Raw genomic sequence first — 71,316 nt, 5'->3', positions numbered from 1 at the left:
TTTCTTCTTTTTTTCTTCTTTTTTTTCTCTTTCTTTCTCTTTCTTTTCTCTTTTTTTCCTTTTTTTCTTTCTTTTCTTGTTTTTTTTTCTTTTTTCTTCTTTTTTTCCCCTTTTTCTTCTTTTTTGCTTCTTTTTTTCTTCCTTTTTTTCTCTTTCTTTTCTCTTTTTTTCCTTTTTTTCTTTCTTTTCTTGTTTCTTTTTGCTTTTTTCTTCTTTTTTTCCTTTTTTCCCCTTTTTCTTCTTTTTTGCTTCTTTTTTTCTTCCTTTTTTTCTCTTTCTTTCTCTTTTTTTCCTTTTTTTCTTTCTTTTCTTGTTTTTTTGTTGCTTTTTTCTTCTTTTTTTCCTTTTTTTCCCCTTTTTCTTCTTTTCTTCTTCTTTTTTTCTTCCTTTTTTTCTCTTTCTTTTCTCTTTTTTTCCTTTTTTTCTTTCTTTTCTTGTTTTTTTTTGCTTTTTTCTTATTTTTTCCCTTTTTTCTTCTTTTTTTCTTCCTTTTTTTCTCTTTCTTTGTCATTTTCTCTTTTTTTCCTTTTTTTTCTTTCTTTTCTTGTTTTTTTTTTCTTTTTTCTTCTTTCTTTCCTTTTTTCCACTTTTTTTTCTTCCTTTTTCCTTTCCTTTTTAATCTCAACATTTCCACTTTTTTCTCAACATTTGAACTTTTTTTCTCGACATTTCGACTTTTTTTCTCGACATTTTGACTTTTTTTCTCGACATTTCACTTTTTTTCTCGACATTTCACTTTTTTTCTCTACATTTTGACTTTTTTTCTCAACATTTTGACTTTTTTTCTCAACATTTCACTTTTTTTCTCCACATTTTGACTTTTTTTCTCGACATTTTGACTTTTTTTCTCCACATTTTGACTTTTTTTCTCGACATTTTGACTTTTTTTCTCGACATTTTGACTTTTTTTCTCCACATTTTGACTTTTTTTCTCAACATTTCACTTTTTTTCTCGACATTTCACTTTTTTTCTCAACATTTCACTTTTTTTCTCAACATTTTGACTTTTTTTCTCCACATTTTGACTTTTTTTCTCGACATTTTGACTTTTTTTCTCGACATTTTGACTTTTTTTCTCGACATTTTGACTTTTTTTCTCGACATTTTGACTTTTTTTCTCGACATTTTGACTTTTTTTCTCGACATTTTGACTTTTTTTCTTCGACATTTCACTTTTTTTCTCGACATTTTGACTTTTTTTCTCGACATTTCACTTTTTTTCTCAACATTTCACTTTTTTTCTCAACATTTTGACTTTTTTTCTCGACATTTTGACTTTTTTTCTCCACATTTTGACTTTTTTTCTCGACATTTTGACTTTTTTTCTCGACATTTTGACTTTTTTTCTCGACATTTTGACTTTTTTTCTCGACATTTTGACTTTTTTTCTCGACATTTTGACTTTTTTTCTCCACATTTCACTTTTTTTCTCGACATTTCACTTTTTTTCTCGACATTTTGACTTTTTTTCTCAACATTTTGACTTTTTTTCTCAACATTTTGACTTTTTTTCTCAACATTTTGACTTTTTTTCTCAACATTTTGACTTTTTTTCTCAACATTTCACTTTTTTTCTCCACATTTTGACTTTTTTTCTCAACATTTTGACTTTTTTTCTCAACATTTTGACTTTTTTTCTCGACATTTTGACTTTTTTTCTCGACATTTTGACTTTTTTAATCAACATTTTGACTTTTTTTCTCGACATTTTGACTTTTTTTCTCGACATTTTGACTTTTTTTCTCAACATTTCACTTTTTTTCTCGACATTTTTTCTCCACATTTTGACTTTTTTTCTCGACATTTTGACTTTTTTTCTCGACATTTCGACTTTTTTTCTCGACATTTCGACTTTTTTTCTCGACATTTCGACTTTTTTTCTCGACATTTTGACTTTTTTTCTCGACATTTTGACTTTTTTTCTTTCTCGACATTTTGACTTTTTTTCTCGACATTTTGACTTTTTTTCTCGACATTTCGACTTTTTTTCTCGACATTTCGACTTTTTTTCCTTTTTTTCTTTCTTTTCTTGTTTTTCTGTTGCTTTTTTCTTCTTTTTTCCTTTTTTCCCCTTTTTCTTCTTTTTTGCTTCTTTTTTTCTTCCTTTTTTTCTCTTTCTTTCTCTTTCTTTTCTCTTTTTTTCCTTTTTTTCTTTCTTTTCTTGTTTTTTTTTTCTTTTTTCTTCTTTTTTTCCTTTTTTTCCCCTTTTTCTTCTTTTTTGCTTCTTTTTTTCTTCCTTTTTTTCTCTTTCTTTTCTCTTTTTTTCCTTTTTTTCTTTCTTTTCTTGTTTTTTTTTGCTTTTTTCTTCTTTTTTTCCTTTTTTTCCCCCTTTTTCTTCTTTTTTGCTTCTTTTTTTCTTCTTTTTTTTCTCTTTTCTCTTTTTTTCCTTTTTTTCTTTCTTTTCTTGTTTTCTTTTGCTTTTTTCTTCTTTTTTTCCTTTTTTTCCCCTTTTTCTTTTTTTTTTGCTTCTTTTTTTCTTCCTTTTTTTCTCTTTCTTTCTCTTTCTTTTCTCTTTTTTTCCTTTTTTTCTTTCTTTTCTTGTTTTCTTTTGCTTTTTTCTTCTTTTTTTCCCCTTTTTCTTTTTTTTTGCTTCTTTTTTTCTTCCTTTTTTTCTCTTTCTTTTCTCTTTTTTTCCTTTTTTTCTTTCTTATTTTTTTGTTGCTTTTTTCTTTTTTTCCTTTTTTCCCCTTTTTCTTCTTTTTTGCTTCTTTTTTTCTTCCTTTTTTCTCTTTCTTTCTCTTTCTTTTCTCTTTTTTTCCTTTTTTTCTTTCTTTTCTTGTTTTTTTTTGCTTTTTTCTTCTTTTTTTCCTTTTTCTCTTTTTTTCCTTTTTTTCTTTCTTTTCTTGTTTTTTTTTTTCTTTTTTCTTCTTTCTTTCCTTTTTTCCACTTTTTTTTCTTCCTTTTTCCTTTCCTTTTTAATCTCAACATTTCCACTTTTTTCTCGACATTTCGACTTTTTTTCTCGACATTTTGACTTTTTTTCTCGACATTTTGACTTTTTTTCTCGACATTTTGACTTTTTTTCTCGACATTTCGACTTTTTTTCTCGACATTTTGACTTTTTTTCTCCACATTTTGACTTTTTTTCTCGACATTTTGACTTTTTTTCTCAACATTTTGACTTTTTTTCTCAACATTTCACTTTTTTTCTCCACATTTTGACTTTTTTTCTCGACATTTTGACTTTTTTTCTCCACATTTTGACTTTTTTTCTCGACATTTTGACTTTTTTTCTCGACATTTTGACTTTTTTTCTCCACATTTTGACTTTTTTTCTCAACATTTCACTTTTTTTCTCGACATTTCACTTTTTTTCTCAACATTTCACTTTTTTTCTCAACATTTTGACTTTTTTTCTCCACATTTTGACTTTTTTTCTCCACATTTTGACTTTTTTTCTCGACATTTTGACTTTTTTTCTCGACATTTTGACTTTTTTTCTCGACATTTTGACTTTTTTTCTCGACATTTTGACTTTTTTTCTCGACATTTTGACTTTTTTTCTCGACATTTTGACTTTTTTTCTTCGACATTTCACTTTTTTTCTCCACATTTTGACTTTTTTTCTCCACATTTTGACTTTTTTTCTCCACATTTTGACTTTTTTTCTCGACATTTTGACTTTTTTTCTCCACATTTTGACTTTTTTCTCCACATTTTGACTTTTTTTCTCGACATTTTTACTTTTTTTCTCAACATTTTGACTTTTTTTCTCGACATTTTGACTTTTTTTCTCCACATTTTGACTTTTTTCTCCACATTTTGACTTTTTTTCTCGACATTTTGACTTTTTTTCTCAACATTTTGACTTTTTTTCTCCACATTTTGACTTTTTTCTCCACATTTTGACTTTTTTTCTCCACATTTTGACTTTTTTTCTCAACATTTTGACTTTTTTTCTCCACATTTTGACTTTTTTCTCCACATTTTGACTTTTTTTCTCCACATTTTGACTTTTTTTCTCGACATTTTGACTTTTTTTCTCGACATTTTGACTTTTTTTCTCCACATTTTGACTTTTTTCTCCACATTTTGACTTTTTTTCTCGACATTTTTACTTTTTTTCTCAACATTTTGACTTTTTTTCTCGACATTTTGACTTTTTTTCTCCACATTTTGACTTTTTTCTCCACATTTTGACTTTTTTTCTCGACATTTTGACTTTTTTTCTCAACATTTTGACTTTTTTTCTCCACATTTTGACTTTTTTCTCCACATTTTGACTTTTTTTCTCCACATTTTGACTTTTTTCTCAACATTTTGACTTTTTTTCTCCACATTTTGACTTTTTTTCTCCACATTTTGACTTTTTTTCTCATGAGGTCTAGATCTAGACCCTAGTGGTCTCATGAGGTCTAGATCTAGATCCTAGTGGTCTCATGAGGTCTAGACCCTAGTGGTCTCATGAGGTCTAGATCCTAGTGGTCTCATGAGGTCTAGATCCTAGTGGTCTCATGAGGTCTAGATCCTAGTGGTTTTCTCAACATTTTGACTTTTTTTCTCGACATTTTGACTTTTTTTCTCGACATTTTGACTTTTTTTCTCGACATTTTGACTTTTTTTCTCCACATTTTGACTTTTTTTCTCCACATTTTGAGTTTTTTTCTCGACATTTTGACTTTTTTTCTCCACATTTTGACTTTTTTTCTCGACATTTTGACTTTTTTTCTCGACATTTCGACTTTTTTTCTCGACATTTTGACTTTTTTTCTCCACATTTTGACTTTTTTTCTCCACATTTTGACTTTTTTTCTCCACATTTTGACTTTTTTTCTCGACATTTTGACTTTTTTTCTCCACATTTTGACTTTTTTTCTCCACATTTTGACTTTTTTTCTCCACATTTCGACTTTTTTTCTCGACATTTCGACTTTTTTTCTCCACATTTTGACTTTTTTTCTCCACATTTCACTTTTTTTTTCTCCACATTTCGACTTTTTTTCTCAACATTTTGACTTTTTTTCTCCACATTTTGACTTTTTTTCTCGACATTTTGACTTTTTTTCTCCACATTTTGACTTTTTTTCTCCACATTTTGACTTTTTTTCTCGACATTTTGACTTTTTTTCTCGACATTTTGACTTTTTTTCTCGACATTTTGACTTTTTTTCTCCACATTTTGACTTTTTTTCTCCACATTTTGACTTTTTTTCTCGACATTTTGACTTTTTTTCTCGACATTTCGACTTTTTTTCTCGAGATTTCGACTTTTTTTCTCGACATTTTGACTTTTTTTCTCGACATTTTGACTTTTTTTCTCGACATTTTGACTTTTTTTCTCGACATTTTGACTTTTTTTCTCGACATTTCGACTTTTTTTCTCCACATTTCGACTTTTTTTCTCGACATTTTGACTTTTTTTCTCAACATTTTGACTTTTTTTCTCCACATTTTGACTTTTTTTCTCGACATTTCGACTTTTTTTCTCGACATTTCGACCTTTTTTCTCCACATTTTGACTTTTTTTCTCGACATTTTGACTTTTTTTCTCGACATTTTGACTTTTTTTCTCCACATTTTGACTTTTTTTTCTCAACATTTTGACTTTTTTTCTCGACATTTTGACTTTTTTTCTCGACATTTTGACTTTTTTTCTCAACATTTCACTTTTTTTCTCAACATTTTTACTTTTTTTCTCCACATTTTGACTTTTTTTCTCATGAGGTCTAGATCTAGATCCTAGTGGTCTCATGATGTAATGGGGTCTCGGAGTCGCTGATTCCTTGATTTTGTCTTTGAGGAATCATCTGTAGAACAGTGAGAGAAGGTTGTTGGTGTGAAAGTGAAGCAGATCTAAACCAGAACCAGTTTCATGTGGTCCTGCAGGTCCTGGTTCTTGCAGGTCCTGGTTCCTGCAGGTCCTGGTTCCTGCAGGTCCTGGTTCCTGCAGGTCCTGGTTCTTGCAGGTCCTGGTTCCTGCAGGTCCTGGTTCTTGCAGGTCCTGGTTCCTGCAGGTCCTGGTTCCTGCAGGGTCTAGTTCCTGCAGGTCCTGGTTCCTGCAGGTCCTGGTTCCTGCAGGGTCTGGTTCCTGCAGGTCCTGGTTCCTGCAGGTCCTGGTTCCTGCAGGTCCTGGTTCTTGCAGGTCCTGGTTCCTGCAGGTCCTGGTTCCTGCAGGTCTTGGTTCCTGCAGGTCCTGGTTCCTGCAGGTCCTGGTTCCTGCAGGTCCTGGTTCCTGCAGGTCCTGGTTCCTGCAGGTCCTGGTTCCTGCAGGTCCTGGTTCCTGCAGGTCCTGGTTCCTGCAGATCCTGGTTCCTGCAGGTCCTGCAGGTCCTGGTTCCTGCAGGTCCTGGTTCCTGCAGGGTCTGGTTCCTGCAGGTCCTGGTTCCTGCAGGGTCTGGTTCCTGCAGGTCCTGGTTCCAGCAGGTCCTGCAGGTCCTGGTTCCTGCAGGGTCTGGTTCCTGCAGGTCCTGGTTCCTGCAGGGTCTGGTTCCTGCAGGGTCTGGTTCCTGCAGACCCTGCAGGTCCTGGTTCCTGCAGGGTCTGGTTCCTGCAGGTCCTGGTTCCTGCAGGGTCTGGTTCCTGCAGGTCCTGGTTCCTGCAGGGTCTGGTTCCTGCAGGTCCTGGTTCCTGCAGGTCCAGCAGGGGGGGATGTTGGACAACGTTTTCACCGTCCCCGGATCTGAAAAGCTGCTGTTTCCTGGAGGAGGAGAGTCTGACCCCAGAAAAGACCTCAGATCCTGCAGACGTCCCTGGACGACCTTCACCAGGAGACAAGGTCACTCAGACAGGAGGACCTTTATTCGCCTAGAGGATCAGTCGTCAGCAGAACCAGCAAAACCCCCCAAGGTCTGGACCCGGCCCTGGTCCTGCTGCTGCAGAGGAATGTAGGAAAACCCTGGAGTTCTGGTTCTGGATCCTCCTGGAGGTTGGAGACGTCGGAGTCAAGAAGACGTGTAATCTCAGAGATCAACGGAGCCGTAACAGGTTTTTAGAGGGTCGTCTTTGAAGAGCTGGAAACACACAGCGGCCGTTCTCCCAGCATGCACTGCTTCAGAATACTGACCCCTGGTGACAAAAATCAGCCGCTGCAAACACGACCAAGTTCCTGACGAAACCACCAGGGTCCGGATCCAAACACTCCATGTCACCAAAATGTTCATGACACCAAACACTAAAGGCTGAGTTATGGTTCTGCATCACACCAACGCAGAGCACACGCCGCAGCCGTGACGCCGTCGTGAACCTTCGGACTTCTCCGTCTCTCCATTTGGTCGCGGTGCAGTACCCCCCACGGCCACTAGTTAGCGATCTTTTTCTGAATGGTTTATCCGACTTTTTCCGGTCACAGTGAATGAAAGAAATAAGGACAACTATTGTGCAAAAAACAAAAACAAAAAAAATCACACACATGAAGAAAAGAGGCTGAAAGTTCACGACATTTTGACTTTTTTTCTCGACATTTTGACTTTTTTTCTCAACATTTTGACTTTTTTTCTCGACATTTTGACTTTTTTTCTCGACATTTTGACTTTTTTTCTCGACATTTCGACTTTTTTTCTCAACATTTTGACTTTTTTTCTCCACATTTTGACTTTTTTTCTCCACATTTTGACTTTTTTTCTCCACATTTTGACTTTTTTTCTCGACATTTCGACTTTTTTTCTCAACATTTTGACTTTTTTTCTCGACATTTTGACTTTTTTTCTCGACATTTTGACTTTTTTTCTCGACATTTTGACTTTTTTTCTCGACATTTTGACTTTTTTTCTCGACATTTCGACTTTTTTTCTCGACATTTTGACTTTTTTTCTCGACATTTTGACTTTTTTTCTCGACATTTTGACTTTTTTTCTCAACATTTCACTTTTTTTCTCGACATTTTGACTTTTTTTCTCCACATTTCGACTTTTTTTCTCCACATTTTGACTTTTTTTCTCAACATTTCGACTTTTTTTCTCCACATTTTGACTTTTTTTCTCGACATTTTGACTTTTTTTCTCGACATTTTGACTTTTTTTCTCCACATTTTGACTTTTTTTCTCCACATTTTGACTTTTTTTCTCAACATTTTGACTTTTTTTCTCCACATTTCGACTTTTTTTCTCCACATTTTGACTTTTTTTCTCGACATTTTGACTTTTTTTCTCCACATTTTGACTTTTTTTCTCAACATTTTGACTTTTTTTCTCAACATTTTGACTTTTTTTCTCGACATTTTGACTTTTTTTCTCCACATTTTGACTTTTTTTCTCAACATTTTGACTTTTTTTCTCGACATTTTGACTTTTTTTCTCGACATTTCGACTTTTTTTCTCAACATTTCGACTTTTTTTCAAAAAAGTTTTGAAAAAAACTTTTTCTCGACATTTTGACTTTTTTTCTCGACATTTCGACTTTTTTTCTCGACATTTCGACTTTTTTTCTCCACATTTTGACTTTTTTTCTCGACATTTTGACTTTTTTTCTCCACATTTTGACTTTTTTTCTCCACATTTTGACTTTTTTTCTCGACATTTCGACTTTTTTTCTCGACATTTCGACTTTTTTTCTCGACATTTTGACTTTTTTTCTCCACATTTTGACTTTTTTTCTCAACATTTTGACTTTTTTTCTCAACATTTTGACTTTTTTTCTCGACATTTTGACTTTTTTTCTCGACATTTTGACTTTTTTTCTCGACATTTTGACTTTTTTTCTCGACATTTTGACTTTTTTTCTCGACATTTTGACTTTTTTTCTCGACATTTTGACTTTTTTTCTCGACATTTTGACTTTTTTTCTCGACATTTTGACTTTTTTTCTCGACATTTTGACTTTTTTTCTCGACATTTTGACTTTTTTTCTCATGAGGTCTAGATCCTAGTGGTCTCATGAGGTCTAGATCCTAGTGGTCTCATGATGTAATGGGGTCTCAGAGTCGCTGATTCCTTGATTTTGTCTTTGAGGAATCATCTGTAGAACAGTGAGAGAAGGTTGTTGTTGGTGTAAAAGTGAAGCAGATCTAAACCAGAACCAGTTTCATGTGGTCCTGAAGGGTCTGGTTCCTGCAGGTCCTGGTTCCTGCAGGTCCTGGTTCCTGCAGGTCCTGGTTCCTGCAGGGTCTGGTTCCTGCAGGTCCTGGTTCCTGCAGGTCCTGGTTCCTGCAGGTCCTGGTTCCTGCAGGTCCTGGTTCCTGCAGGTCCTGGTTCCTGCAGGTCCTGCAGGTCTTGGTTCCTGCAGGTCCTGGTTCCTGCAGGTCCTGCAGGTCCTGCAGGTCCTGGTTCCTGCAGGTCCTGCAGGTCCTGCAGGGTCTGGTTCCTGCAGGTCCTGGTTCCTGCAGGTCCTGGTTCCTGCAGGTCCTGGTTCCTGCAGGTCCTGGTTCCTGCAGGTCCTGGTTCCTGCAGGGTCTGGTTCCTGCAGGTCCTGGTTCCTGCAGGTCTTGGTTCCTGCAGGGTCTGGTTCCTGCAGGTCCTGGTTCCTGCAGGTCCTGGTTCCTGCAGGTCCTGGTTCCTGCAGGTCCTGGTTCCTGCAGGTCCTGGTTCCTGCAGGTCCTGCAGGTCCTGGTTCCTGCAGGTCCTGGTTCCTGCAGGGTCTGGTTCCTGCAGGGTCTGGTTCCTGCAGGTCCTGGTTCCTGAAGGGTCTGGTTCCTGCAGGTCCTGGTTCCTGAAGGGTCTGGTTCCTGCAGGTCCTGGTTCCTGAAGGGTCTGGTTCCTCCAGCAGGGGGGGCTGTTGGACAGCGTTTCACCGTCCCAGGATCTGAAAAGCTCCTGTTTCCTGGAGGAGGAGGAGAATCTGACCCCAGGACAGGCCTCAGATCCTGCAGACGTTCCTGGACGACCTTCACCAGGAGACAAGGTCACTCAGACAGGAGGTCCTTTATTCTCCTGGAGGATCAGTCATCAGCAGAATCAGCAGAATCAGCAGAATCACCAGAACTCCCCCCCGCTGACCCGGACGCCTCTACGGTTCCTCTGGACCCGGGCCGGAACCAGACCATGTTCACAATATTTCATGTCACCAAAACCTTCATGTCACCAAAACCTTCACCAAAACCTTCATGTCACCAAAACCTTCACCAAAACCTTCATGACACCAAAACCTTCACCAAAACCTTCATGTCACCAAAACCTTCACCAAAACCTTCATGTCACCAAAACCTTCACCAAAACCTTCATGTCACCAAAACCTTCACCAAAACCTTCACCAAAACCTTCATGTCACCGAAACGTGCGTTCGTGCGTTTTTTCGTGCGTTCATGCGTTCTTTCGTGCGTTTTTTCGTGCGTTCATGCGTTCTTTCGTGCGTTTTTTCGTGCGTTCATGCGTTCTTTCGTGCGTTTTTTCGTGCGTTCTTTCGTGCGTTTTTTCGTGCGTTCATGCGTTCTTTCGTGCGTTTTTTCGTGCGTTCATGCGTTCTTTCGTGCGTTTTTTCGTGCGTTCATGCGTTCTTTCGTGCGTTTTTTCGTGCGTTCATGCGTTCTTTCGTGCGTTTTTTCGTGCGTTCTTTCGTGCGTTTTTTCGTGCGTTCATGCGTTCTTTCGTGCGTTTTTTCGTGCGTTCATGCGTTCTTTCGTGCGTTTTTTCGTGCGTTTTTTCGTGCGTTCTTTCGTGCGTTTTTTCGTGCGTTTTTTCGTGCGTTCTTTCGTGCGTTTTTTCATGCGTTTTTTCGTGCGTTCTTTCGTGCATTTTTTCGTGTGTTTTCTCGTGCGTTCTTTCGTGCATTTTTTCGTGCGTTTTCTCGTGCGTTCGTGCGTTTTTTCATGCGTTTTTCCGTGCGTTCTTTCGTGCCTTTTTTTCGTGCGTTTTTTCGTGCGTTTTTTCGTGCGTTCTTTCGTGCATTTTTTCGTGCGTTTTCTCGTGCGTTCGTGCGTTTTTTCATGCGTTTTTCCGTGCGTTCTTTCGTGCCTTTTTTTCGTGCGTTTTTTCGTGCGTTTTTTTGTGCGTTCGTGTGTTTTTCGTGCGTTTTTCCGTGCGTTCTTTCGTGCGTTTTTTCGTGCGTTTTTTTGTTTTTCCGTGCGTTCGTGCGTTTTTCCGTGCGTTTTTTTGTGCGTTCGTGTGTTTTTTCGTGCGTTCATGCGTTCTTTCGTACGTTTTTTCGTGCGTTCATGCGTTCTTTCGTGCGTTTTTTCGTGCGTTTTTTCGTGCGTTTTTTCGTGCGTTTTTTCGTGCGTTCTTTCGTGCATTTTTTCGTGCGTTTTCTCGTGCGTTCTTTCGTGCATTTTTTCGTGCGTTTTCTCGTGCGTTCGTGCGTTTTTTCATGCGTTTTTCCGTGCGTTCTTTCGTGCATTTTTTCGTGCGTTTTCTCGTGCGTTCGTGCGTTTTTTCATGCGTTTTTCCGTGCGTTCTTTCGTGCCTTTTTTTCGTGCGTTTTTTCGTGCGTTTTTTCGTGCGTTCTTTCGTGCATTTTTTCGTGCGTTTTCTCGTGCGTTCGTGCGTTTTTTCATGCGTTTTTCCGTGCGTTCTTTCGTGCCTTTTTTTCGTGCGTTTTTTCGTGCGTTTTTTTGTGCGTTCGTGTGTTTTTCGTGCGTTTTTCCGTGCGTTCTTTCGTGCGTTTTTTCGTGCGTTTTTTTGTTTTTCCGTGCGTTCGTGCGTTTTTCCGTGCGTTTTTTTGTGCGTTCGTGTGTTTTTTCGTGCGTTCATGCGTTCTTTCGTGCGTTTTTTCGTGCGTTCATGCGTTCTTTCGTGCGTTTTTTCGTGCGTTTTTTCGTGCGTTTTTTCGTGCGTTTTTTCGTGCGTTTTTTCGTGCGTTTTTTCGTGCGTTCTTTCGTGCATTTTTTCGTGCGTTTTCTCGTGCGTTCTTTCGTGCATTTTTTCGTGCGTTTTCTCGTGCGTTCGTGCGTTTTTTCATGCGTTTTTCCGTGCGTTCTTTCGTGCATTTTTTCGTGCGTTTTCTCGTGCGTTCGTGCGTTTTTTCATGCGTTTTTCCGTGCGTTCTTTCGTGCCTTTTTTTGGTGCGTTTTTTCGTGCGTTTTTTCGTGCGTTCTTTCGTGCATTTTTTCGTGCGTTTTCTCGTGCGTTCGTGCGTTTTTTCATGCGTTTTTCCGTGCGTTCTTTCGTGCCTTTTTTTCGTGCGTTTTTTCGTGCGTTTTTTTGTGCGTTCGTGTGTTTTTCGTGCGTTTTTCCGTGCGTTCTTTCGTGCGTTTTTTCGTGCGTTTTTTTGTTTTTCCGTGCGTTCGTGCGTTTTTCCGTGCGTTTTTTTGTGCGTTCGTGTGTTTTTTCGTGTGTTTTTTTGTGCGTTCGTGCGTTCTTTCGTGCGTTTTTCCGTGCGTTCTTTCGTGCCTTTTTTTCGTGCGTTTTTTCGTGCGTTTTTTTGTTTTTCCGTGCGTTAGTGCGTTTTTTTGTGCGTTTGTGCGTTTTTGCGTGCGTTCGTGTGTTTTTCGTGCGTTTTTCCGTGCGTTTTTTCCTCAAAATTTCAATTTCACCAAACCAAACCTTAATGACACCAAAACCTTCATGTCACCAAAACCTTCATGACACCAAAACCTTCATGTCACCAAAACCTTCATGACACCAAAACGTGCGTTCGTGCGTTTTTTCGTGCGTTTTTTTCGTGCGTTTTTTCGTGCGTTTTTTCGTTTTTCCGTGCGTTCGTGCGTTTTTTCGTGCGTTTTTTTGTGCGTTCGTGTGTTTTTCGTGCGTTTTTCCGTGTGTTCGTGCGTCTTTTTGTGCGTTTTTTCGTGCGTTTTTTCGTTTTTCCGTGCGTTTTTCTGTGCGTTTTTCCGTGCGTTTTTTCGTGCGTTTTTTCGTGCGTTTTTTCGTGCGTTCATGCGTTCTTTCGTGCGTTTTTTCGCGCGTTCTTTCGTGCGTTTTTTCGTGCGTTTTTTCGTGCGTTCTTTCGTGCGTTTTTTCGTGCGTTTTTTCGTGCGTTTTTTCGTGCGTTCTTTCGTGCATTTTTTCGTGTGTTTTCTCGTGCGTTCTTTCGTGCATTTTTTCGTGCGTTTTCTCGTGCGTTCGTGCGTTTTTTCATGCGTTTTTCCGTGCGTTCTTTCGTGCCTTTTTTTCGTGCGTTTTTTCGTGCGTTTTTTCGTGCGTTCTTTCGTGCATTTTTTCGTGCGTTTTCTCGTGCGTTCGTGCGTTTTTTCATGCGTTTTTCCGTGCGTTCTTTCGTGCCTTTTTTTCATGCGTTTTTTCGTGCGTTTTTTTGTGCGTTCGTGTGTTTTTCGTGCGTTTTTCCGTGCGTTCTTTCGTGCGTTTTTTCGTGCGTTTTTTTGTTTTTCCGTGCGTTCGTGCGTTTTTCCGTGCGTTTTTTTGTGCGTTCGTGTGTTTTTCGTGTGTTTTTTTGTGCGTTCGTGCGTTCTTTCGTGCGTTTTTCCGTGCGTTCTTTCGTGCCTTTTTTTCGTGCGTTTTTTCGTGCGTTTTTTTGTTTTTCCGTGCGTTAGTGCATTTTTTGTGCGTTTGTGCGTTTTTGCGTGCGTTCGTGTGTTTTTCGTGCGTTTTTCCGTGCGTTTTTTCCTCAAAATTTCAATTTCACCAAACCAAACCTTAATGACACCAAAACCTTCATGTCACCAAAACCTTCATGACACCAAAACGTGCGTTCGTGCGTTTTTTCGTGCGTTTTTTCGTTTTTCCGTGCGTTCGTGCGTTTTTTCGTTTTTCCGTGCGTTCGTGCGTTTTTTCGTGCGTTTTTTTGTGCGTTCGTGTGTTTTTCGTGCGTTTTTCCGTGTGTTCGTGCGTCTTTTTGTGCGTTTTTTCGTGCGTTTTTTCGTTTTTCCGTGCGTTTTTCCGTGCGTTTTTTCGTGCGTTTTTTCGTTTTTCCGTGCGTTCGTGTGTTTTTCTGTGTGTTCGTGCGTTTTTCCGTGCGTTTTTTCTTCAAAATTTCAATTTCACCAAACCAAACCTTAATGACACAAAAACCTTCATGTCACCAAAACCTTCATGACACCAAAACCTTCATGTCACCAAAACCTTCATGTCACCAAAACCTTCATGTCACCAAAACCTTCACCAAAACCTTCATGTCACCAAAACCTTCATGACACCAAAACCTTCATGACACCAAAACCTTCATGTCACCAAAACCTTCATGACACCAAAACCTTCATGTCACCAAAACCTTCATGACACCAAAACCTTCACCAAAACCTTCACCAAAACCTTCACCAAAACCTTCATGTCACCAAAACCTTCATGACACCAAAACCTTCACCAAAACCTTCATGACACCAAAACCTTCATGTCACCAAAACCTTCATGACACCAAAACCTTCATGTCACCAAAACCTTCACCAAAACCTTCATGACACCAAAACCTTCACCAAAACCTTCATGTCACCAAAACGTGCGTTCGTGCGTTTTTTCGTTTTTCCGTGCGTTTTTTCGTGCGTTTTTTTGTGCGTTTTTCCGTGCGTTTTTTTGTGCGTTCGTGTGTTTTTCATGCGTTTTTCCGTGTGTTTGTGCGTTTTTTCGTGCGTTTTTTTGTGCGTTCGTATGTTTTTCTTGCGTTTTTCCGTGTGTTCGTGCGTTTTTTCGTGCGTTTTTTCGTGCGTTTTTTTGTTTTTCGTGCGTTTTTTCGTGCGTTTTTTTCGTGCGTTTTTTCGTGCGTTTGTGTGTTTTTCATGCGTTTTTCCGTGCGTTTTTTCCTCAAAATTTCAATTTCACCAAACCAAACCTTAATGACACCAAAACCTTCATGTCACCAAAACCTTCATGTCACCAAAACCTTCATGACACCAAAACCTTCATGTCACCAAAACCTTCATGTCACCAAAACCTTCATGACACCAAAACCTTCATGACACCAAAACCTTCATGACACCAAAACCTTCATGACACCAAAACCTTCATGTCACCAAAACCTTCATGACACCAAAACCTTCATGACACCAAAACCTTCATGTCACCAAAACCTTCATGTCACCAAAACCTTCATGTCACCAAAACCTTCATGACACCAAAACCTTCCTGCGTTCGTGCGTTTTTTTGTGCGTTTTTTCGTGCGTTCGTGCGTTTTTTCGTCCGTTTTTCCGTGCGTTTTTTCCTCAAAATTTCGACTTTTTCCTCAAAATTTCAACTTCATGTCACCAAAACCTTCATGTCACCAAAACCTTCATGTCACCAAAACCTTCATGTCACCAAAACTTCACCAAAACCTTCACCAAAACCTTCATGTCACCAAAACGTGCGTTCGTGCGTTTTTTCGTTTTTCCGTGTGTTCGTGCGTTTTTTCGTGCGTTTTTTCGTGCGTTTTTTTGTTTTTCGTGCGTTTTTTCGTGCGTTTTTTCGTGCGTTTTTTCGTGCGTTTGTGTGTTTTTCATGCGTTTTTCCGTGCGTTTTTTCCTCAAAATTTCAATTTCACCAAACCAAACCTTAATGACACCAAAACCTTCATGTCACCAAAACCTTCATGTCACCAAAACCTTCATGACACCAAAACCTTCATGTCACCAAAACCTTCATGTCACCAAAACCTTCATGACACCAAAACCTTCATGACACCAAAACCTTCATGACACCAAAACCTTCATGACACCAAAACCTTCATGTCACCAAAACCTTCATGACACCAAAACCTTCATGACACCAAAACCTTCATGTCACCAAAACCTTCATGTCACCAAAACCTTCATGTCACCAAAACCTTCATGACACCAAAACCTTCCTGCGTTCGTGCGTTTTTTTGTGCGTTTTTTCGTGCGTTCGTGCGTTTTTTCGTCCGTTTTTCCGTGCGTTTTTTCCTCAAAATTTCGACTTTTTCCTCAAAATTTCAACTTCATGTCACCAAAACCTTCATGTCACCAAAACCTTCATGTCACCAAAACCTTCATGTCACCAAAACTTCACCAAAACCTTCACCAAAACCTTCATGTCACCAAAACGTGCGTTCGTGCGTTTTTTCGTTTTTCCGTGCGTTCGTGCGTTTTTTCGTGCGTTTTTTTGTGCGTTTTTTCGTGCGTTTTTTTTTGCGTTTTTCCGTGCGTGTGTTTGTGCGTTTTTCCGTGCGTTTTTTTTGTGCGTTCGTGCGTTTTTCCGTGTGTTTGTGCGTTTTTTCGTGCGTTTTTTTGTGCGTTCGTATGTTTTTCGTGCGTTTTTCCGTGTGTTCGTGCGTTTTTTCGTGCGTTTTTTCGTGTGTTTTCCGTGCGTTTTTTCCTCAAAATTTCAATTTCACCAAACCAAACCTTAATGACACCAAAACCTTCATGTCACCAAAACCTTCATGTCACCAAAACCTTCATGACACCAAAACCTTCACCAAAACCTTCATGTCACCAAACCCTTCATGTCACCAAAACTTCACCAAAACCTTCATGTCACCAAAACTTCACCAAAACCTTCACCAAAACCTTCATGACACCAAAACCTTCACCAAAACCTTCATGTCACCAAAACCTTCACCAAAACCTTCATGTCACCAAAACCTTCACCAAAACCTTCATGTCACCAAAACCTTCATGTCACCAAAACCTTCATGTCACCAAAACCTTCACCAAAACCTTCATGTCACCAAAACCTTCACCAAAACCTTCATGACACCAAAACCTTCACCAAAACCTTCACCAAAACCTTCATGTCACCAAAACCTTCACCAAAACCTTCATGTCACCAAAACCTTCACCAAAACCTTCATGTCACCAAAACCTTCATGTCACCAAAACCTTCACCAAAACCTTCATGTCACCAAAACCTTCACCAAAACCTTCATGTCACCAAAACCTTCACCAAAACCTTCATGTCACCAAAACCTTCACCAAAACCTTCATGTCACCAAAACCTTCACCAAAACCTTCATGACACCAAAACCTTCACCAAAACCTTCACCAAAACCTTCATGTCACCAAAACCTTCACCAAAACCTTCATGTCACCAAAACCTTCATGTCACTAAAACCTTCATGACACCAAAACGAGCGTTCGTGCGTTTTTTCGTGCGTTTTTTTGTGCGTTTGTGCGTTTTTTCGTGCGTTTTTTCGTGCGTTTTTTCGTGCGTTTTTTCGTTTTTCCGTGCATTTTTTCGCTTTTCCGTGTGTTCGTGCGTTTTTTCGTGCGTTTTTTCGTGCGTTTTTTCGTGCGTTTTTTCGTGCGTTTTTTTGTTTTTCCGTGTGTTCGTGCGTTTTTTCGTGCGTTTTTTCGTTTTTCCGTGCGTTCGTGCGTTTTTTCGTGCGTTTTTTTGTGCGTTCGTGTGTTTTTCCGTGTGTTCGTGTGTTTTTCGTGCGTTCTTTCGTGCGTTTTTTCGTGCGTTTTTTCGTGCGTTTTTTCGTGCGTTTTCTCGTGCGTTTTCTCGTGCGTTTTCTCGTGCGTTCGTGCGTTTTTTCATGCGTTTTTTCGTGCGTTTTTCCGTGCGTTTTTTCATGCGTTTTTTCGTGCGTTTTTCCGTGCGTTTTCTCGTGCGTTTTTTCGTGCGTTTTTTCTTGCGTTTTTTCGTGCGTTTTTTCGTGCGTTCGTGCGTTTTTTCGTGCGTTTTTTCGTGCGTTTTTTCGTGCGTTTTTCCGTGCGTTCTTTCGTGCGTTTTTTCGTGCGTTTTTCTCGTGCGTTTTCTCGTGCGTTCGTGCGTTTTTTCGTTTTTTCGTGCGTTTTTTCGTGCGTTTTTTCGTGCGTTTTTTCGTGCGTTTTTTCGTGCGTTTTTTCGTGCGTTCTTTCGTGCATTTTTTATGCGTTTTTTCGTGCGTTTTTTTGTGCGTTCGTGTGTTTTTCGTGCGTTTTTCCGTGTGTTTGTGCGTTTTTTCGTGCGTTTTTTTGTTTTTCCGTGCGTTTGTGCGTTTTTTTGTGCGTTTGTGCGTTTTTGCGTGCGTTCGTGTGTTTTTCGTGCGTTTTTCCGTGCGTTTTTTCCTCAAAATTTCAATTTCACCAAACCAAACCTTAATGACACCAAAACCTTCAAGCCAGGTTTATTTATACAGCTCAATTCAAGACAAGGTAATTCAAAGTGCTTTACATCAACATTAAAATCAGCAAGACACAATTAAACATAATAAATAACAAATAAAATGAACATAAAAGAGGTAAAATAATAAAAGCAGCAGTTGTTAGTCAGTAAGGGCAGTAGATCCAGCAGGTTCATCTCATTCTTACAATGGTAATAATTACGTTTCTATACGGTCCAAACGTACAAAGACCGGGTCAAATACAGGATTACAAAAGTAATCTGTAACAATTTGTACGGTGAATTAAACCAATTTGACAATTCTACGTCACAATGCCTGAATTCAGGGCTTATCCATAACTTTGCGCGGTTTTCAGAAAGTATTTAATTTAAGAGTACGCTTAAATAACTTCATGACACCAAACATTTCATGCAGGTGAAGAGGCTGCAGGTGAAGAGGCTGCAGGTGAAGAGGCTGCAGGTGAAGAGGCTGCAGGTGAAGAGGCTGCAGGTGAAGAGGCTGCAGGTGATCCACACGGAGGTTCGTCCTCCAGTTCTCCCAGAAACTGCTGCTCAGGAGCTGCAGGTTTAGGGAGATGGACATGTTGACGCTAACCGCTAATCGTCCTCCAGAATCGTCCCCTCCGTCCTCCCTCGTCCTCCCTCGTCCTTGCTCTCAGACCCGGGTCAGACTGAAATCTCCTCCTGATGAAAGAATCTTTCAGCAGCTGCAGATTCTCTCAGAGGAAACTTTATCCTCCAGAGGACGCAGGCTCGCAACCCGTCCCTTAAATACAGAATTGTTACGTAATTGGAAATTAAAAGTTCCGTATTGAACCAATACAGACATTTATTATGCTCTTATTTATTGACGTCATAATATAATCTACAGGTGAAGGTCGGAACATTTGAATATATTACAAAAAATTCAACTAAAGGTGAAACAAATATATTATTTCCACTACATTCAAAGTGAGATATTTCAAGCCTTTATTTGTTATAATTTTGGTGATTATGGCTCACAGTTTATGAAAACCCCAAATAAAAATCCCAAATTAGAAAATTAGAATATTTTATGAAATCAATAAACAATTAAATCATCCAAATGATAACAGATAAAGGTTTAAAATATCTTGCTTTGCGTGTAATGAGACTATGTAATATATTAGTTTCACCTTTTAAGTTGAATTATTGAAATAAATTAACTTTTACACAATATTCTAATGTTCCGACCTTCACCTGTAGCTTTATTTATATTTACTATATTAGCATAGGAGGCTAGTTCAGCTGCTACATGGTTGTCTGTCTGTACAGTCATGCTAGTTCAATGCTATTAAAGCACTTTAAACTTTAAATCAAAGCATTTTGTTTTTTCATATAAAATAAATACATTTCTATGCAGTTTAGAAGTTTTGGGGATGTCCCTGTTTTTCTTATTCCTTTTTCTGAAAGGTGTTAGCCTAGCCGCGGCGGCGGCAGTTGTCGTGTTGTTGTTCATGTCTGGCTACGAGGAGCTGCTAACGCTTAAACACGGCGGCCGTTGATGTTGGCGGCGCGTCAGCTGGACGTGTGGCGAGCTAAACAGCTAATCAGCTAATCAGCTAACCAGCTAACCAGCTAACCAGCTAATCATCCGGGCCCAGAGTCAACAGAACTAAGTGCAGCTCGTTAGCCCCGCTAGCGCCGCCGCCGCGTGTTTGTGCAGCTAATTGGGAGGAATTATTCAATTTGTGCCTCTTGGAGCCGAAGTTCACAATCACACAATCAGAACCAACACCAAACTAAGATGCTACAGTGGCAGCGGTGGATGTTTGGAATAAATTAGATATAGATTTGAAATTATGTAGAACTTTAACTTTATTTAAAAAAACATTGAAAAGAAGGATGATTTCCTTATATTAAATTAATGAGTGGCTTGATGTTGATTTGGGTATTTATTTATTTAATTGGTGATTTGCTTTGATTTTTTAAGGATGAAGGTAACATGTAGACTGCACCTTTATTTTAAAAATCTTTTATTTTTTGAGGAATGTTTGTTATCCCTACAGAGGCAATTTGTTTTACGGGCAGTCTTTCTCTTACTTTTTGCTTTTATTTTATTAATTTAATTAATCTTTTTGAGGGTAGGCAAATAATAAGCTTTGCTTCAGCCTACCCCTTTTTCGGTCTAGATGTTATTTGTTTATTTGTATACTGGAAACTTTTTTTTGTTATGTTATCTTTGAACAATTGAACGTTTTCTTGTTGTCAGTTTTACTCTTGGTTTTTTATTTATTTTTTTTATGTCATGACCGAAAATAAACTAAACTAAACTAAAAGTTTGGACGGATGACGAGCCCAGGATGGATGGGGGTTCTGGTTCTGGTTCTGGTTCTGGATCTGGTTCTGGTCCTGGTTCTGGTTCTGGTTCTGGATCTGGTTCTGGTCCTGGTTCTGGTTCTGGTTCTGGATCTGGTCCTGGTTCTGGTTCTGGATCTGGTCCTGGTTCTGGTTCTGGTTCTGGTTCTGGATCTGGGGCTAGGGTTAACACCCTCAGAAACAGAAATAAGGGACGTCCCGATTTCAGCAGCGCAGGCGCCAAAAAAAGGGACGTCCCCAAAACTTCTAAACTACATAGAAATGTGTTTATTTTATATGAAAAAACTAAATGCTTTGATTTAAAGTTTAAAGTGCTTTAATAGCATTGAACTAGCATGACTGTACAGACAGACAACCATACTAGCAACTGAAATATCCTCCTATGCTACGTATGTAACATCAGCCCAGATGTAGAATATAGATACAGGTGAAGAATATGGTGTAAAAGTTAATTTATTTCAATAATTCAACTAGAATATGGTGTAAAAGTTAATTTATTTCAATAATTCAACTAGAATATGGTGTAAAAGTTAATTTATTTCAATAATTCAACTAGAATATGGTGTAAAAGTTAATTTATTTCAATAATTCAACTAGAATATGGTGTAAAAGTTAATTTATTTCAATAATTCAACTAGAATATGGTGTAAAAGTTAATTTATTTCAATAATTCAACTAGAATATGGTGTAAAAGTTAATTTATTTCAATAATTCAACTAGAATATGGTGTAAAAGTTAATTTATTTCAATAATTCAACTAGAATATGGTGTAAAAGTTAATTTATTTCAATAATTCAACTAGAATATGGTGTAAAAGTTAATTTATTTCAATAATTCAACTAGAATAAGGTGTAAAAGTTAATTTATTTCAATAATTCAACTAGAATATGGTGTAAAAGTTAATTTATTTCAATAATTCAACTAGAATATGGTGTAAAAGTTAATTTATTTCAATAATTCAACTAGAATATGGTGTAAAAGTTAATTTATTTCAATAATTCAACTAGAATATGGTGTAAAAGTTAATTTATTTCAATAATTCAACTAGAATATGGTGTAAAAGTTAATTTATTTCAATAATTCAACTAGAATATGGTGTAAAAGTTAATTTATTTCAATAATTCAACTAGAATATGGTGTAAAAGTTAATTTATTTCAATAATTCAACTAGAATATGGTGTAAAAGTTAATTTATTTCAATAATTCAACTAGAATATGGTGTAAAAGTTAATTTATTTCAATAATTCAACTAGAATATGGTGTAAAAGTTAATTTATTTCAATAATTCAACTAGAATATGGTGTAAAAGTTAATTTATTTCAATAATTCAACTAGAATATGGTGTAAAAGTTAATTTATTTCAATAATTCAACTAGAATATGGTGTAAAAGTTAATTTATTTCAATAATTCAACTAGAATAAGGTGTAAAAGTTAATTTATTTCAATAATTCAACTAGAATATGGTGTAAAAGTTAATTTATTTCAATAATTCAACTAGAATATGGTGTAAAAGTTCATTTATTTCAATAATTCAACTAGAATATGGTGTAAAAGTTAATTTATTTCAATAATTCAACTAGAATATGGTGTAAAAGTTCATTTATTTCAATAATTCAACTAGAATATGGTGTAAAAGTTAATTTATTTCAATAATTCAACTAGAATAGGGTGTAAAAGTTCATTTATTTCAATAATTCAACTAGAATATGGTGTAAAAGTTAATTTATTTCAATAATTCAACTAGAATATGGTGGAAAAGTTAATTTATTTCAATAATTCAACTAGAATAGGGTGTAAAAGTTAATTTATTTCAATAATTCAACTAGAATATGTTGTAAAAGTTCATTTATTTCAATAATTCAACTAGAATATGGTGTTAAAGTTAATTTATTTCAATAATTCAACTAGAATATGGTGTAAAAGTTAATTTATTTCAATAATTCAACTAGAATATGTTGTAAAAGTTCATTTATTTCAATAATTCAACTAGAATAGGGTGTAAAAGTTCATTTATTTCAATAATTCAACTTAAAATGATAAACTATTGCATTACATAGTCTTATTACATGCAAAGCAAGATGTTTTAAACCTTTATTTGTTATAATCTTGATGATTGAATTGTTCATTGATTTTTATTTGGTGTTTTCATAAACTGTGAGCCTTTATCACCAAAATTATAACAAATAAAGGCTTGAAATATCTCACTTTGAATGTAGTGGGAAATAATATATTTGTTTCACCTGTAGTTAAATTTACTACGAATGACGTTTTGCGATATATTCTAATGTTCCGACCTTCACCTGTTTATTATGACATCAATAAATAAGAGCATAATCTACAGGACTGTCTCAGAAAATTAGAATATTGTGATAAAGTTCTTTATTTTCTGTAATTCAATTAAAAAAACAAAAATGTCATACATTCTGGATTCATTACAAATCAACTGAAATATTGCAAGCCTTTTATTATTTTAATATTGCTGTTTATGGTTTACAGTTTAAGATTAAGATTCCCAGAATATTCAAATTTTTTGAGATAGGATATTTGAGTTTTCTTAAGCTGTAAGCCATGTAAATGTAAAGACAGGAGGAAACCTAAAAAAATCTGTCAAGTTATTAATGAGAAACAGGGCTGGGATTAAATAAGTTTTCTTCTTCCCACTGCCTTTCCAGTGTTAATTAGTTCATTTGTATTTTGAACCTGCACATCTACTGTTAATTTACTGTTAATTTACTGTTAAATTTGTTTAATTTTCTGTTGCACGCAAGTCACTAATGTTATGTTGCATTGCTCGAAATAAATATGAACTGAACTGGAAGATAAACAACGACAAACAAACACTGAGAAAAGTCTTCAGTCCTGCAGCGACGTAAACAGTTTTTCCCCCTAGTGGTCGGAAGAGGAACTGCAGTTTTTCTTAATTCCAGGGTGAAGTTGGAATGTTGTCGTTGATCGTTACAGATTTTCACGTTTTTATTTTATTTATCTGTGTAAAACTAGCTTTTTAAACTTTTAAACTGCAACATTTTTCTTTCCTTCACAAGTTTATTTTCTTCACTTGATACAGTCGTAGTAATTTGTGATTTGTTGGTCATTCCTCTTCCTCTTCCTCCCCAAACAAACATCTTCATCTTCGTCTCTAAATTTATCCGTCAGTTCCGGCTCGTCCCTCGGTTTTATCTGATGTTCTTATTCTCCAACAACAACAACGCCCCCCAGGTTTTTATTTGGGTGTTTTATTCTAAATTTAGCCGTTATTCCGTGTTTCCTCCCGACTTCCTTGTTTTGGCTCCGATCAGGGCGGAGCTTGGGCCGAGGCTCCGCCCACTTCCTGTGGAGCTCAGGCCGAGGCTCCGCCCACTTCCTGTCGGGGCTGGGGCTGAAGCTCCGCCCACTTCCTGTCGGGGCTGGGGCTGAAGCCCCGCCCACTTCCTGTCCAGACCTGACAGAAGGAGAAAAACCCACATGACCCGGACGACCCGGATCAAGACCAGTCCGGCTGGTCAGAACCGGGCCGGTCTTATCCATAAATCACCATTAAAGACATAAATAACAATTAAAGCTGCAATCACGCGTGCAAGTTTCACCAATAAAGATCAAGGACTCAAAACTGAGTCCGATGACACCACCACGACTCTTTATGTCAAACTATTCAAAAGTTATAACAGAAAGTAGGAACTATCAGATATGGACCAACCAGATGAAGGGTGGGCGCTCTTTTTGGCGTCTAGCGTTGCCACGGTAACGCTTTTGACTGAGAAAAGTAATGCGCATCGTCGCAGGACGGAGACGCACATTTTGATGTATAACACACCTGGGTGCACGTTACGGTTCGGGCCGTATTAACGGACGAAGAAATGGCATAAATTGCGCCAAAATGACGACGATTAATTCAAAATGTTCAAAATGGCCGACTTCCTGTTGGGTTTCGGCCATGGCTCCAAGAGACTTTTCTTTAAGTTGAGACATGATACAGGTGTGTACCGATTTTCGTGCATGTACGTCAAACCGTATTGTGGGGCTTGAGGAACAAAGTTTTCTAGGGGGCGCTGTTGAGCCGTTAGGCCACGCCCATTAATGCAAACCATTAAATATCACATTTATCACCAGGACTGGATTGGTGCAAAATTTGGTTCCTCTACCGCCCCCCGGTGGACGTCTCTGTTCCAGGACGGGTACTTAGTATTACCCACATTAAATACATGATGGAGGGAAACAGAAGAAACAGTTAGACGCTGCTGGTCTGAGCTGTTCTGGACCTAATATTCAAACCAGCTGATCAGAGGATTTTATTTAAGTTTAAGTTTTAAGTTTTTTTTCTATTTATTTATTTTTTATTTTTTTTAATTGTATTAACATACAGTACAAACAATAACAAAATACAACAATGGATACAATTATATGTATCTAGGTGTGTGTGTGTTTTAATTGGAAAAATACATGAATAAATAAATAGATAATTATCATATAGAGTGATATAATAATAATGGCAAATGTATCTACGTGAGATTATAGTGTTAATAAATGAATGAGTCAAACAGTGTTAGTGCATCTGCGGGCTAGTTTTTCAAACCATCGCTGCTCCAGTTCAATGCCACCAGCATAAAGTGTACGACGCCAGCTGCTACGGTTTTCAGCCATCCCTTCCCAGCTAGATGTATCGACATTCAACGCTTTCATATCGCGTTTCGCGACATCCTTGAAGCGAAGAAGTGGACGTCCTCTCCTTCGCACACCCTCACAAAGCTCGCCGTAGAGGATGCACTTGGGCAGCCGGTAGTCTGGCATTCTGTGCAGGTGACCAAGCCAACGGAGCCTTCTGATCTTCAGAGTTTGGAAGAGAGATTTGCTGCCAGCCCGTTTCAAAACGTCTTCGTTCGTGACCCTGTCCTGCCACTTAATTCCCTGTATGTGCCTTAGGCAACGCATATGGAAGGAGTTCAGCCTTTGTTCTTGACGGGCATATGTTGTCCATGTTTCCGCACCATATAACATACTACTAAGAACGCAGGATTCATAAATGCGGCACTTAGTTCGTTCCGTGAGATAGTTGTTCTCCCAAGCTCTAAAAAAAATAAATAAATAGATAATTATCATATAGAGTGATATAATATAGCACAATATAATATAAAGTAATATATGTAATACTATAATAGCATATAATAATATCCTAATATAACATCATCATTTTTATAATATTATAACATATAACAAAATTATATCACCATGCTATAATATATAATAATACTATAATATAACATCCTCATAACATAATATACACTTAATATACACTAATAATATAATATTATATATATATATATATATATATATATATATATATATATATATATATATATATATATATATATATATATATATATATATATATATATATATATATTATAATATAATATAATATATATAATAATATTAATATACACTAATAATAATAATAATTAAAAAAAATAATAATAATATACACTTAATATACACATAATATACACTATAAAACAATATATCATGATAATGCCAAGAATAATTATTAGAGTTAGAATTGGTAATTAATATATTACAATGAGGCACACGGATGTTTTTACCCCCAAAGCTCTTGATCCTGACAGATAGTTGCAGCGTGGAGACGATCCGCCGGCTGATCCATGTACGTGCAGCCCGGTGAGTTCTGGGTGGGGGTTCCAGTTCTGGGTGTGACCCATCAGACGCCTCACCAACGATGATAAACGATTATAAATAAACCTCTAATCGCCTCATCAGCGGCTCAGGACCCGATGTTGATATGAAGTCCTGACAGAGGAACCTGATGAAACTCCTGCAGGACTGAGTGCAGCGCTGACATACACACGTGCAAACGGACACACTGAAACAGAGCCGTCTGGGAGATTTGCGAGGCCCTGTGCGAAACGGGCAGGGGGGGGCCCGAAATTTTGGGGTTTTTCGGGTGTCTATAAGCGCAATTTAACTCTCCAATTATCAAAATACTGCATACCTTCCCCTGCCTCATCATCATCTCTTGCCTCGACGCGGGGCCCCACGGCTGCTTGAGACCCGGTCGGATCGGTGATTTTTGTAACAAATTTATCAAACAAGCCTTTCAGAGAGGCATTAAACTCTTCCATTTTCTTTAGTTTTTTTCTTTTTTCATCCCCTGATGGAAATTTCCTGATTCTGTCTCGTTCTCTCGACATTGTGTGACAGTTTGTTCCAACTCCCCCTGTCTGGATCAGAGCAGCTTGTGTCTGCGCTTGGTCTGACGCAGTTGTATTGAACAACAGACACGCATCATTGCACATATATTTATTGATATGCACAGACTAGTACACATTTAGGTCTGTAATGGAACGTGACTGTTGATATTTATAAGGGAAAAAACGAAGAAAAAAAACGAAAAAAAAAAAATTTATAAAAAAAAAAACAAAAAAAAAACGGCCCATAGCGCGAGGCCCCTTGGGGCGCGAGGCCCCGTGCGGTCGCACGGTTCGCACACCCCTTGCGGCGTCCCTGCACTGAAACATTGATGCGTCTCAGCGGGACGTTGGGGAACTCTGATGTTTCAACAAGAAAACAGGAATCAGAAACTCCAACGAATCTGCTGCAGGCTGCCGATCAAAGTTGTATTGTTGTGTGAAATAAGACATGGAAACAGGCGTTGTGGCGTAGAATTGTCAAATTGGTTTAATTCACCGTACGAATTGTTACAGATTACTTTTGTAATCCTGTATTTGACCCGGTCTTTGTACGTTTTGACTGTATAGAAACGTAATTCTTGTCATTGTAAGAATGAGATGAACCTGCTGGATCTACTGCCCTTACTGGCTAACAACTGCTGCTTTTATTATTTATCCTGCGCGTTTATTATTCATTTTCCGGACAGATTTTGGATCGTTACTCCTACAGATTTCGGAGGACCCAGGCGAATCATATATTTATTTATTTTATTTAAAGGTTTAGATTACAGGGACAATGCACATTAATAACACATTTAAACCAATGTAAAATGTGCCGGAATTAGCCAAAAAGGCTATTTTGCATCCGCTGTCCCTGGACTGGTGTAAAAATAGTCAACCTAAAAGAAAGAATTATTAGATACAATCAATAAAACATTTCCGAATAAAAAGGCTATCTCAGAATAGAGATTAAGAGGTAAAAACTAAGCTAAAATACATAAACACACAGGTTAACATAAGCTCAACAACAGACAGTTGCTACACACGAAAACAGAACCACATGAAGCAGCAACAGTAACATCAGCATTAATAACACAAGACACAGTAACACACTAACAGGCCAAAAACTAACTAGACTAAAGCACTAAACACAGAATAAAAAGCCATGCACAAAAAGCAACATTATGACTAGACAAACTAACTACTAACAAACTAATATCAAAACATTTGTCTCAATCGGGAATAGTGTGCTATGACTTTTGGTGTTGAAATTCCCATTTTTCCCAAAGTTATTCCCAAAAAAACGGCCAAAAAACCCCATTCAAAGCGGATGGGAAAAAGTAAAAAAAAAAGCCAAAATTCACCCTTTTTCTGAGTCACCTAACTTTCTCACACCTGCACGTAGAAATGTCATTCAAACTTCAAAACGGAGGAAAACTTCTCTTCTCTCTCCAAACCTGAAACTGCTTTTTCCTAAGATGTAAACTTTTCAAAATATGAGCGCTCAAGCGAGGACTGGAAATCACTTTTTTGTCAAATCTAGAGTGCGGGTGTCGGTTTCTAGAGTGCAAGAAACAGTAAAAAAATAACCAGAATTTTTATTTGTAACTCGAGCTCACGGCCAAACAGTAAAAGCTGGACAAATAATTTTTGGTCAGAATGTAGACATAGGTGTTGGGATTCATAAAATGTAACTTTGACAGGCGGGGTACGCACAACATTTAAACGGGGGGGGGCTAGAGCGGCACAAATACCTGTCTCAGTCCCCATTGGCTGTAATGTAATCAAAAGTTTTCTTCAAAAGAATCTCACTCTGTCTTCGCACTGAGCTTACTCACTCATTTTAAGGAATAAAATTAAGATTGTCAGAATCTGCCGGCTTCTGTGTCTCTCACGATGTTTTAGTTTTTCTGCTAGGAGCTATGGTTTGATCACAAATCAGAGTTATTTGAGACCTTATCAGAAGGCAAAATCTGGGTTTTTCTCTCAGCCAAACCGGAAGGTTCTGAAGTCGAGGTTCTTGTTGCCGTGGCAACCAGAGCTCAGCTGCTGAGTCATTCACCCAGAACTGGTCACATGACTCAGTCAATACAGACTTCATATACTTTAACCTGGAAAATGGAGAAATCTGACCCCTGACCTTTTGACCTTAGACGATCCCCAGTCCTGCTGGGTATATATATGTATATATATATATATCCGCAGAGATTTCTGCTTGAGAAAGGTCCTGTGGACCGAAACGTTGTTTGTTTGCTTTATTAAAGTCTTTTGCAAGTAACTTGACAGTGTGCGGGAGACCCCTTTTTTCCTTTGTTTACATGTAGAAGACAACAATTAAAGAGAAGATAAGTAAACATGTGCAAAAAGCAATAGGAAAAAGTGTAAAGTTATTTAATCCTACCCCCATTCACTAATCATTTATTAACACGTATTTATAATAACTAACTATACTATAACTATACTATAATTATACTATCATTATACTATAACTATACTCACACACTTACCTATATATACATAAAAATAGTTGAGTATTTCTATATATTTGTACACACATGCCCATATAAATATTTATATAAATATACTTATTTACACCATACTATCGCTATATTAACTCCATCTGCTCTATATCTAAATATATATCTACTTACACGCATATTCACACACATACACACATATATACATGTGTGTGTTTATATATACATATATATATATATATATATATATATATATATATATATATATATATATATATATATATATGTGTGTGTATGTAAAGTTTTTGTAGGTATGAACATCTCCACAAAGCAGTGTGTGTATAATAAATAAATAAATAAATAAATAAATAAATAAATATATATTGTAACGACCCAGAAGAAAATTAGAGGAATGCAGTTTGTGCACAAATAAATAAAAGAACCGTCTAAAACAGCAGCTTTGATGCTTAAAAACAGTTTATTGGAATGCAGCGTTTTATTCCGGCACAGAGAGTTTTACTGGTCACCAGTTTACAGAGTTCCATCATCGTTCACATTCAGAGCTTTACTGGTCACCAGTTTACAGAGTTCCATCATCGTTCACATTCAGAGTTTTACTGGTCACCAGTTTACAGAGTTCCATCATCGTTCACATTCAGAGTTTTACTGGTCACCAGTTTACAGAGTTTCATCATCGTTCACATTCAGACACTTAAAGTATTCGGAGGAAACTGGTTGTTATTTCCTGATCTGTTTCATTTCTGTGTTCATGAGCCTTCTATTCTCTGCCTGGAACCTTTAAAGGAGCTTGGGGCTGCTTTTAAGAAATGAGACTCTCTATCGCCACGACGGCCTTTGGGGGTACTGCAGCCAACAGTGAAGCCGGCACAGGACAACGGGGAGAACGTGCATGCAGCGTCATGTGACGTCACATCCGCAGCCCAGCGCGGGAAAATCGGGACCGACTTGCATTACATTTTGCAAATAAAAAAAACAGCCTCAAGCTCCTTTAATAAAGATCAGAATAACGTTTCTTTAAAAATGGAAACTTTTAGAAGCTGAAGCAGGTTTTTGTCAGGAAGCATTCAGGGACATTGGCCACGGTTACGTGATGTTTTTTAATTCGGAATTAATTATTCCGAATGAACTACCGTATTGTCCCGAATATAAGACGACCCCGATTATAAGACGACTATTTGAAATCACGATCTTGAAGTTTGCATCATAACTTCTCCTCTGCTGCCGGTTCACCTGCTGAACTTCCACCCACTTTTCTCCAGATTGTCGCTACGTTTCTCCACTTTCTGTTATCTCTTCTCTTATTTTCTTCCCTTTTCTTTCTTAACGCTATTTTTTATTTTTCTTCTTTGTGACAGGTTGGCTTTGGCCTGGGGAGTTAAGTTCAGCATTCGCTTTAAAGATATCCTAGCGGTGTAAATGGGTATAACGTCTAGACTCCGAATGTAAGACGACGCCCACTTTTACAGTCTTATTTCAATGCAGAAAACACCGTCTTATATTCAGGCCAATACAGTAATTCCAAATTCAACTATTTTCCTTGGAGTTTACATGGAAATAGTAATTGTGAATTGAGGTTTCCATGGAAACACGTTTGATGGTCTTTCTCCAATTCCTCTCCAGGTCTGGGGGTTGGGAAAAACTAACTTAGCCGCTACAACTTTGAAAAGCTCACCATTTTGATGTTTCCTGTTTCCATCTGTTATTTTAATTATTTCCAGGTCCTCCAAACTATTTATTAAATAAATGTTCTCTGCTCTTGACCACCGTTTACTGCGTGCTGCCATCTTGAAACTTTGTTTGGAAAACCAGCCCAGCGGAATATAAGCGTCCCACTGCTCTGGCTCCTCCCACTGCTCTGACTCCTCCCACTACTCTGGCTCCTCCCACTGCTCTAGGCCCTCCCAGCGCTCTTGCTCCTCCCACTGCCACTCTTCTTTTTCCCAGCATCTCCGTGGTCCAGGCTCTGGCTCCGGCCCACGTAGTTCTGGTCCAGACAAACCTCTGCAGGTCCGTTCACCGAGGAGCAGACGTGGCATCCGAACGTTTGCTGCTGCTGGTAGCAGCGGTAAACGTTCTTCAGACCCCCCATGGAGTCTCCAAGAGATTTAAGAGCCTGTACCAAAACTTCTCTGGTGAACGGTTCACCATTGTTGGGCTTCTCATAGACGTTGCTAAACACAAAGACAGCCTCACCCCAGTCTTTAGCGTGTTTTTCTAGAGAATCAACAATGTTATTTAGTCCACCCTTGGTAGTACATTTCTTGCAGGGGGAGTAGAACGAATAGATGAACAGGAAGTCTCCGTCTTTCTTCTCATCTTTCAGTGAATCTTCTATTTTTGTCATAACACGAACTTCTGCATGAACTGCACGTGCTAAAGATACAACAATATCATCCACTCCGTAGATAGTTTTTTTCTTGATATGTTTTAAAGCCTTCTCTACAAAGTCGTTGCTCAAGAGCTCCATAAGGCTTGCCTGGTCCTCTTTCTGTGGAACGTTGGCAGCTACACACGTCTGTCTTTTGATTTGCAACCTGTGGACACAAAAGACACAAAAAGCTGTTGATGTCTCTGCGGAGTTCAGGTGTTTCAAGTGTTTCAGGTGGATAAAGAGGTTTGACACATCTACAGACATGATCCACCGCTGGTCTGGTCTGCGCTGGTTCACTAGGGACGCAAGCGTCCGAACTAGGGACGTTTGCGTCCGAATTAGGGAAGCTTGCGTCCGAAATAGGGAAGCTTGCGTCCGAACTAGGGAAGCTTACGTCCGAACTAGGGACGTTTGCGTCCGAACTAGGGAAGCTTGCGTCCGAAATAGGGAAGCTTGCGTCCGAAATAGGGAAGCTTGCGCGAACTAGGGAAGTTTGCGTTTTTACTAGGGACGCTTGAGTCCGAACTAAGGAAGTTTACGTCCGAACTACGGAAGCTTGCGTCCGAACTAGGGATGCTTGCGTCCAAACTAGGGAAGCTTGCGTCCGAACTAAGGAAGTTTACGTCCGAACTATGGAAGCTTGCGTCCGAACTAGGGATGCTTGCGTCCGAACTAGGGAAGCTTGCGTCCGAACTAGGGAAGCTTGCTACCGAACTAGGGACGCTTGTGTCCGAACTAGGGAAGTTTGTGTCCGAACTAGGGAAGCTTGCTACCGAACTAGGGACGCTTGCGTCCGAACTAGGGAAGTTTGCGTCCGAACTAGGGAAGCTTGCGTCCGAACTAGGGACGCTTGCGTCCGAACTAGGGACGCTTGCGTCCGAACTAGGGACGCTTGCGTCCGAACTAGGGAAGCTTGCGTCCGAACTAGGGAAGCTTGCGTCCGAACTAGGGACACTTGCGTCTGAACTAGGGAAGCTTGTGTTCGAACTAGGGACGCTTGCGTCCGAACTAGGGACGCTTGCGTCCGAACTAGGGAAGCTTGCGTCCGAACTAGGGAAGCTTGCGTCCGAACTAGGGACACTTGCGTCTGAACTAGGGACGCTTGTGTCCGAACTAGGGACGCTTGCGTCCGAACTAGGGAAGCTTGCGTCCGAACTAGGGACACTTGCGTCTGAACTAGGGAAGCTTGTGTCCGAACTAGGGACGTTTGCGTCTGAACTAGGGAAGCTTGCGTCTGAACTAGGGAAGCTTGTGTTCGAACTCGGGACACTTGCGTCCGAACTAGGGAAGTTTGCGTTCGAACTAGGGACGTTTGCGTCTGAACTAGGGAAGCTTGTGTCCGAACTAGGGACGCTTGCGTCCGAACTAGGGAAGTTTGCGTCCGAACTAGGGACGCTTGCGTCTGAACTAGGGAAGCTTGTGTCCGAACTAGGGACGCTTGCGTCCGAACTAGGGAAGTTTGCGTCCGAACTAGGGACACTTGCGTCTGAACTAGGGAAGCTTGTGTCCGAACTAGGGACACTTGCGTCTGAACTAGGGACGCTTGTGTCCGAACTAGGGGCGCTTGCATCCGAACTAGGGAAGCTTGCGTCCGAACTACGGAAGTGTGTGTGTGTGTGTGTGTGTGTGTGTGTGTGTGTGTGTGTGTGTGTGTGTGTGTGTGTGTGTGTGTGTGTGTGTGTGTGTGTGTGTGTGTGTGTGTGTTGGTCTCACTTGTCAATCACGGTTTTGGAAACCTTGGTCAACCAGCTGACGTCGACGGCGCCGGTTGCAGCTGCTAGCAGGACGACCATTAGCATCTGGAGACGCATCTGCAGGTTCAAGGACATCAGATCTCTGAAGGTCACGTTCAGATCTCTGAAGGTCACGTTCAGATCTCTGAAGGTCAAGTTCAGATTCAGCATCAGGAACATTTCTCACCTTCACCGCTGCTTCCTGGAATCTTCAGAGGACGATGAGGAATCTGGACACAGAAATACATATATATATTATAATATAATATAATATATATATATATATATATATATATATATATATATATATATATATATATATATATATATATATATATATAGATTAGATTAGATTATCCTTTATTTCTCCCCTACAACGTTTTTGTAGGTATGAACATCTCCACAAAGCAGTTTTGTGTATAATAAATAAATAAAGAAAGAAAGAAAGAAAGAAAGAAAATTAGAGGAGTGGAGTTTGTGCACAAACAACTAAAAGACGTTTCTAAAACAGCAGCTTTGATGCTTGAAATAAGTTTATTAGAATGCAGCGTTTTTATTCAGGGACGTTTGACAAGAAATAAGTCACAATAACTTATAAAAGAAGTAAGGAATAGAGTTTTTGTGTTGAAAGAATAAACATGTGAAAGTTAAATGAGTTCAGATCAACCACGACTTCAGCAGCAGCTGTTACCATGGTAACAGCAGCAGCAGCAGCTGCAGCTCAAACCGCTTCTGTTTAACCTGCTGTTTGTTCAGGTTTGCACTTGTCATATAATTCTAAATCCTTACGTTCATCTAAACCGTTGCCGTTAATGTTTAACGTCTCCATAGCAACCGCACCGCTGCTGCAGCAGCAGCAGCTGTTACCATGGTAACAGCTGCTGCTGCTGCTGCTGCTGCTGTTACCATGGTAACAGTAACAGCTGCTGCTGCTGCTGCTGCTGCTGCTGCTGCTGCTGCTGCTGCTGCTGCTGTTACCATGGTAACAGCTGCTGCTGCTGCTGTTACCATGGTAACAGCTGCTGCTGCTGCATCACTTTCACTCACAGCTGATTTGTCTATGCCAGGGCTCGCAACCCAACATGTTTTAGATCCATATTGGACACAAAAAACACAAAAAACACAAAAAACAAATATGTCTGGAGCCGCAAAAAATGAAAAGTCTTGTATTAGAATGAAGGCAAGCGGGGGAAGATTTTATTTTTCATTATGCACTTCGGGAAAAAAAAATCGAAATGTCGAGAAAAAAGTTGAAATTTCGAGAAAAACGTCAAAATATCAAGATTAATGTTGAAGTACAAACTTTTTTTTTTTTTTGAACAAATGTTTTATTGTTTTTCAACAAAGACACAGAACATACAATTTGCCATCATGTCAGTTACAGAAATAGATAAAATAAAATAAAAAAACAACAAAATACAGTATTGCCATCCATCAATTCTTCCAGCTGTTGTGCTCGCCCATATGCCCATGTGAACTCTGGACTTATAAATGTATATGAACATTTTGTGAATGTGTATATTCAACTTTGAAACTGCTCAGCTGAAAATCGGCTGTAATGTGCCTCCAAAAATGGCCGCCTAGCCATGGACTACAACCCCCAGCATGCCTTGCGTGGGGGGGGAGGCGCCTACAAGCGGCGTGCATCCAATCGCAACGAGGCACCGATGACGTCACCGCAGCACGCGTAGGATCAAAACGCTGCGCTGCTCTTTTTCCTTTTTTCGTCACAAAAAAAAGGATGGGTGGGACAGCACGTACCTTTGGCTCCGGGCCAAGGTCCCCATCTCCCTTTCTCCCCCCGGCTGGGGGGAGGTGTAAGGCCCCCATCGGATCGGGCCGCTCCGTTGGACCTGCAGCCCGTTGAAGCCGCGGTCCGCGGAGCCGCTCCCATTAAATCTTGGTCTCAACTTTTTATCCGGAGCTCCGACTCCCACTTCACGTGTCCCTGGTCCCTGGGAGCTGGAAAGGGGGGGAGAGCCGCTTCTAAGCTCGGCCCCGGCCCAGGGTGAGACCCGTTCCTCTTTCCTAACTTCTCTCTCTCTGCTCTCGAGTTCACCTGAAAGGACCTGTGGCCAGCCTGCCCCGCGCAGGACCGAGACGCATCCCACCGCCCCGTCCGGGGCCACGCGCTCATCAGTCCCAGAAGTGGACCGGCCCCGCGCGCACCCGAGACGACGTGACAGCCTCCGGACCGGGGGGGGAGCGCCGGCTGCTTCACGCTCCGCCACCGTCCTCGTTTTGATTCCAGAGTCAGGAGGAGGAGCGGTAGAGGCGGGAGATCTCTTGGATCGGACTCCGACCAAAAGACCCGGCAGGAACCCCTGATCGGCACCCGGAGACCCGAGGAGGCATGAGGTTTTGAGACCTGGGTGTATGAGTTTAACTGGGAGTGTTACAGAGCTAAATCTGTGTTCAGAGCTGAGATTACACCAGCATCATTATCAGGACTGTTGTCATTAATTTGTAGTCACCACTTTCTGCTAGTCATTCATGTTTTAAAGCGCTGTTTCGCCAGTTGATCACGGTTTAAACACCGTGATCACCACCCGTTCTAATTGCACGTGGCGTGGTTACAGTCCCGCCATCTTTAAAATACGGCAGCCATCTTCTTTTTTTTTTTAAACATTTGTTTATTGGATTTTCACAGAAGTATACAAAGCAGAGGTAGTTTTGTAGTTACATGCAAACTTCCAGTACAACCCAGTAAATAGAAACCTTATAAAAGAAAAGACTGTGTCTTTCTTTTTCACCCCAAAAATAAAAAACAATACAAAAAAAAACAACATCAGAGACCAAAACAAAAACATAACATATAGGACATACTGCAAGCCAAATTAAAAAATAATAGTAATAACAAATAAAAAAACAAACATCAAACAAACATAAAACATCAGTCCAGAAGTATAAGATTTACCGTGACCCGCGCCGCAGCGCCCCACCCCTAGCACAAGTTTATAAAGCCACTATTCCACTGGACCTCACCTGTCCGCCACTAGAGTAGGATCCAGACTTCGTACAAAGGTGAAGAATGGACCCCAGGCCCTCCGAAATTTGTCCACAGAGCCATTAAGGGAGAATCTGATCTTCTCCAGTTTAAGATTATACAAAATATCCCTTATCCAGTGGGTGTAGGAGGGGGGGAGCGACTCTTCCAATTTATCACTATCAACCTCCTAGCCAATAATGTAACAAAAGCCAAAACATCCCTCTCCGATTTGGAAAGAGAGGGCAATGAGGGAAAAACCCCAAACAAGGCTCCTAGAGGAGTAGGTTCCACTCTCTGCCCCACTATCTTTGATAGGGAGTGGAAAATCTCTGTCCAAAAGTTGTTTAATGAGGGGCAAAGCCAAAAGGTATGCATGAGGTCTGCTGGAGTTTGTCGGCATCTATAACAGTCAGGCGATACAGTATTGTATATTTTAGACAACCTTTTTTTGGTGTAATAGATGCGATGTAAAAGTTTGCATTGGATGAGAGCATGTCTTGCACATATAGAGGATTTGTGTACCCGACGCAGAATCTCGTTCCAAACCTCTCCAGCCAATTCTTCACCTATATCCCCCTCCCAACGGGTTTTCATAGCTTGAAGCGTTCAGGACGTAGACCACAGATCTGATTATATATAACCGAAATTGCCCCCTTAAAGGTAGGCAGTGGACGTAGAAAGGTATCTATAGCAGACTCATTTGGGGAATTAGGGAAAGTGGGAAAAGTTTTCTGTAAAAAACTACGCACCTGTAGATATCTAAAAAAATGTTGTTTGGGAATTGTGTATTTATCTGAAAGCAGTTGAAATGAAGCACAAACATTATCGACGTATAGATCATTGAAGGAATGAATACCATGTTTTGACCAAGTTGAGAAGGCACTTTCTATTAGAGAGGGATGAAAAACGTGGTTTGATGCCAATGGCACATGAATAGAAAAACATTGTAAACCAAAATGGCGTCTAAATTGGATCCAAATTCTAAGGGAGGTCTTGACCGTAATGTTTTTAGTATATGGGGCGGTAGATGACTTAATGGGGGAGTGTGCTAAAGCAGCCAACGTCACCGGCCGTGTGGAACTCGCCTCCATAGCCAACCACGTTGGTGGAGGGTCAAAAGTTTCATATAGCAGCCAGTATTTCAGAATCCTGATATTGGCAGACCAGTAGTAAAACCTAAAGTTAGGCATTGCCATTCCTCCAAGAGACTTGGGTCTCTGTAAGCATTGCTTGCGTATCCTAGGTACTTTTTTATCCCATATAAACTCGGTGATCATGCTGTCTAGTCTCCTAAAGAAAGTCTGAGGAAGAAAGAGGGGGATATATTGAAATAAATGTGTAAACCTAGGAAGAATATTCATCTTAACAGTATTGATGCGAGCAGCTAGAGAAAGATTGAGTATAGACCAACGTTCAAAGTCCTCTTTAAGTTTTTTCATTAAAGGTATTGTGACTTGAAAAACAAATTTTTCTTGATTTTTTGTGTTTTGTTGGGTGTCTTGACATCCATTACACCCAAAAAACAACGAACTTTTAACATTCAGTGTATTGTGTGCTTTCTGGGATTTTCCGCATAACTGTGCAAAAACGGCGCATGTGGTTTGGTGGCGGGCCGTGACGTAACGCCCCGCTAAATCACCGCCCCCTCCACCCAGCTCCTGCCTCCGCTCCTCTCCAGCGCACCATAAAGGCTGATTTATGGTTCCGCGTTACACCGACGCAGAGCCTACGGCGTAGGGTTACGCGGCGACGCGCACCGTACGCTGCACCCTACGGCGTAGGCTCTGCGTCGATTTAACGCGGAACCATAAATGAGGCTTAACACGGAGCTGTTTAGAGCCTCTTTTGTTCTAATCACCGGAGGAAAACTGCTAAGAAGACCCGCGGCCACTGACTGGACTTAAGATAAGGGGACAGTGCTGCTTGCATGCCTTTATTTTTATGATTGTTTGCTGGTGTTCGCCCTGCTGCTTTTCCGTGCATGCTTCGCCTGTCGCTCCCGGCTTAACTCTCCGACGCCGCTGTGAGCGTATGGCTGGAGGAGGAGCGGGGGAATGATTGACAGGAAAGGGGGGAAAGGAAGCATTTTTCACGGCGCAAAAAAACACTGTAATAAAAAGCCAGGAAAAGAGAACTAGATTGAAGTTTTTCTTGTTACACCCTTTTAGACACATTTGAGGGATGTTGGCCAAGACTTTTAATAGTGTTAAAAGCATGTTAAAAATGATGTCACAATACCTTTAAGGGGGCAAAGTTAGTTTTGTTTAAATCCTCATATTTACGTGCAACATAAACTCCAAGTTATGTAAAACCCTCCATAGCAACCTTAAAGGGTAGATTACGCAGGGGATACTTCCTAGCTGCTTCATTAACAGGAAAAATTTCGCTTTTGCTTAAGTTAAGTTTGTAACCAGATATCCGACCAAACGAGTCAAGGGTATCCAAAGCGGCTGGAACTGAGACGGGTAAATTGGAAACGTACAAGAGCAGATCATCTGCATAGAGAGAGACTTTCAACTCGACCCCATGCCTAGAAATGCCAGTAATACGTGGATTTGTTCTGAGTGCCACAGACAGTGGCTCTATGGCTAATGCGAACAACAGTGGACTCAAAGGACAGCCCTGTCTGGTAGAGCGGTATAGACGAAAATAGTCTGATTGATCATTATTGGTCCTAACGGAGGCCAGCGGGGATGAATAGAGCAGCTTAAGTGCAATGTGAGAGGAAAAAACAAAAAAAAAACAGCTAAGAATTAACTTAACCACACAAAGTTTATCTAACACACCATCTCACAAATTATGAAAGATCTGACCATGCCTGCAATGAGCAAAACACGCGTATTTTACATTTTTTTACATATTTTACCTCCAGCTGAGCTCAGTCCGTCCACGTAGGCAAGCGCATCCTTCGGTGAGTGAAAAGAGTGACTTTTTCCTCCGTGGGAAAAACTCAGGGTAGCGGGGAAGCGCATGGAAAACCGTACGTTCATGTCAATAAGTCGTTGGCACACTCCGTTAAACGCACGTCTCATTTCCTTGACTCCACTAGCCAGATCTTGTCGGATGAATATGATCTGTCCCTCATGCTTCAGCGGACCTTTCTCCCTGGCCGCGGCGAGGATCCTCATCTTATCCGTCGGGTTGTGCAGCTTGATAATCACTGCGCGGCGCCGGTTCGGCTTTGGCGGGCCGAGGGACCTGTGGGCACGGTCAATTTTAATGATGCCCCGCTTGGTCTGCAGGTTCAGCAGTGTAGGCAGCCATTTCTCAAAGAACGTAACCGGCTGTCGCCCCTCCGCGTTTTCTTTGAGGTTGAAGATTAAAATGTTGTCCCTGCGGCTGCGTCCCTCAATATCAATGCTCCTCTCAGTCAGGGCGCACACTTTAGTCTCCAGTCCCTTCAGCCTGGACTCCATGGCCGACATGTTGTCCTCCACGTCCGAGACGCGACTCTCAGCTTCGGTGATACGTTTTGTGTTGGACTCCAGTCGTGTAGTAATATTTTCCAACGTGGCTGAGAGATCTCCAAACTTTTTCTCCATCATCGTTGATATTCTCTCAGCGACATATTGTGATATTTCCATAGCGAGGGCTTCGTTGTCTACAGCAGGTGTAGTGACGTTAGCATCCTCGCTAGCTGCCGTGGTCTGGTTCGGTTCTGGTTCCTCAGCAGACATATTTACCGCGGGTTCGGAGGCTTTTTGTGTTTGGCGTGTTGTCTGGATGCTTTTAAGTAAGTTTTTGTGAGGTTGTAATTTTTTAAAATGAGGTTAGTAGTGACATATAGCTCAGCAACGGTCGACTGCTCAGGGTGACGACATCACGTGACTCCCCCTGAAGTACAATCTTGAGAAAAAAGTCAAAATGTCGAGAAAAAAGTCAAAATTTCGAGATTAAAAAGGAAAGGAAAAAGGAAGAAAAAAAAGAAAAAAAGGAAAAAAGAGAAAAAAGAAAGAAAATGAAAAAGGAAGAAAAAAAGAAAAAAAGAAGAAAAAAAGAGAAAGAAAGGAAAAAAAAGAAGAAAAAGAAGGAAAAAATGAAATAAAAGGTCAAACATTTTAGAAAAAGCTCCAGGAGCCACCAGGGCGGCGCTAAAGAGCTGCATGCGGCTCTAGAGCCGCGGGTTGCTGATCCCTGATCTAAACCGTTACCGTTAATGTTTAACGTCTCCATAGCAACCGCTGCTGCAGCTGTTACCATGGTAACAGCTGCTGCTGCTGCATCACTTTCACTCATTTGTCTATGCAAACCAGTCAGGGGAAAGTTGCTCTGCAGCAGGAGAGGAAAGTGTCTACAACCAATCAGATCAGAGCAGTGTCTTTTAAATCTCATATTGATAACCTTGTTTCTAAGCTGAAACTAAAATTAGGTTTCTTTTTTAGGAACAAATCATGTTTTTCATTTCATTTCAGGTCCGGAAACATTTGATCACAACTTTTTTACCCTTGTTGGACGATGGCGATCTGCTTTTTATGAACGCTCCTGAGCAGCATTTAAAGAAATTAGATACTGTGTATCATTGTGCTTTGCGTTTGCAGCTTTCAGGTACATCAATGTTTTTTGTCCTTCTTTGCCTCCGTAGACTCTCCCACTGGCTCACTCTTATTTATAAATCCATTTTGGGACGTCTCCCTACATATTTGCATGCACATGTGTAGAAACGTCAGCCATTATGAACCTGCGCTCACGGAACTTTATTCAAATGCAGGTCCCAAGAGCCAGAACTGAACTGGTGGAATGTAACCAGTTTTCTGCCCCGTCAACCTGGAATGATAAAGAAGGACTGGAAACTGGTTGATCTAGTTTCCTTGGGTGAATTCAAATCAATTTTAAAAGAGAAATTAGCTCTCTCTATTTAACGCTAGTTAGACCTGAAGGATAAATTAACTTTATTTCATATTTAACTAGTTAGACCTGAAGGATAAATTAGTGACGATAACGAAGTCTAAAGCTGGAGATTGTAACGTTCCAGCTCGGCCTAACGTTACTAACGTTAGTAACGTTACTAACGTTAGTAACGTTAGTAACGTTACTAACGTTAGTAACGTTACTAACGTTACTAACGTTACTAACGTTACTAACGTTACTAACGTTAGTAACGTTAGTAACGTTACTAACGTTAGTAACGTTAGTAACGTTACTCCTTCCACGTCTGACGAGGACAAAGTTTCATCAACCGTAAACACGTGTAGCTAAAAACCCAGTCAGGAATTATAGAAGCAGAATAAAACACATTCTAAAGTTATTATTATTATAATAACCCAGTCAGGAACTGGAGAATAAGGTGAATAAGCAGAATAAAACACATTCTAAAGTTATTATAAACCAGGATTAAAACTTGACACATTAAAATAAAATGGAAAAAGTCAGAATTTCAAGCGGGTTTTCCCTGCTCTGTTTTTCTCTCATCTCAGTTTAAAAAGGTTGAAGATCCTGGATTAAAGAGCTGGAATTAAGTTTAACTCTGAAAGAGAACAACGTTTGATATTTCTCCGTTACACTGCAAAAACTCTAAATCTGTAACTTTTCCACGTTAATCTAATATTTCATCATCATCATTGTGATGGAACATCAACTTCCAACAGGTTTAATGACACCTCTATGGTCTGAGGGGTCTGTATCTCCTTCACTGGCACTATGTAACTTTGAGGAGCATGGTAGGAACCCTGCCACACTAAAAAACTACACATTTTACGGCTTTGACTGCTTTACGTCACATACGTCACTTCCCCCTCCTTCCCCATTCGTAGTCGAGACGAAAATGGGCGGGGCTTGGAGCTCAGAGCTCCTCAGAACCTGTTGCTGTGTTGTGGCTGCAGCAGCTCCACATAACAGACGTGGGGAAAAGATCAATAATGGTTTGACTTTTCACCGCTTTCCTGCTCGGAGGCAGAACCACAGAGGCCGGCCAAGTATCTGAGATAACGGTTGGATCGCGCCTGTAACGAGTCCGACCAAACATAACGTTCCTCAGGAAACAAACAAACATGCACAGACGGGCGTCGGATCAAAACACGGGTTTATTAAACCACAAACAAACACTCACAGACCGGGGTCGGATCATTCAAACGGGTTTTATTCCCCACTTCTCCAGCTAAACGCAGTTGCTGGCCAGCTCTCTGCGGTGCCATTAATTTTGTTGAGGAAAAAATATTAACTACCGTATTTTCTGGACTATAAGCCGCTACTTCTTTCCTAGGTTTTCAACCATGCAGCTTATACAAAGGTGCAGCTATTCTGTGGATTTTTCTTCCACCACTCGGGGCGCTCTAACCGGAATTAGAATCAAAACTAAGACAAAATAAATGCAAAGAAGAATACACTACTTCTTCTTTAGCAGATAGAAGTAGAAGCAGATTTCAAACAGATAAACAAATACCGGTTATTTTCTCTTGTTTTTTTTTGTTTTTTTCTGTTCTGTCCTGTTTTAATCAGCAAAGTTGCTGCCGTGTTAAAAGACACTGTTAGGAAATGATCTATTTAGGTACAAACATGTACAGTTAAAAATCCTTCTGTACATGCAGTAAATATCTAATCTAACAACGTAAATATCTGCGGCTTGCATATCTTTTTTTTTTTAAATAGAGGATGCAGCTTATATACAGGTGCGGCTTGTATATCTTTTTTTTATTGTTTTTTTTAAAATAGAGCGGATGCGGCTTATATACAGGTGCGGCTTATAGTCCAGAAAATACAGTATTTGATTTGTAGCTGCAGAGGAAAAAAATAATCTCACTTGGGAGGAGGAGCGGGGCAATGATTGACAGGAAAGGGGGAAAAGGACACGTTTTTCACAGCGCAAAAAACACCGTCATAAAAAAAGCCAGGCATGGAGTACTAGAGTGAAGTTTTTCTTTGTCCAAAAGATGCCGCCAAACTCAGAAAAGCTGAAAGTTACGTTGTACTGCTTTAAAGGGGACCTATTATGAAAAACAGGTTTTTTCTTGTTTTAACATATATAAAGTGGTCTCCCCTCACCCTGCCAGCAGAGGGGAGACAAAATACCATGAAATTCTGCAGGGTCTCTGACCCCCGCCGGACAGAGTCCCCAGTGTCACGTGGCCTTTTTTTGAGCCATTCTGAATCTGCGCCTAGGGTGACGTCACCCGAGGCGCAGAGGTTTGGCCTCCGCTTCTGAAACCACGCCCACAACCAGCTCTCTCTGCCGGCTGGAGCTCCGCCATTGTTCAGCAGCGGTGGCTGTCTCCACAACGAGGGACAGTAAAAATGAGGTTTTGCATCGACATTTACCCTCATAAAAGGATCAGTTCCAACAGTACGGACCCGGTAACTGCACACGAGTCAGCGGTAAGTTCCTTTTTTTTTAATGTTATTTATATTTGTATGATCTTTGCGTGGGCTAAGTATTTAGCTTAGCTCCGGAGCCCCGGCGCTGCATACGGAGCTGCCAGAGCTGCTCACGGACCGGACCGTCTCCAGTGTTCCCTAACGGAGCCACTCACTCGTTAGGTAAATTAGTTATACATTTTTTCTGTCTGGTTTCAGATCTTCCAAGCACCTGAAGCTGTTCAACGACACGGTCCTTCCTTGAGCCAGCAATAGTGCATAAATGTTATTTATATACAACTCATATTTTATTTTTTTAACAATAAAGTTGCCATTTGTGAAAATTCAGTGTTGTGATTTATTTACAGTTAACATGATTCATTTGTCTTGTAACATAAGAAATGATGAGAAATCTTCCTGTGGGAAGACGAGGTGACTAAAGGTTGATTTATGGTTCCGCGTTTCACCAACGCAGAGCCTACGGCGTAGGGTACGCGTCGATTTAACGCAGAACCGTAAATCAGGCATTAAGATCTGTTTACCCTTTGTAACTGAATGAGAGCGTCCGACTATCGCGTTGAGCTGCGTGACATCGGACGCTCTCTGTCCACACTGAAACTGTTAAACTCTCTCTGTCCACACTGAAACTGTTAAACTCTCTCTGTCCACACTGAAACCATTAAACTCTCTCTGTCCACACTGAAACCGTTAAACTCTCTCTGTCCACACTGAAACCGTTAAACTCTCTCTGTCCACACTGAAACCGCTAAACTCTCTCTGTCCACACTGAAACCATTAAACTCTCTCTGTCCACACTGAAACCCTTAAACTCTCTCTGTCCACACTGAAACTGTTAAACTCTCTCTGTCCACACTGAAACTGTTAAACTCTCTCTGTCCACACTGAAACCATTAAACTCTCTCTGTCCACACTGAAACCGTTAAACTCTCTCTGTCCACACTGAAACCCTTAAACTCTCTCTGTCCACACTGAAACTGTTAAACTCTCTCTGTCCACACTGAAACTGTTAAACTCTCTCTGTCCACACTGAAACCCTTAAACTCTCTCTGTCCACACTGAAACTGTTAAACTCTCTCTGTCCACACTGAAACTGTTAAACTCTCTCTGTCCACACTGAAACCGTTAAACTCTCTCTGTCCACACTGAAACTGTTAAACTCTCTCTGTCCACACTGAAACTGTTAAACTCTCTCTGTCCACACTGAAACTGTCTCTCTCTGTCCACACTGAAACTGTTTAACTCTCTCTGTCCACACTGAAACTGTTAAACTCTCTCTGTCCACACTGAAACTGTTAAACTCTCTCTGTCCACACTGAAACTGTTAAACTCTCTCTGTCCACACTGAAACCCTTAAACTCTCTCTGTCCACACTGAAACCGTTAAACTCTCTCTGTCCACACTGAAACTGTTAAACTCTCTCTGTCCACACTGAAACCGTTGAACTCTCTCTGTCCACACTGAAACCGTTAAACTCTCTCTGTCCACACTGAAACTGTTAAACTCTCTCTGTCCACACTGAAACCGTTAAACTCTCTCTGTCCACACTGAAACTGTTAAACTCTCTCTGTCCACACTGAAACCATTAAACTCTCTCTGTCCACACTGAAACTGTTAAACTCTCTCTGTCCACACTGAAACTGTTAAACTCTCTCTGTCAACACTGAAACCCTTAAACTCTCTCTGTCCACACTGAAACATTAAACTCTCTCTGTCCACACTGAAACCGTTAAACTCTCTCTGTCCACACTGAAACCGTTAAACTCTCTCTGTCCACACTGAAACATTAAACTCTCTCTGTCCACACTGAAACTGTTAAACTCTCTCTGTCCACACTGAAACATTAAACTCTCTCTGTCCACACTGAAACTGTTAAACTCTCTCTGTCAACACTGAAACCCTTAAACTCTCTCTGTCCACACTGAAACATTAAACTCTCTTTGTCCACACTGAAACCGTTAAACTCTCTCTGTCCACACTGAAACTGTTAAACTCTCTCTGTCCACACTGAAACATTAAACTCTCTCTGTCCACACTGAAACTGTTAAACTCTCTCTGTCCACACTGAAACATTAAACTCTCTCTGTCCACACTGAAACTGTTAAACTCTCTCTGTCCACACTGAAACTGTTAAACTCTCTCTGTCCACACTGAAACTGTTAAACTCTCTCTGTCCACACTGAAACCGTTAAACTCTCTCTGTCCACACTGAAACCATTAAACTCGCGGCCAGTTAGGACAGTCCAATACAAAAAAAAATAAAGCCATGGATTTTATTTTGTCGCCGAAGCTTCTCGCATGGGCCGGCTGCTCTGGCCGGAGCGAGGCTTATTCTCCTCCCCTCCTACACGTCATTCAAGCAGCCAATCAGCACAGAGCCTCATTATCATACCCCCCCCCCGCCCTGAAAATGAAGCACAGTAAAAGGCTTTAGAAGCGGTAAAACTAGTGACAGGGCCCACAGGCTGGATTTCTGATTTATGTAGAAAAAACAAGCTTTGTATTGTTATATTGTCATTCAAGGCCTGTTTAAAATATACATTAAATGCCATAATATGTCCCCTTTAAGTTAATTAGACTTAACAAGACTTCACTTAAAATAAGTAGAAAAATCTGCCAGTGGAACAAGATTTTTTTGCTTGTAATGAGAAGATAAATCTTGTTCCACTGGCAGATTTTTCTACTTATTTCAAGTGAAATTTTACTTGAAACAGGTGAAAATTGTCAAATAACAAGTTATTTTTCCGGTAATCACTCAAGTCCTGGAATAAATCTCTGGAAAAGAGACAAACACTTCGGTCTTTGAATATTTAAAGCCGTACGAAGCAGCAAACTGTAAAAACTCAACATCTTAACGAGAATATTTGTCTTATTTCTAGTTAAAATGTCTCATTTTTAGTCAAAAAATCTCATTACACTTAAAACAAGTGGCATTACTAGAAAAATAGCTTGTTATTTGACAATTTTCACCTGTTTCCAGTAGATTTTCACTTGAAATAACTAGAAATAAGTAGAAAATAAGTAGAAATCTGGTTCCACTGGCAGATTTTTCTACTTATTTCAAGTGAAAATTTACTTGAAACAGGTGAAAATTGTCATTTTTCTGGTAGTGACTCTTGTTTTAAGTGTAATGAGATTTTTTGACAAAAAATGAGACATTTTAACTAGAAATAAAACAATTATTCCTGGTAAGACTTTGAGTTTTTGCAGTGTAGAATGATTGGCAGCAACAAAGTACGGAGTTTGAATGAAGAGAAACAGAACGACAGGTTTGTGTTTGGAGTTTCTCACCTGAGTTTCTCTCCTGCAGGTCATGAAGCGTTCAGGTGAAGCTGAGGAGATTCTGCAGGTACCGGTCGTCTCCCTGTCTCATACCTGGACCGGACCAGACAGGTGATGCTGCTGGAGGACGTAGCTCGCTGTGGTTGGTCCACGATCTGCTCCGATCAGCCAATCAGGGGACCAATCAGAGCTGCCGGGGACTCGTCTCATTTTATCTGCCCCTCAAATTCGCATCTGTACTTTGAATAGAATGTTTCTTTGTCTCTTTTGTGAAATGGTGATATGAGTTTCAGTCGCAGCTCGACTTCTCCTACAGTTGAGACATTTGAATATCAGTAAAGCCGTTATGAAGAGATAGTCGTTGTTACAGAAGAGCTTTCTCTTGGTTTTCATCACGTTGGGCTGAAATAGAGCAAATGTTTTTAAATGCATTTGTTTATTTCAGTTTTGATCCTTGAAGTTACAAAAGTTACAAAAACGTTCAGTTTTGGTTGTAAAACCAAACCAGGAACAAACTTAGTAAAGTCCAGAGTTCAGTCAGAGTACTAGTACTATCAGAGTACTAGTAGAACATGCAGACCGGCTAAAAGCTCTTTTCCTAAACTGGACCATAATCTCCTCTAGCTGCTCCGTGTGGATGTTGATGCCACGACGAGATGAATTAATTACATTTACATTTATTTATCCTTTATAAACTGGTTCAGTGCAGGAGGAGCAAGTGCATGAATGATTTTATACAATAGACATAAGTGTGAGTATTTGATGAGATTTTCCAGATGTAACAACTTATATTTCAATAAATGATTTATCCTTTATTTATTCAGGAAAGTCCCATTGAGATACAATTTCTCTTCTGCCAGGGAGTCCTGGTCAAGATGGCAGCAGAAAAATACATTCAGTTTCATATAAAAGAAAATACAAACAAGGACAAGTAACTTTACAAAAAAATAAAAAAATATCAAAACAAGAAACAAACATAAAATATACAAGGATCAGAAAGCTAAAAATAATTAATGACAAATAATGGCACTTAAAAACAATGACATTGTTCTGTGAAAACTGATTTTAACATATGTTTGAACATGTTAAGAGAGGGTAAATATTAAAGTTGAGTTTGTGTTGTAGCTCATTCCAAGCTTGCGGTGCATAAAAGGAAAAGGCAGATTTACCAACTCTGTTCCAGTGCTGGTTTTCTCTGATGATCTACTGTTATAGCTACTAGAGTAATATTTTAATAAATTGGATATGTACAGCGGTAGTTTACCCAGTAATGCTTTTGCAATAAATATTAACATGTGTTTTTCTCCTTAGACTCAGTGAAGTCCATTCAACCATTTGATACAAATTACAATGACGTGTCCGTGAACTTGAACCAGTTACAAACCGCAAGGCAGCATGATAGATGCATGCATGTAAATGACATCACCATAGTCTAATACTGACAAAAAGGTACTTTGTACCAATCTCTTTCTAGCAGCAATAGGAAAAAAATGTTTTGCATGAAAATAAAAGCCTAACTTTGGTCTGAGCTTTTTTAGGAGGCTATCAATATGAACATCAAAGGTCAACTTATCATCCAGCCAGATCCCAAGGTATTTATACGAGGTAACCCTCTCAAGGTGAGTGCCATCTACTGTTAAGATCTCACAATCAGAATCTAATGACCGGGAACGCGTAAAAATCATGTATTTAGTCTTTTTAGAGTTTAAAATCAGTTTTAATTTAAGAAGTGACTCCTGCAATATATTAAAAGCAGACTGCAAGGAATCCATTGCCTTTTTTTACAGATGGTGCCAAAGCGTAAAATGAAACATCATCACTGCAATAAAATATGGCAGTGATGATAGTCATTGGATTTCTTGTCTAGTACCTTAATGCTTTTTTTATATAAAGAAAGTAGTGGTCTAAGTGCAGTGTTACTATGTTATAAGGGAGAAGATCATTGAGTGCATCATTAGTGCAGCTTTGGTTGACATGCAACTGCAAACATGTCTAAAGGTTTTGCCAGATTAAATTTGATGCTCTTAGAAACCTTTTTGATACGTTCTTTAAATGTAAGATTACTATCAATTATCTATCAAAAGTAAATTTTCACTTAAAATAAGTAGAAAAATCTGCCAGAGGAACAAGATTTTTTTGCTTGTAATAAGAAGATAAATCTTGTCCCACTGGCAGATTTTTCTACTTATTTCAAGTGAAAATTTACTTGAAACAGGTGAAAATTGTCAAATAAGTTATTTTTCTGGTGATGAATCTTGTTTTAAGTGTAATGAGATTTTTCTGACTAAAAATGAGACATTTTAACTAGAAATAAGACAAATATTCCTGGTAATATGTAGAGTTTTTGCAGTGAGTGAGACTGCATTGTAAAAAGTTCCAGTTTTCTTGACCACACAGATCAGATCCATAAACTTCTGTGATGAGTATTAGCTGGACGTGTTGATTGATACTCTAGTTCTGAGACTCGTAACCTTGCCGTACCTTAGTAAGACTGAATTGACGCCACTGAGAGAACTCCTTAAGCATAACTGAGTTCTTTAGAAGCTTTAGAAGACTAAGATCCAATTACTCTCTGGACTTCTGAATCTGTAAAGGTTGAATGCTGGTTCAGTATTATCTACTTTAGCTGGGTATAATATGAGCAGGGGAAAAACACTTGATAGTTTCAGATACTGAGTTAATGAAATGGTTAAAAGCTGCTGCTGCTTCAGCTGGGTTTCTCAGTGATGAGCAGATGCTGGACAGAAGGAGAAATGAAGATTAAAACTGAGTCTAGATCAGAGGTCGGCAACCCAAAATGTTTTAGATCCATATTGGACCAAAAACATAAAAAACTAATATGTCTGGAGCCGCAAAAAATGAAAAGTCTTGTATCAGAATTAGATTGAAGACAAATGGTGAAATGTCGACAAAAAAGATTAAATGTCTTCAAAAAAGTCAAAATGTCGAGATTAAAAATGACAGGAAAAAGGAAGAAAAAAAAGAGGAAAAAAATACAAAAAGGAAAAAAGAAGAAAAAAGAAAAAAAGAAGGAAAAAAGGAAAAAAAAAGGTCAAACATTTCTGAAAAAGCTCCAGGAGCCACTAGGGCGGCGCTAGAGCTGCGGGTTGCCGACTCCTGGTCTAGTTGAATTAAAATCAGATGAAAAAGTAAGAAACTGCTGGAAAGTGACAGGAAGATCCTGTTTTCTATTAATAAACTTCTGCACAAACAAGCACGAGTGAAAAACATGAAGTTTATGAAGGATAATAGTGAATATTTCATAAAAAAAACAGCTGCAGATGGTTCGTACCAGACTGAGATCGTTCTTCATCTTTTTTGGTTACATTTTATTTGAAAATGGCGTTTAAAAGTCTTAAATTTAACTTTGTTAAACCTGCAGATGCCCTGATTATAAAAATATGATCCAAAATTCACCCAAAAGCTGTTATTGTTGAATACTAATGCACTTTTACTTTAAGTTTAACGTGTAAAAGTCGTTTTCAGCCAGAGACGATGTAAACACTTCTGTTACTGGGTTTAAAGGACAAACATGTTAACTTTAATATAAATAAATACAAAACAGAAAGGAGTTGTCTGTTAAAGTGTAAATAACTAAACTGGAAGTTTTAACTATTTTTTTTTTTATTGAAACAGACACAAACAAAGAAGGCACATAAAAGTCGTATCAGAATCAAACTTTTGTCTTGAGTTGAGCAACATCAGTCTTACAAAATATACACAATTAATCTAATTATCGTACAACATAAAATAAAAATAAAATAACTCAAAGGCCATCTCATATTAAATCATATCTTTCAAGTAAAGGAAACAGTTTAAGGCTTTATTTTCTTTAATAAGACTCAAACACTCAGGAGCTTTAGCTCATTTCTCCAACGGGTCAAACTCGGTTTGTTTTTGCGTTCCACTTCCTGTTAGCGTCAATCACTTCCTGTCAGCCGGTTCAGGCCACGTCCACCATCTCCACATCGCCGTGGCAACCAGTTCCGCTCTTCTTCTTCTTCTGGGCTGGAGCTGCTGCTGGAGGAGGAGGAGGAGGAGTCTGCTTCTTCTTCTGTGGTGCCGACACTGGTGGAACAAGAGAAGGAAGGGTTTTCAGAATAAAAGCATGAAGCTCCGTAGCAACGTAAACATGTCTAGACCAGACATGGGAAAACTACGGCCCCTGGGCCGCTTACGGCCCTGTTAGGCTTTTTAATCCGGCCCGCCGGACCCGTCCAAATCATAATAAAAACCTTGTTCACTTTCCACTTTTCCCTGCAGTGCCCACGTTTCTCCACTAGATGGGGCACATGCACTCAAACACATTGCCCGTTGTTGGAGCGGCGCGTGTTTCATTTATTTTCACGTCACCATTCGAGCCTTCTTTAAAAAAAGTGACTCGGAGAGCGGTCAGGATGATCCATCCATGATTTTACAGGTTTAACACAATTACACAATTGAGCTTGAGTATTTTGTTGAGTAATAATATGTTTTATGTTATTTTATGTTTCATCCCCACAGCCATCAGACTGTATAATAACCAACTGTAGCCACCCGTGTGCAATAAACCTGTCTCTTTATAAGTGCAATAACCACTAATACCTCACGTATTTTTGTAAATATTTGTAAATATTATCCATTTTTTGGTGTTTACTATTTTTTTTATCTCTTGTACATACTCTTTCTACTTTTTATATTGCTCTTTTTTTTTTATTTAGCAATTTATTGGTTATTTCTATTTTACATTTTTTGTATAAACCGTTGAGTGTGTGTGTTTTTGGCTGCTGCACGACTGAATTTCTCCTCTGGGAGATCAATAAAGTCTTCTATTCTATTTTAATCTGAATGTTGAAAGTGATTCCATTCCTTTTTTAATAAATGTTGATTATTTGTTGAACTTTGTACCTTCAATTGAAATGTATTAAAAACAGAAGTTATCTTCAGGTTGGATAAAACTACGCTATTTTAATCTATTTATCGATACTAATTTAATCTATTTTTTTCAGCTGTTGCATGAATTATATGACTGTAGTTCTGCAACATATTAATACTAGTATTATATTGAGATTCAACAGCAAGTATTGCAGCTAATGATGCTGTAAGGACCAATCAGCTCCCAGAATGCTGATAGAACTGAAACAGAAACATCGTGTAGAATTACCAAACAGATCCAGGAGGAAACAGAGACGGATGAAATCAGTTTTAGTTTTTCACACATTTATGAGAATTTGGTTTTTAACATTTTTGCAAATGTAACCCCAAGACAGTTTATAAAGCAAAGAAATATAGACAATTTATGCAATTATAACTGAAAACTTTAATGTTTTCATACTTTTAAACATATTTAAAAGGTAAAAACATCATGGCACCAGTTATTCTCGTGTCCAACTAAATATTCCTTTTTTGGGCATAAACAAAAAAATACCATAAGTTGTAATGTAATGATGAAAAAAACAAACAATTTTTTTTTTTTTTAAATCAATCTTTAGACATATGAATTGATTTTTAGGAATTAATATGAGAATCAATTTAAAATCGGAGAATCAATCTTTTCAACACAGGCCTAATTTTCACAGCTGTGACATCTCGGAACGTCCAATAGGAGAGAAGGTGGTGGGTTCTCTGCACCGACTCTTCTCCTTGAACCGCGGTAGCACTTACACACGAATGGAGTTGTATCGGTTGCTGTGTGGATCATGTTCTCACTACAAACCAGTGTTTCTCAATCCTGGTCCTCAAGCCCCCACTGTCCTGCATGTTTTAGATGTTTCCTGCTTCAACACACCGTGATACCAGTACCCGTGTCATCAACAGAGCTGTGCAGACCTTGATGACTAATGAAGCTAATGAGGACCTTTAATTAGAATCAGGTGTGTTGGTGCAGGGAAACATCTAAAACATGCAGGACAGTGGTACTCGAGGACCAGGATTGAGAAACACTGCTGCAAACGAATCGCTCCAGGTCTGGAATGGAAGCAGCCGAGACCAGCTCTCCTAGGATCTCAGCTCGCTGGTTTTGTCCCACATCTGAGCGTGATTGCTGTGTTCACATGTACCAAACCAACCCATCTTTAGGGGGAAACGCTCCCTGTTCCGGAACAACTGCTCCAAACGGGACAGAGGTGAAAGCTCTCTTACCCTCCATGCTGCTCAGTGATTGGTTCTTACCCTCCATGCTGCTCAGTGATTGGTTCTTACCCTCCATGCTGCTCAGTGATTGGTTCTTACCCTCCATGCTGCTCAGTGATTGGTTCTTACCCTCCATGCTGCTCTGTGATTGGTTCTTACCCTCCATGCTGCTCTGTGATTGGTTCTTACCCTCCATGCTGCTCTTCTCCGTCTGCATCCTCTGCAGCTGCTTCAGCAGTTTCCTCTTCTTCTTCCCCGACAGAGTGATGTTTGCTCTCTGGCTGGACCTGAGGAGAGAGAGAGGTCAGAGGTCAAGCCTGGTACCTGGAGGAGGGGACGGGGTCGGGGGTGATACTCACTTCCTCTTCTTCAGGTGGTGGATGGGGGTAATAGTGGGGTAATAATGGGGTAATAATGGGGTAATAATGGGGTAATAATGGGGTAATAGTGGGGTAATAGTGGGGTAATAATGGGGTAATAATGGGGTAATAGTGGGGTAATAGTGGGGTAATAATGGGGTAATAGTGGGGTAATAATGGGGTAATAGTGGGGTAATAGTGGGGTAATAATGGGGTAATAGTGGGGTAATAGTGGGGTAATAGTGGGGTAATAGTGGGGTAATAATGGGGTAATAATGGGGTAATAATGGGGTAATAGTGGGGTAATAGTGGGGTGATAGTGGGGTAATAATGGGGTAATAGTGGGGTAATAATGGGGTAATAATGGGGTAATAATGGGGTAATAATGGGGTAATAATGGGGTAATAGTGGGGTAATAGTGGGGTGATAGTGGGGTAATAGTGGGGTAATAGTGGGGTGATAGTGGGGTAATAGTGGGGTAATAATGGGGTAATAGTGGGGTAATAGTGGGGTGATAGTGGGGTAATAGTGGGGTGATAGTGGGGTAATAGTGGGGTAATAGTGGGGTAATAGTGGGGTAATAATGGGGTAATAGTGGGGTGATAGTGGGGTAATAGTGGGGTGATAGTGGGGTAATAATGGGGTAATAGTGGGGTAATAATGGGGTAATAATGGGGTAATAATGGGGTAATAATGGGGTAATAATGGGGTAATAATGGGGTAATAATGGGGTAATAGTGGGGTGATAGTGGGGTAATAGTGGGGTAATAGTGGGGTGATAGTGGGGTAATAGTGGGGTGATAGTGGGGTAATAATGGGGTAATAGTGGGGTAATAATGGGGTAATAATGGGGTAATAATGGGGTAATAATGGGGTAATAATGGGGTAATAATGGGGTAATAATGGGGTAATAGTGGGGTGATAGTGGGGTAATAGTGGGGTAATAATGGGGTGATAGTGGGGTAATAGTGGGGTAATAGTGGGGTAATAGTGGGGTAATAATGGGGTAATAGTGGGGTGATAGTGGGGTAATAGTGGGGTGATAGTGGGGTAATAATGGGGTAATAGTGGGGTAATAATGGGGTAATAATGGGGTAATAATGGGGTAATAATGGGGTAATAATGGGGTAATAATGGGGTAATAATGGGGTAATAGTGGGGTGATAGTGGGGTAATAGTGGGGTAATAATGGGGTAATAGTGGGGTAATAGTGGGGTAATAGTGGGGTGATAGTGGGGTAATAGTGGGGTAATAATGGGGTAATAATGGGGTAATAATGGGGTGATAGTGGGGTAATAGTGGGGTAATAATGGGGTAATAGTGGGGTAATAATGGGGTAATAATGGGGTAATAATGGGGTAATAGTGGGGTAATAATGGGGTAATAATGGGGTAATAGTGGGGTAATAATGGGGTAATAATGGGGTAATAGTGGGGTAATAATGGGGTAATAGTGGGGTAATAATGGGGTAATAATGGGGTAATAGTGGGGTAATAATGGGGTGATAGTGGGGTAATAATGGGGTAATAATGGGGTGATAGTGGGGTGATACTCACTTCCTCTTCTTCAGGTGGTGGGTGGGGGTAATAGTGGGGTAATAATGGGGTGATAGTGGGGTAATAGTGGGGTAATAGTGGGGTAATAATGGGGTAATAATGGGGTAATAATGGGGTGATAGTGGGGTAATAATGGGGTAATAATGGGGTAATAGTGGGGTAATAATGGGGTAATAGTGGGGTAATAATGGGGTAATAATGGGGTAATAGTGGGGTAATAATGGGGTAATAATGGGGTAATAATGGGGTAATAATGGGGTAATAGTGGGGTAATAATGGGGTAATGGGGTAATAATGGGGTAATAGTGGGGTAATAATGGGGTAATAATGGGGTAATAGTGGGGTAATAATGGGGTAATAATGGGGTAATGGGGTAATAATGGGGTAATAATGGGGTAATAGTGGGGTAATAATGGGGTAATAGTGGGGTAATAATGGGGTAATAATGGGGTAATAATGGGGTGATAGTGGGGTAATAGTGGGGTAATAATGGGGTAATGGGGTAATAATGGGGTAATAGTGGGGTAATAATGGGGTAATAATGGGGTAATAATGGGGTAATAGTGGGGTAATAATGGGGTAATAATGGGGTAATAATGGGGTAATAATGGGGTAATAATGGGGTAATAGTGGGGTAATAATGGGGTAATAGTGGGGTAATAGTGGGGTAATAATGGGGTAATAATGGGGTAATAGTGGGGTAATAGTGGGGTAATAATGGGGTAATAATGGGGTAATAGTGGGGTAATAATGGGGTAATAATGGGGTAATAATGGGGTAATAATGGGGTAATAGTGGGGTAATAGTGGGGTAATAATGGGGTAATAATGGGGTAATAATGGGGTAATAATGGGGTAATAATGGGGTAATAGTGGGGTAATAGTGGGGTAATAATGGGGTAATAGTGGGGTAATAGTGGGGTAATAATGGGGTAATAATGGGGTAATAGTGGGGTAATAATGGGGTAATAATGGGGTAATAATGGGGTAATAGTGGGGTAATAATGGGGTAATAATGGGGTAATAATGGGGTAATAATGGGGTAATAGTGGGGTGATACTCACTTCCTCTTCTTCAGGTGGTGGGTGGGGGTAATAGTGGGGTAATAATGGGGTAATAATGGGGTAATAGTGGGGTAATAATGGGGTAATAGTGGGGTAATAATGGGGTAATAATGGGGTAATAATGGGGTGATAGTGGGGTGATAGTGGGGTAATAATGGGGTGATAGTGGGGTAATAGTGGGGTAATAATGGGGTAATGGGGTAATAATGGGGTAATAGTGGGGTAATAGTGGGGTAATAATGGGGTAATAATGGGGTAATAATGGGGTGATAGTGGGGTAATAGTGGGGTAATAGTGGGGTAATAGTGGGGTAATAATGGGGTGATAGTGGGGTAATAATGGGGTAATAATGGGGTGATAGTGGGGTAATAATGGGGTGATAGTGGGGTAATAGTGGGGTAATAATGGGGTAATAATGGGGTGATAGTGGGGTAATAGTGGGGTAATAGTGGGGTAATAATGGGGTAATAATGGGGTAATAATGGGGTAATAGTGGGGTAATAATGGGGTAATAATGGGGTAATAGTGGGGTAATAATGGGGTAATAATGGGGTAATAATGGGGTAATAGTGGGGTAATAATGGGGTAATAATGGGGTAATAGTGGGGTAATAATGGGGTAATAATGGGGTAATAGTGGGGTAATAATGGGGTAATAATGGGGTAATAATGGGGTAATAATGGGGTAATAATGGGGTAATAGTGGGGTAATAGTGGGGTAATAATGGGGTAATAATGGGGTAATAATGGGGTAATAATGGGGTAATAGTGGGGTAATAGTGGGGTAATAGTGGGGTAATAATGGGGTAATAGTGGGGTAATAGTGGGGTAATAATGGGGTAATAATGGGGTAATAGTGGGGTAATAATGGGGTAATAATGGGGTAATAATGGGGTAATAGTGGGGTAATAATGGGGTAATAATGGGGTAATAATGGGGTAATAATGGGGTAATAGTGGGGTAATAATGGGGTGATAGTGGGGTGATAGTGGGGTAATAGTGGGGTAATAATGGGGTAATAATGGGGTAATAGTGGGGTGATAGTGGGGTGATAGTGGGGTAATAGTGGGGTAATAATGGGGTGATAGTGGGGTGATAGTGGGGTAATAGTGGGGTAATAATGGGGTAATAATGGGGTGATAGTGGGGTGATAGTGGGGTAATAGTGGGGTAATAATGGGGTAATAATGGGGTAATAGTGGGGTAATAGTGGGGTAATAATGGGGTGATAGTGGGGTGATAGTGGGGTAATAGTGGGGTAATAATGGGGTAATAGTGGGGTAATAATGGGGTAATAATGGGGTAATAGTGGGGTAATAGTGGGGTAATAATGGGGTAATAGTGGGGTAATAATGGGGTAATAGTGGGGTGATATGGGGTAATAGTGGGGTAATAATGGGGTAATAGTGGGGTGATATGGGGTAATAATGGGGTAATAATGGGGTAATAGTGGGGTAATAATGGGGTAATAATGGGGTAATAGTGGGGTGATATGGGGTAATAATGGGGTAATAGTGGGGTAATAGTGGGGTGATATGGGGGGTTAGAGGGTGATATGGGGGTGATACTCACTTCCTCTTCTTCAGGTGATGGACAGTAATCAGTCCTTCATCCACGACGGCTCCAACGATCAGGTGTTTCTTCCTCTTCTCTCGGCCCTGAACTCTCCTCCTCTTGAACAGGTTCCTGCCCAGTTCCTAAAGGAAACACACGTCACAATCACGTCACATGACCCATGACACACGCCATCACATCAGAACCACCAGAACCATCAGAACCATCAGAACCATCAGAACCTCAAATCCCTGCAGGACGCTCTGCTCAGACTAACGGCTAACTAACAGTTCCTGCAGAAACACACACGTCAACTAGGGATGGGCGGTACGGACTAAAAAATGTATCACGATCATTTCTGGCATTTATCCCGATTACGATAAAAATACCAATACAAAAACCGTCATCAACGGGAATTTATCTTTCTTTCTTTCTGGCTCATTTCTTTCTTTTTTTCAGGCTCATTTCCTCAATGTATCATTTTTATCGTGAGATACAAATTCTTACCGTGGGGAATTTTTTTGACGGTTTATCATGAACGGTAAAATATCACCCATTCCTAATGTCAACCCAATTCTCCCATTCTAAATACATTCTCATTCATTCCTAAAATCAATTTGTGTGTCTAGATCGATTTTCTTTCATCATTACATTTCAACTTTTGGTATTTTTTTGTTTTTGCCCCAAAAAGGAATGTTTTATTGGACACCAGAATAACTGGTGCCATGTTTTACCTTTAAATATGTTTAAAGGTATGAAAACATTAAAGTTTTCAGTTATAATTGCATAAATTGTCTATATTTCATTACTTTATAAACTGTCTTGAGGTTAACTTTGTGTCCACTCAGGATTTGGGACCGGAAGTGAAAACCAGGCTCATCAGAGGTTTAAATGAGTATAAATGTAAATATTAACCTCTTTAAAGCCTTTAAGCCTACAAAACAGCCCATAAATGTCCACGTTAACATGGAAACCAACGAAAAACATGAATTAAGATCAGCGAAACAGCAAAGTTTTGGTTAAAAACAATTACTTTTCCGTCAATTCTCTCGTCCAGGATCTGATTTAACCCTGAATTCTTCTCTTAAACATTAACGGCATTATTAATTAATCTCTTAAAGATTAACGACATTATTTCCTCCTCGAACCTTCAGATTCACCGCAGATAAACCGGGTTAAATGTGTGTTTTTACCGTTTTGGGTCTGTTTATCTTTCCTCCCGGAGGCGACATGCTGCTGCACCACGTGGTTCTTCTTCTGCTGCTCTGACGTCACCGCTCCTCTCCTTCTGCGCCTGCGCCGCCACCTGGTGGCCGCAGGAGGAAACAGCACAAACAGCAGCAACACGAAGCGGAAAGTTTTTGATGCTTCTGGTGTCTTAATGCTTCTTAGGAATTCATCTGAACTGTCTTTACCTCCATTTATCCTGCTGTTACTAGTGTTGGTCAGATATGTTTCTCCTCTAAAAAGAGCAATAACAACCGTGATATACGTGCCTTATTTCAAAGAGAAGTCTCTGTTCCAAATGTAGTCTCTTACTGGAATAACTTCACTTCAGATCTGAACTGGAAGAATATCTGGTGTTTTCCCTCTAAATATCTGATCATCAATAAGGTTAAAGAAGTGACTCTGAAAATGATTCATCGTTTTTATCCTTGCAAAGTTTTTTTACAAAGACACAAAAAGGACATTGATGTGGTCTGCTCATTCTGTAAACTGTCTGCAGAGATTTATGTCATTTATTTTGGTCTTGTCCCATCTCACGTATTTTTTTAAAGATATCTGTTCATTAATTTCACATAATATGGACTCTGATTTCTCCCTCTCTTATGAAAATGTATTGTTTGGATTCTTTTCTTACACCTCTAGCAAAGCAAATAAATACTACATCATCAATTTAATTCTGTTACTTGCAAAATTTCATATTCACAAATCTAAATTCTCTAATCACCATCTTTCCCGGCCTTTAAAAATGAATTCAAACAAAACATTGCAACAATCCAATATTCTAAAAATAGAAAAGCCATCCGAACCTCTGAGTTATGTACCAGGTATAACATTTTTTTGAACTGATCTATAATTTCTGTCTGTGACTAATCCCCTGGTATCAACTGTTTATATGTATGTTTTGTTTGTTTTATAATGTACGGTATTATAGACAATTCGACATAAAGAATTGTGGAAAAAAGAGAGATATTTCAAAAAACATATCACTTTTCTCTGAGACTTTCAGAGTCAGATTTGGCTGTTTAATGAGGAGTCACTGCTCTCTTATAATTAATTTAACCAGATAAAACCTCCAAGAAACCCCAAAGGAATATGCTGCTGTTTTTTTGTTTTTTTTTTATTGAAAGACAAACTGCAAACATACAATCCACCACCAGGGGGCGACACTCACTCAGCTATAACTCAACTATAGAATTACAGGACTGTCTCAGAAAATTAGAATATTGTGATAACGTTCTTTATTTTCTGTAATGCAATTACAAAAACAAAAATGTCAAACATTCTGGATTCATTACAAATCAACTGAAATATTACAAGCCTTTTATTATTTTAATATTGCTGATTATGGTTTACAGTTTAAGATTAAGATTCCCAGAATATTCTAATTTTTTGAGATAGGATATTTGAGTTTACTTAAACTGTAAATAAACTTTTTGCATGCGATTATCAAGTAGATCAAGAAAGACTAGTCTTTGTATAAACTACTTAATTTTTTGTACGTAAATAATACATTTTGTCAACTTAATTGTGTTAAGTTTACTTTATTTATCAAAATTAAGTTGACTTTAAAAAGAAAAAAAAGAAAAAAGGAAAAAAGAAGAAAAAAGAAAAAAAAGGAAAAAAAAGAAGAACAAATAAAAAAAGAAAAAAGGAAAAAAAAGAACAAAAATTTAAAAAAGAAATGAGGGGAATTGCGTCATGACGTTTTCCGTGCGTGGCTGGTTTGATGGAGATAAATGATTAATCACTATCTCTATCAATTATGTTACTGCTTAATGGAATCAATGTATTAAAAATATTAACTGGAAGAAAGTGTGGATTCTCCTCATAAATGTTTAATTGTAAACAAGTTTAAGGAGGTTAATCCTTCAAAATTATAAAAAATAATAAAAAAAAAACATTAATACAAACTGCTCATTTTGTGACGTTTATCCAGAAACTGTTTTACATGTTTTGGTTTTGTTCTTGCACTAAAACACTTTGGGCAGAACTCGGTAGATTTATTATTGATTATTGATAATCTCACCCAAGATTTTTCTTTGTTTTGGGAAAATATTGTGTTTGGTTTCCTGTTAGGCCTATGTCCTAGAGAAGAAGAAAAATTACTTTTTAATAAATCTATTTTTAATTTTGGAAAAATTAATTTACAAAAAACCTTGTTTTGTTGTGTTTGAGAAGGAAATGGAAATTAATTTTAAATCACTTATTGATTGTTCTAATCAAAAGGCGATTAAGACGGTGAATATTTGCAGCCTCTACAAAGTCATTATATAATACACTAATGTTCTCTGTTCCACCTGTTAATGTTACCTGTATATTGGGATCTTTGTCAATAAAGATTTATAAAAAAAAAAAAACACGGTCGCGGAAATGATATTAAATCCTGTTTAACTTCTTCAGTTTTCTTCATCTCGTATTTCTCTGGTAAAATATTCACAACTTTTAATTATTCTGTTATTATTGGTAGTATTTTTGTGAATGATCTATTATTTTCTTGTGTTTTCTGTGGTTTAAAACTTTTCTGTGGTTTAAAACTCGTCGGACTTGTCGCCCTCTGCCGGTCAGTCAGAGTATTACAGCAACAAATACATTAAATTAAACTATTCAGACTCGGGAGTAATATCATAAAAATAACATCTAGTTATTAAATCAAAGTAAGATCTTTCTGTCCTGGCAAATGTTTGGTTAGAACTACTGTAAATCAGTGGAATCTTAACATCTAAACAGCCCACTTGTTTTTATATTAGTTATTTTATTTCATTATTTTTCTGTCCTGTGTGAATTCCTTGTCTCATGGGTGTTATTTCTATATTGTCTTGTCTTACTGATTTTGTACTTATAAATTTATGTATATATACATATTGCACATGTAAATATTATCCGTTTTTTGGGTTTACTATTTTCTCTTGTACGTTGCTCATTTTTCTACATTTTATATTGCTCTTTTTTTAATTATTTAGCTATTTATTGGTTATTTTTATTTAAATTATTTTAGGATATACTTTTTATACCTTGTCATACTTTCATGTGTATTTTGTATAAACCGTTGAGCGTGTGTGTGTTTTGCTGCTGCACAATTTTATTCTATTCTGTTCTATTCTATTCTATTCTATTCTATTCTACGACGGAGTATTACGGCCAAACTAAGACAAAAAAAAAAATAGGAAATTACGAGAATAAAGTCGTAAAATTACGAGAATAAAGTCGTAATTTACGAGAATAAAGTCGTAATATTATGGGAATAAAGTCGTAATATTACAAGAATAAAGTGTTAATTTATGAGAACTCTAACAGGAAGTGTGTGTTAAAATGTTGAATATTGAGCATCTTGTATTAGTTATATTATATATTTATAATATATTTGATATTACGACTTTATTCTCGTAATTTCCTTCTTTTTTTTTCTTAGTTTGGCCCTAATACTATACTATTAATACTATAATAATTCTATTCTGTTTTATTCTATAAGTTTCTTACTGTACCTGTATGTATAAAAAAGTGCTATATAAATAAAATATTCAAAAAAAACAAAATAAAACAAATCCACACAGAGACCAGAGTCGACGGTCAAACGTTTATTCCGGTTTCATCTCAGTGCAAGTGCCAACAACAAGGATGCAGTTTGGTTTATGTACAGAAGTGTGGGGAAGCAGAGGATTGTGGGTCGTGGAGGAAACGCTTCTTCATCTCAGTCCAGCACAGAAACAAGTCCATGAACAAATCAATGGCATATATATTTATATTTATATATCTAAAGTGCATTATGGTACAAAAATATAGAAAGGTCAGCAGCACCTCGATACATTTACAAAATAAATACACCATTCAGACAAAATAAATTACCAGAAAAAAAAAGAAAAAACAGACATAATTGTAGTAAAAAAAGGGAAAGCGAGGATTCACGAAGGTTCTGCTTCTCAGAGCTCCAGGAGTTTCATCTTCTGCTTCTATTCTGATATATTTAGAATATTTACACACAATAAATATGTTCCAATTTCTTTCCAAACGATCACAACGACAGACGGCTGCAATCGTGAGCATTTAGGAGTCACCGGCCGGGCCCGACTTTCCTGCAACACAGAGGGGGAGACGGGTCAGAAACATGTCAGAATTATGTCAGAAACGGGTCAGAAACAGGTGAGAAACAGGTCAGAAATATGTGAGAAACGGGTGAGAAACGGGTGAGAAACGGGTCAGAAATGGGTGAGAAACAGGTCAGAAACGGGTGAGAAACGGGTTAGAAAACTGGTCATAAACGGGTGAGAAACGGGTCAAAAACAGGTCAGAATTATGTCAGAAATATGTCAGAAACGGGTGAGAAACGGGTGAGAAACAGGTCAGAAATATGTCAAAAACGGATCAGAAACTAAACAGGTCCGAAAGGGTCAGAAATCGGTCAAAAACACGTCAAAAACGGGTCAGAATTCAGTCAGAAACAGGTTGACCTTATGGGTCTGATTTGCTCTGTCGCCCCCGTGTGGCCAGAACTGGTACTGCTACATAAATAACATCTATTTTTATTCTGTTAAATTCAGAATGTTTCAGGATTTATTTTATCATTAATAGTCAATAATAATAATAATAATAATAATAATAATAATAATAATAATAATAATAATAATAATAATAGTAATAATAATAATAATAGTAATAATAATAATAATAATAATAATAATAATAATAATAATAATAATAATAATGTTTTATAATAATAATAATAATAATAATAATGAATAATAATAATGTTTAATAATGTGTTTAAGGTTGTTTTGGTTGTGTTTGGGGTTATTAATAATGGATGCATGTTGCGGTTCGGGCCACATTTATGGATGATTTATTGATATTCCCCCCCATAAAAAAGCATAGGTTTTAATGCCATGGTAACAAGCCCCATAGGATAGAATGGGACAATTTGGCTTCAATATCTCAAAAGCTGTAAACGACAGCGTAATGAGACCTCAGTATGTTGTAGTCCACATTAAGCTGAGTCTTTTAATGTTGGAACAAAGTCTCTACGATATCGCGTTGCCACGCAACAAGCGTCCAAAGTTCCGTTAGCATCAAAATGAGCAAAGTGGAATATCTGAAAAACCGTAATAGCTAGCATGACGAGACTAAAATATGTTGCAGTACAACGTGTCCCGGGTTTGTCAATGTTGTAATGATGTCTGTACGATAAACTGTTGCCTAGCAACAGTTGAAACTTTTATTGAAACTTAAATATCTCAAAAACCGTAATAAGTAGCATGATGAGGTTGTACGGTCCGTTAGTGCCAATTGGGCCGAGTGTTTGTAAATTTGAACGATGTCTCTACGATAAAGTTCGGCCGAGCAATAAGCGACCGAATTTTCGCCCTTTTTTTTGCTTTTTGGCGTCTAGCGTTGCCACGGTAACACTTTTTACTGAGAAAAGTAATGCCCATCGAGGCACGATGGAGACGCATCCAACGATGTCTGCCATGCATGGGTGCACGTTCCGATTCAGGCTACGTTAATGGATAGTTTTTTTTTTCACCATGGTACAAAACCCCATCTGAATGAATGGGGCCATGTGGCCTGGATTTTGACAAAAAATGTCCTTAAATTGCAGCTTCATGAAATTTGAATATGTTGAAGTCCACAGCGTGCCGAGTCGCGGAACATTTGTACGATGTCTCTACGATAACCTGTTGCCTAGCAACAAGCGTCCAAAGTCAATCGGAAAAAAATAAATAAATGAAAGGTAAATATCGCAAAAACCGTAATAATTGGCATAATGAGCTTGTAGGGTCTGTTACTGCCAATCGGGCCGAGTGTTTGAAAGTTTGAACGATGTCTCTACGATAAAGTTCGGCCGAGCAATAAGCGTCCGAATTTTCGCCTTTCTTTTTGCTTTTTGGCATCTAGCGTTGCCACGGTAACACTTTTTAATGAGAAAAGTAATGCCCATCGAGGCACGATGGAGACGCATCTAACGATGTATGCCATGCATGGGTGGACGTTGCGGTTCGGGCCGCGTTAACGGACGAAAAAAGCGTTCGGAATAATAAGAAGAAAAGGGAAACCTTTTCTGTATACTAATATATCGCCTTAATTTTCATGTTTTTCCTCGTTTTTTCCGGCCTGTTTTATTTTTGGGGGATTTTTTTCTTCCACATCAGAGCGGGGTCATGCTGTACACCCGCTGGTGAGCAGTGGGACCTTTACGACTTTAGCTTTTTAGCAAAATGCTAGCAACATTGCCCTTTGGGCCATTCTGGACGATTGCAGTTATGTTCATGCCATTACTTGGTACCACCATAATAATAATAACGATATAATTTCAAAGTAACAGGTGTTTTTTCCCCTGGATTCTCACCTGCGTCAGACGGTCTTCGGTCTCAGAGTCCCTGCAGGCCCTGCAGGCCCGTCCAGGTCCAGGGGGGCCGGCGGGGGACGGACCGGGCCCTCCTCCTCCTCTTCTCGCCCTCCCTCCTCTTCCCGCTCCGCCCCTTCTTCTTCTTCCTGCCTGGGCCCTTGAGCAAGGCGTCCTTGTAGGTGCCGGACTTGAGCGTCTCCTGGGGCAGGTTGGTGCCGCCCTGGTCCTGGTCCTGGTTCTGGTTCTGGTCCGGCAGGTTCTTGGTGCCGCCGGGGGGCTTGGAGTGCAGGGTGCTGCCGGTGGTGCTGGTCTGCAGGACCGGCAGGTCCCGGTTCTGGTTCTGGTCCCGGGTCTGGGCCGTGTGCACCACGTCCAGCAGCTCCTGCAGCCACAGCCGTCGTCTGAAGTCCTGCAGGGTCCGGCTCTTGTCGTGCATCAGCTGGGTGTGGCTCACCGAGCGGCGCCTGCAGGGGGGGAAACCGGCCGTTAGAACCTCAGAACCACCGGACCGTTAGAACCGGACTTTTAGAACCTCGATAAAATTCAAAATCCAATTAAAAATGTTATTACTTGCATATAAAGCCCAAAACGGCTTAGCTCCGCAGTATTTACAAGACCTGATAGAGCCTTATGTTCCTGGCAGAGCTCTCCGCTCTCAGAGTGCAGGTTTACTTGTAGTTCCTAGAGTATCTAAATGTAGATTTGGAGGGCGGGCGTTCTGCCATCAGGCACCATTACTATGGAACCAACTTCCAATCTGGGTTAAGGAGGCTGACACCACCTCCACCTTTAAAACTAAACTTAAAACCTTTCTGTTTAGTAAAGCCTATAGTTAGTGTTTAGTAAACCTCTAGCTGGTGTTGGTAAATCTCTAGGTAGTGTAAACTCTAGTGTGTTAGAGTCAGTAGTCATAGTTGCAGCTATAGAACAAGACTATAATAGTTAGTCTCAAATATAGCTTGGTGGTAGATATGCTGCTATAGGCCTATGCTGCAGGGGGGACCGACATGATCCAAAACGTACGAAAAAATGTACGAAAAAACGTACGAAAAAAACGTACGAAAAAACGTACGAAGAAACGTACGAAAAAACGTACGAAAAAACGTACGAAAAAATGTACGAAAAAAACGTACGAAAAAACATACGAAAAAACGTACGACAAAACGTACGAAAAAACGTAGGAAAAATCGTACGAAAAAAACGTACGACAAAACGTACGAAAAAAACGTACGACAAAACGTACGAAAAAACGTAGGAAAAATCGTACGAAAAAAACGTACAAAAAAACGCACGAAAAAACGCACGAAAAATCGTACGAAAAAAACGTACGAAAAAACGTACGAAAAAACGTACGAAAAAAACGTACGATAAAACGTACGAAAAACGTACAAAAAATCGTACGAAAAAAACGTACGAAAAAACGCACGAAAAATTGTACGAAAAAATGTACGAAAGAAACGTATGAAAAAAAACGTACGAAAAAACGCATGCTATCAGCCACCAAGCTATAGTCTCAAATATAGCTTGGTGGTAGATATGCTGCTATAGGCCTATGCTGCAGGGGGGACCGACATGATCCGCTGGGCGGTGCCTCTCACCCTTCTTCTCCTCTCCTCTTCCCTTTCTCTCTTCTCCATTTCCACTTTTATTTATTATAAATATCTCATAGCTATCATTTCTGTCCATCGTTCCTGTAGTTTCTTGTGCCGGCCCCCCTTTCCTTCTCTTTTTTCTGTTTTGTACATGGTGCAGCATCCTCTGCTGGTGGTGAAGAGCATCTCTGAATGCACAACACTGGATCCTGCAGCGTGGGAGTGAGAGAGGCTGATTGGGAGTTTTTACCTGCCATTGTTTATGTAATAATTGCTCGGGGGTTTATGTTCATGTTCTGGATCTCTGTAAAGCGTCTGGAGACAACTATGTTGTATTAGACGCTATACAAATAAAATTGAATTGAATTGAATTGAATTACAACAAAGTTGATGCTAATCCACCTGTTTCTTCTCCTTTTTTCCAAATGGGAATCGATAAGAGAATCGAAAATGGAATCGGAATCAATAAAATCTTATCAATTCCCATCCCTAGTCCCCGGGGTCCGGTAGTAAAGAGAAGAACCGGCCCTAGAGGTGGCAGCAGAGACTCGTTGACGCCCCCAGAGGGCGCCGTTCAGCCACGGAGCAGAGCCTCAGCTGTCTGGGCTCGGGCAGGTTTCTAGGATTCCCAGATTTCCCAGGATCCCTCGCCCCCCCAGGGAAGGTGGAGGTGTGTTTGGTTGGAAAAGCAGTTCCTCCTCTTTCTCTTCTCCTGGAACCTCCAGTTACTGGAGTCTCCAGGTTCCAGGTTCTAGTCGTGGGAACAAGCGGCCGCCTCGAGTATCTGAGCACACAAACACCCCGAACCCTAAACTACCCAGTTTCAGTCTGACGGGTCTGATCCTCGTCCTCGTCCGTCCTTCAGAGTGCTAAGTCATGAACCCCCCAGTGTTTATGTACATACAGATATTTCCTGAAAACGGCTCTGAAAGCAGATCTGGGCGAGTTTCTAACTTTAATAAACTCAGACAGGAGAAAACATCTCTGATGGTTCTCGGTAGGGGGTCCTGCTAGTCCTGGTTTCAACTTTAGTCCTGGTTCCAGCTGTAAAATAGTATTAATTAGCAAGTTAGCTGAAGCTAAGTCAGCTAATTGTGACCTGGAAGGTCGTTGTTATCGGTACATTTGCAAACACATTCGATGTTTGCAACTGATCTGGAGTTTGTTAAGATTCCTGGAAATCAACGATGGAAGACGCAAACGCAGCAACAAAAGTTCACAAATTTTACCAAAATCAAAATAAATACAGTGAGTTTGAGAAAAACAAGAGTCGACGACGTTAAATCCGTGTGATTTCTGCTGTTCTTCTAGAATTCTTTAATGTTCAGGGTTGAACATCTTCTGGTTAATAAACAATAAAAGGATAATATACACCAGTGGTTTATATTAACAGGTGTTTCCTCTCCAGATGTTGGAATCTGACTTCTGTTAACATCCACTAAATATCGGTTAGGGCTAAAATTAAACTCTCCCTTTCTGTTTCTGTCATAAAAACATCTGAAAACCTGGAGGACAGATGCACCGGGGGCGTCTAGGTTTAGTCTGGATTAGATTAGTCTGGTTTAGTCTGGATTAGTCTGGATTAGTCTGGTTTAGTCTGGTTTAGTCTGGATTACTGGTTCCCGGAACCACGATGGCTGGTCACCAGCCCCCAACAAAGGTCTCCAACGGTCTACGTTTCCTACATCTCCTAAAGTCTACGTCTACGTCTCCTACGGTTTGCCGACGTCAGGTGCCGACGATGTAAATAAACCCTTTTTTTCTCCTGGTGCAGGTGGACCAGGACTTGAGGGGAAACATCTGCAGCAGACGGCGGCGGGGTCAGAGGTCAGAGGTCAGAGGTCAGAGGTCAGCCGTCTCCACCACCTTTTCATCGCGCTCCTGTTTTCTTTTCCACTTTAGGAGCAGATTCCAGGGCCGGAGTCGCTCGGCTTCCCCCGACATAAACACAATCTACGGATCCTACAGTATAAGATCCCTACAACTCTTATGTCTCCTACGGTCTACAGTCCCTACGTCCCCTACGGTTTACGTTTCCTATGGCTCCTACAGTCTACGTCTACTACGGTCCAAGGTCCCTACAGTCTACGGCTCCTATGATGTACAGTCACTTGTATCATGGTGCAATGAAGCAGGGAAACATCTAAAACCTGCAGGAAACATCTAAAACCTGCAGGAAACATCTAAAACCTGCAGGGACACCGGCCCTCGAGGACTGGAGTCCAACACCCCTGCTCTACGGCCACTATGGTCTACGTCTCCTACGGTCCAAAGTACCTACGGTCTACTGCTCCTATGGTCTACAGTCCCTACGACTCCTACGTCTCCTACAGTCTACGGATCTTAAGGTCTACGGTTCCTTCGTCCACTATGGTCTGCAGCCACTATGGTCTACGTCTCCTACGGTCTACGGTTCCTACGACTCCTACGGTTTACGTCTCCTATGATTTAAAGTCCCTACGTCTCCTACGGCTCCAACAGTCTACGTTTCCTATGTTTCCTACGGTCTATGGCCCGTACGGTTCCGTCTCCTACAATTCCTATGGTCTATGTTTCCAACGCTCTACATCTCCTACGTCTCCTACGTCTCCTACTGGAGATTCAGCTGCGGTAACAAACCAACGCAGTTGAAACTCGACAGTTTTCAGGAACCAGTCGGACTTCAGGTGCCGACGATGTAAATAAACTCTCCACCTCCACCACCCTTTCATCGCGCTCCTGTTTTCTTTTCCACTCAGGTGCATAAACCCCCGTTAGGAGCAGCTCACATGGCCGGAGTTGCTCGGCTTCCTGCGACATAAACACAACAGTCTATGGCTCCTAAGGTCTACGGTTCCTTCGTCTCCTACAGTCTACGTCCACTATGGTCTACGTTTCCTACGGTCCAAGGTCCCTACGGTCTACGGCTCCTACGACCACTATGGTCTACAGTCCCTACGACTCCTACGGTCTGCGTTTCCTATGTTTCCAACTCCTACGTCTCCTACTGGAGATTCAGCTGCGTCTAACAAACCAACACAGTTGAAATCCAACAGTTTTCAAGAACCACCGCGGACTTCAGGTGCCGACGATGTAAATAAACAGGTGTACCAGCGGCGGGACATGAGGGGAAACATCTGCAGCAGACGCCGGCGGGGTCAAAGGTCAAAGGTCAGAGGTCAGACGCCTCCAACACCTTTTCATCGCGCTCCTGTTTTCTTTTCCACTTTAGGAGCAGCTCCCAGGGCCGGAGTCGCTTTGCTTCCCTCGACATAAACACAGTCTATGTCTCCTACGGTCTACGGTTCCTACGTCCACTATGGTCTACGGCCATTATGGTTTTCGGCTACTATGGTCTACAGTCCCTACGAGTCCTATGGTCCCTACGGTCTACGTCTCCAACAGTCTAGGTTTCCTATGTTTCCAACGGTCTACGGTCCCTACGGTTTACGTTTCCTATGGTCTAGGTTTCTTACGACTCCTACGACTCCTACATCTCCTAATGTTTACGGCCCCTACGGGAGATTCAGCTGCGAGTGACAAACCAACACAGTTGAAACAGGAACCAGATGTAAATAAACTCTTTTCTCTCGTGGTGCAGGTGGACCAGCGCCGGGACTTGAGGGGAAACATCTGCAGCAGACGGAGGCGGGGTCAAAGGTCAGCCACCTTTTCATCGCGCTCCTGTTTTCTTTTCCACTTTAGGAGCAGCTCCCAGGCCCGGAGTCGCTCGGCTTCCCCCGACATAAACACCCACAAACTTCCCCCCACCCTCTCCCACCCTCGCCCTCAACGCCCTCGCCGCCGTCAGAGCATCTTCATCCACAGGCGATGAGCGATAATGTGGAAAAAGCAGCGAGCGCTGTGCGGCGCGGGCGACGCGGCGTTGGTGTGAAAGAGCGTTTATTCTGCTTGGCAGGAGAACGGCTCGGCGGGAGCGTTTGGTTTGGGCCCACGCCGAGTCCGACATCAGCATTATTCACTTCACACGGGCAGGGAGGTCCGGCCCGGACGCATCACCCTGTAAACATGCAGGTGGACCAGGACCAGGACCAGGACCAGGACCAGGACCAGGACCCGAACCAGATCAGAACCAGGACTTACGTTCTGCCGCTCAGGGCGTCGATGGGCCGTCCGTGCCGCGGCGCCGGCGAGCAGAGCAGGAAGACGGCGAGGAACCAGCGCTGAGCCGCCGTCCGGGAGAAGAACATGGTTCTGGAAGAAGCAGAGCAGAACATGAGACCCGGGAGGACGGGACGGCGCCTGCAGCCCACGGCCGGGCCTGGAACCAATCAGAACCAGCAGCTTTTACGGGAAAGAAACTCACATCTGGTCCCAGAAAAACACAGAAACACTCAAGTTAGTCCTGGAAGTTCCAGCAGGAGCAGATCCAGGTGATTATCACACCGTTAGAAAACACAATCCAGGGTCGGGGCTGCAGGTCCGGCTGCAGCGGTCCGGTCCTGGGGGGTCCAGGTCTTGCAGGTTTAGTCCTGCAGGTCTAGTCCTGGGGGTCCGGTCCTGCGGATCCAGTCCTGGTTCACGGGTCCAGGTGTTGCTGCTTCTGCGTCTGCAGGTCCTTCTGATGCTCGGCTGCTGCGGAGCTGCAGGTCAGAGCTGGAGGGGGCGGGGCCAGAGGAAAGGGGCGGGGCCTGATTAGGGGGCGGGGCCAGAGGGGGCGGCAGGAAGGTGGCGCTCACGCTGCAGCTTCTTCCAGAGTCTGTTCTTGTTGAGTCAGACTCTGGGAACTCACTGGAAACTCAGTCATGCAGGATCAGACGCCCCCCCTACACCCCCCAGACCCTCCAGACCCCCCAGACCTGAGCCAGACCCCCCAGGCCCCCCCCCCCCACAACAACAGTCCTCTGATCTCGCCGGGACCTCCGACCAGCAGCTACACGTCTGTCAGCGGTGTTTACTCAGCAGCAGCAGCAGAAACAACTCCGGGGAGGGCACTCCTAAGTACCCCCTTCCTGCTCCAGCAGAATGTAGGAGCTTGGACCAATAAGGGACCAATAAAGACCTCTAGGGACCAATAAGGGACCAATAAAGACCTCTAGGGATCAATAAAGACCTCCAGGGACCAATAAAGACCTCTAGGGAC

General features: G+C 40.2%; 3 protein-coding genes across 3 annotated transcripts; all 3 read right to left on the bottom strand.

Annotated features, from left to right (window-relative positions):
- Positions 1-29,194: 29,194 nt before the first annotated feature.
- On the bottom strand, positions 29,195-46,511 carry LOC133424464 (uncharacterized). The gene is made up of 4 exons (XM_061715098.1): positions 46,446-46,511; positions 33,048-33,090; positions 32,841-32,938; positions 29,195-31,290 (listed from the first exon to the last, which is right to left on the bottom strand). Exons 3-4 carry the CDS (start codon positions 32,936-32,938, stop codon positions 30,648-30,650), a joined length of 741 nt encoding a protein of 246 aa, XP_061571082.1. The 5' UTR covers positions 33,048-33,090; positions 46,446-46,511; the 3' UTR covers positions 29,195-30,647.
- A 3,739-nt stretch (positions 46,512-50,250) lies between these two features.
- c23h11orf98 (chromosome 23 C11orf98 homolog) lies at positions 50,251-58,337 on the bottom strand. The gene is made up of 4 exons (XM_061715104.1): positions 58,271-58,337; positions 57,096-57,220; positions 52,737-52,834; positions 50,251-50,504 (listed from the first exon to the last, which is right to left on the bottom strand). The coding sequence occupies exons 1-4, from the start codon at positions 58,307-58,309 to the stop codon at positions 50,380-50,382; spliced, it is 387 nt and encodes a 128-aa protein (XP_061571088.1). The 5' UTR covers positions 58,310-58,337; the 3' UTR covers positions 50,251-50,379.
- Positions 58,338-61,872: 3,535 nt separating this feature from the next.
- Positions 61,873-70,774, bottom strand: pthlha (parathyroid hormone-like hormone a). The gene is made up of 4 exons (XM_061715101.1): positions 70,540-70,774; positions 70,317-70,427; positions 64,642-65,105; positions 61,873-62,374 (listed from the first exon to the last, which is right to left on the bottom strand). The coding sequence occupies exons 2-3, from the start codon at positions 70,421-70,423 to the stop codon at positions 64,664-64,666; spliced, it is 549 nt and encodes a 182-aa protein (XP_061571085.1). The 5' UTR covers positions 70,424-70,427; positions 70,540-70,774; the 3' UTR covers positions 61,873-62,374; positions 64,642-64,663.
- Between the last annotated feature and the right edge of the window lie 542 nt (positions 70,775-71,316).

This window comes from Cololabis saira, chromosome 23 (genome assembly GCF_033807715.1).
Source record: "Cololabis saira isolate AMF1-May2022 chromosome 23, fColSai1.1, whole genome shotgun sequence".
In the NCBI taxonomy this organism is placed as follows: Eukaryota; Metazoa; Chordata; class Actinopteri; order Beloniformes; family Belonidae; genus Cololabis; species Cololabis saira.
Note: the sequence above shows the minus strand (reverse complement) of the source record. Positions and strands in the feature narration are given on the sequence as shown.

Bases quoted from the DNA above. Each gene is read 5' to 3' on its own strand.
- c23h11orf98 (XM_061715104.1), bottom strand. From the start codon at position 58,309: ATGTCGCCTCCGGGAGGAAAGATAAACAGACCCAAAACG. The intron at 57,221-58,270 runs GTAAAAACACAC...TGTTTCCTTTAG, and splicing joins AGATAAACAGACCCAAAACG to GAACTGGGCAGGAACCTGTT. The intron at 50,505-52,736 runs GTAAGAACCAAT...TTGTTCCACCAG, and splicing joins GGAGAAGAGCAGCATGGAGG to TGTCGGCACCACAGAAGAAG.
- LOC133424464 (XM_061715098.1), bottom strand. From the start codon at position 32,938: ATGCGTCTCCAGATGCTAATGGTCGTCCTGCTAGCAGCTGCAACCGGC. The intron at 31,291-32,840 runs GTGAGACCAACA...TTGTGTCCACAG, and splicing joins TCCAAAACCGTGATTGACAA to GTTGCAAATCAAAAGACAGA.
- pthlha (XM_061715101.1), bottom strand. From the start codon at position 70,423: ATGTTCTTCTCCCGGACGGCGGCTCAGCGCTGGTTCCTCGCCGTCTTC. The intron at 65,106-70,316 runs GTAAGTCCTGGT...CCCCCCCTGCAG, and splicing joins GACGCCCTGAGCGGCAGAAC to GCGCCGCTCGGTGAGCCACA.